At 42.4% G+C, this 72,089-nt stretch overlaps 3 protein-coding genes across 4 annotated transcripts in view; 2 read left to right on the plus strand and 1 right to left on the minus strand.

Annotated features, from left to right (window-relative positions):
* The first annotated feature begins 7,808 nt into the window (after positions 1 to 7,808).
* On the plus strand, positions 7,809 to 39,204 carry LOC134603500 (tetratricopeptide repeat protein 39A-like). Of its 2 annotated transcripts, none has more exons than XM_063449519.1 (18): positions 7,809 to 7,968; positions 14,921 to 15,022; positions 15,949 to 16,080; positions 21,303 to 21,358; positions 22,528 to 22,595; positions 24,709 to 24,773; positions 25,862 to 25,961; positions 30,163 to 30,228; positions 30,589 to 30,697; positions 31,069 to 31,136; positions 31,321 to 31,380; positions 31,562 to 31,723; positions 32,171 to 32,262; positions 33,673 to 33,793; positions 35,614 to 35,725; positions 37,748 to 37,862; positions 38,117 to 38,233; positions 38,840 to 39,204. In XM_063449519.1, exons 1-18 carry the CDS (start codon positions 7,841 to 7,843, stop codon positions 38,958 to 38,960), a joined length of 1,794 nt encoding a protein of 597 aa, XP_063305589.1. In that variant the 5' UTR covers positions 7,809 to 7,840; the 3' UTR covers positions 38,961 to 39,204. The 2 variants fall into 2 exon arrangements, with proteins under 2 accessions (XP_063305589.1, XP_063305590.1); XM_063449520.1 differs by lacking the exon at positions 7,809 to 7,968 and adding an exon at positions 9,350 to 9,438.
* A 25,504-nt stretch (positions 39,205 to 64,708) lies between these two features.
* On the minus strand, positions 64,709 to 69,131 carry GADD45GIP1 (GADD45G interacting protein 1). Its single transcript, XM_063445948.1, has 2 exons — positions 68,758 to 69,131; positions 64,709 to 65,357 (listed from the first exon to the last, which is right to left on the minus strand). The coding sequence occupies exons 1-2, from the start codon at positions 69,102 to 69,104 to the stop codon at positions 64,982 to 64,984; spliced, it is 723 nt and encodes a 240-aa protein (XP_063302018.1). The 5' UTR covers positions 69,105 to 69,131; the 3' UTR covers positions 64,709 to 64,981.
* A 2,124-nt stretch (positions 69,132 to 71,255) lies between these two features.
* Positions 71,256 to 72,089, plus strand: part of DAND5 (DAN domain BMP antagonist family member 5) — a 1,127-nt gene continuing 293 nt past the window's right edge. The window contains exon 1 of the mRNA XM_063446374.1: positions 71,256 to 71,606. Coding sequence (XP_063302444.1) covers positions 71,256 to 71,606 — 351 coding nt within the window. The remainder of the gene's footprint in view (positions 71,607 to 72,089) is intronic.

Consider the following 72,089-nt stretch of genomic DNA (forward strand, 5'->3'; position numbering starts at 1 on the left):
GGTGAGTATAATCAGTCCCTTCAGGCTTTTTGCAGTAAACACTGTCTTTTCAGAGAAAAGGCAGTGTTTATATTACAGCCTAGGGATAACACCACTGACCAGTTCTCAGATGGCTACTAGAGGAGCTTCCTGGGTTAGTGCGGCACAGCGTGACTGACATTCAGTGTCTCCATCCTCTGCATGGAGACACTGAACTTTCCTCATAGAGATGCGTTGATTGGTCAGGATGGCATTTGGCTGGGCACCCTGCCCCAATTCCTTGGCAATCTCAGCCAATCCAATGCTTTCCTATGTGATTGGAGTTGGCTGAGATCACCACTTCTGATGATGTCAGTCAAGGAAGCAGACCAGGGGCAGAGCCAGCAGCAGTAGAGTGGAATACAAGTAAGATTTTACTACACGTAGGGGGGCTAGATAGCATTATTTAGCACTATAGGGTCAGGAATACATGCTTGTGTTTCTGACTCTTTGGTGTTCTTTGAAATTTGCAGCTAACCTTTGTATATACAATGTATTCAGATAAATATTTTTTTCTCTCACTTTTTTTTTTGTTTGTTTGCAGCCTTATTCCTTGATTGGTAAATCCTTTTTTCACCTCAATCTACATTCAATACCTCATCACGACAGAGAAAAAACAAGATTTTTGACACAAACAGAAAAAATATAAATGAATTATAACATTGACATATGTATTCAGATCCTTAACACCTTTGACTGAGATTACGGACTCATCTTTTTTGGTGTGATTTGAGAAGCTTTGCAAATCTGGATTTGGGTAGTTTCTGCCCTTTATCTTTGGAGATCCTCTCGAGTGCTGTCAGGTTGGATGGGAACTGTCGTCGTAAAGCCATTTTCAGGTCTCTCCAGAGACTTTCGATTAGGTTTACGTCAAGCCTTTAGCTGGGCCACTCAAGATCATTGAAAAACAAAAAGTATCACTGAAAAAAGCGAGCACTAGCCAAAGCACGTGAAAAGGTTTATTCGGCATCTTACACAACACAGGGAGAAGTCAGACAGAAAAGACTTACGCGTTTCGGACATGAGGTTTAAGGACATTGAGGTTCAAAACATGTAAGGAATTCCTGTCTGACTCCCCCCCCCCCTCCCCCCGTGATAAACTTTCATATGCTTTGGTGAAGTGCTTGTCCTTGAGTTTTGTTCTGTGCTACCTTTGTTTTCCTGAGGATTGCCTGGTGTCTCCTGGCGCTGTGGAGCTCTGTCTTTCTTTACGTGTTAAGTTTGTGCTGTCATTATACTCCATATGACAGTGTGGCCGTTTGCAACCTGTATTCCTGGTTCCAGTCACACACTCGAGGTCATTCACAGAGTTTGTCCCGAAGCCGCTCTTGTATTGTCTTGCCTGTGTGCTTAGGGTCATTGTCCTGTTGGAAGGTGAACCTTCAGCCTAATTGTTGGTCTGGAGCTCTCTGGACCAGGTTTTACCAGCTCCATGCTTTTATCCAGACATAACACTTTGACTTGAGGCCAAACAGTTCGTTCTTTGTTTCATCAGACCAGACAATCTTGTTTCTCACAGTCTGACAGGGTAATTCACAAGAGTTTGAATAACCCCATGCTGAATGGGGCACTAACATCCAATGCTTATTGGGGCAATTCTGAATGCAAAATCCTGTATGGGGCAACAAGAGAAATTAGCCTCTAAATAATACCAATACTATACTAAATTACTGAACATATCTTTAAAGACTCATGTCATTTTATATTTTGTCCATTAGATTGTAAGTTTGTTTGGGCAGGGCCCTCCTCGCTTACTATTCCAGTATGTTAATCAAGTTTTGTTAGAATTTAGTGTCTGTTTTGTTTACTGATAGTACAACGCTGCAGAATATGTTGGCGCTACATTAATAACTGTAATTGTTATGTGTTAACTACAATAATACTATACAGGAAACAAAGTAACAGAATGGAGATTCAACACAATACCATGCTGCCACCTAGTGGAGAAGCTGTAGTACATATGATAATTAAATTATATACTGTATTTGGTCTCAACCAACGGTTATGTATTCCTCATATTGAAACTCGAGTAGTTAAGTGCTGTCTCCACGCTAGTGGGTATGTTGTGAAAGTATGCGAGTGTCCTATCATGCAACAAATGGTTGACGACCCTCTCAGGATTTTAAATAATCCTCTACCTCACCTACCGTGGGTCAAATCTCATGATACAGTCAAGAACGTGCACACTGCTTACTTTTACTAAACAACATCACTAAATTAAAGAGACACTGTAGGCACTTTAACAACTTCATTTAGTTTAAATTGTTATGGTGCTTGAACTCCTAGCCCCTCCCACCCACCCCCACTTGCCCCCCAAAACCCTTTAGTACACTAATTAATTAGAGGGCTTTGAAACGCACCTCCAAGCACTCTGGTCATATGCATGCGCAGCACCATCACAGTCAATCATAGAGAATCATTGTAGCCTCTATGACAGAATCTGAGGCACATCGCGGCAAGCACCGCGCATACACCTACGGCCCCCAATGCTCGTCTATAAGGATCCAGGATGACGCAACCCAAGGAGGAGGTGCAGGAGAAAAGGTGAGTAATTTGTTTTATTTTGATCTATTTCCTTCTTTTCCTTTATACAGTGGGAAGGACCTAAATGACAAGAGGCATCCTGGCTGTAGCGTTACAGATATGTATTCCTAACACTATAGTGTTCCTTTAAGGATATATTTTATTTATTGAATGATGAAAGTCTGTGAGGTTTATTGTAAATTCATTTCCCAATTTGGGCTAAAAAACACATCATTTATAATTGCTTTGTGCTTTTGTTGTGGTTAATGCATATACGTTAGATTGTAAGCTCACGTCATCTTGCTAAGCACTTTGTATAATTGCCAGATTGTAAACTCACTGTTCATTTTGTATCAATTTGTGTTTATTGTTTGTCCATATTCTGTATGATTAAGTAAGTTCTGCTTTTACAAACTGTAAATCAGCCTGTATTAGGGCCCTTTGTACCTTTTGTATTGGTCTGTGTATATTGTGCTATATTTTCCCCACTTGTACAGCGCCGCAGAATATGTTGGCCCCTTATAAATGCCAGTAATAATTATACAGTGATTGACGTCATCATGTCTGATGTTAGTTTCAATACTGCAGTATAATGCTCGACATACAGTCTACCATAATGTAAATTATAGGAAACATAGAATTTATTCACTAAACTAAAAGGAACTAGCAACCCAATCACAAAGTCTAGGTGGAAAAACTTAAAAGGAACACTATAGTCTCAGGAATAAAAATGTGTACTCCTAACGCTATTGATCCATGGTGGCTGTTTAGGTACCAAGCCCCCACCAGATAAAGAACTCCTCTACTCAGCCTGACAGGAAGTGACACACTGAGAGCAGCGAGCACTTCCTGTCAGACCAGGTTGACGACAAAGAAGTTCCTCTACCGTGGTCCACGAGGCCATGCTACAGAGAGTGACTGGCGGCAGCAGAGGGGGCTCTGTGCACCCCCTCCTGCCAGTCATCCAGACACTGTGCCCCCAAGGCTGGTGCACTCTAATGCTGCCTTATGGCAGCCGCCTGAGCCCTGCTCACATGCAAAGGCAAATCCGATGGAAATTTGGTTATTTAGACCAAAAGAGCACATTTCATTCTGTATGATCTGGTGTCTGTCCTATGTGACGGATTGCCTGGTCCAAGTCCAACTATCCTCACAGACTTTTTCAACACTTTTGGGGATGGGATGGAACACCGGGTGCTCGACCTGGAAGTGACCAGAAACACCATGGAATTGCCACAATCCTGTATAACTTCAAATGGGTATCACTTGGCCACAGGAACACCAACCTGAGAGCTATTTGGACTGGTGGTGATGAGGCAACCAGCGACTCGAAGGAACTCCCTTCACCATTAATGGAGACCGGGACTTAGTAACAAACCGCCTGGAACTCTGCGTCGGATCAGAGGATTGTCACAGCCCAGCTAAATCTTAACCCGTGATTACTTGGGCTAGACACCTCCAATCTCAGCACTTTTTGCACAGCTTGCCACCTACACCAGAACTATCCAGGGATGCAAAGCACTTTGGGATAACTGAGGGAATACATTATTTTATGGATATTATTGTTAGGCGCCGTAGTGTCTGGTAGTTAACTAAATCATTCGTCCAGTGATGAAGTAAGGTCCTAAACACCATGGCACCCGGGTGGACTTGTTTTGTTCTGGTTGATGACCCCTGTTGTGAATGTGTGTATAAATACTTGTGAGTTTCCAATAAAAGTTGGACCTGTTTTACACTTCATCAAGCCTCGGTTGATGTTTGGGACAAAGCTATAATCACTCTAACTGCTCTGTCCAAGGGGAGAAGGGATACTAGGCGGAGATAGTCAGTCTGAATACAGGAGCTTCATCACACTCTACAAATCAGTCATTTTTCTATGTGTAACCTCTATTAACTAGAGGAATCTCATATTTATCAAACAAGCAGTTTGATACCAGATCTCACTTCTCCTGGCACATTCACATCACAACTTTACTTTCTTCTTGTAGACAAATCTACTAATTTCTGGATTATTTGCCAGTTGGTATTGGATGTAGCTAATGAGTAAATAGTTAAGAAAATCCACGGTTCTCCTAATTAAACCCCACAGTAACGGCCATGTAACTACTGGGTGGACAAACTGCTCACTGTTCTATTAACCCCCTACCTAACATGCTGCAGAAGGGGGCATGTCTACTAAACGGAGAAGCAGCCAGGATCCCGTTTAGTAGACATGTCCCACCTACTCTACATCAGGTGAAGACTTTCTTCTCACAGTTATTATATGGGAATTCTATTAAGTTCCATATGTTTTTTTTTTGTTTGTTTTTTATGGCTAGTAGGAGCTGGCCAGCTGTCATATTTGTTAAGCCTTGCATAGCCAAGGTTTTTTTTTTTTTTTTTTCTAACTGTTTGGCCACTGGCAGCATCTGGATCCAGATTTCAGACGTCTCATTGTATCCAGTGGACATTCACGTCCATTCAGATGCTGAATACAAAAATCCAGATATTGATTAATAGTGCACACGATGCCTGTATTGTGACGCCCAGATCGCACCAGGTTGTTTTTGCTAATCCAAACCAGGGACATCCAGACACCTGGACTTTAGTGAATAATCCTGTTTATATTCACCTGTAATATCTGTAGATCTATCCTAGAAGACTGATGTCAGAGTCAGTGTTTACCCAGGGTGTTATTTGGGAAAGGCCTGGCCTTGTATCCTGTGCATGCTTTGTACAGGGTGTATATGATGGCAGACAGTGTGTGTAATGGATGTATTCTGCTTGTTGGAGTAAGAGACAATGTGTATGTCTCTTTAAAGTATTTTGAAACTGATTTTTTTTCCCGCACTCAATAAAACAATTGCAAATGGCCAGGAGGTGTCAGAAGGACATGAAAGGTTTAATGTCAAACACAAATTCTTCTCTCTTGTATCTCTGGAGTATCCGGTTTGGGGAGTATGAAAACATATATGGAAATTATTAGGACAAATGACCCAGCTGCAATAGAATACTCAGCAACACAAAGGATGAATTAAAGGGTTACTAGAATCATTATAATCCCGCTGTAGTGGTTATACTGTGAGGAGTATCCTAAACTGATTCCCATACCAATTAGCAATAGTTTGCTCCCTTACCTGGGTCCCAGTCGGGATCTGGTGGTCCAGTGACGTGCGTTCAGCTTCTACAGAGCCACAGAAGCTGGAAGCCGTGGCCATCCCTATTCATTGGCTGAGAATGACAGCTAACCTTCCTCAGCCAATTAATGCAATTCTATACAATGAACGTTGCACAGAATCGTAATAAGCCAGACCAGAACTCTAATTCTGGACTGGCTGATGACACCTCAATGTCGCCACTGGAGGTGGAGTTACACCTGTGACATCAGAGCAGTTAATCTCCATACGCGCAGTGTTTCAAAGCAAAACACGGCATTTAGAGACTCCAGGCACCATGACCACTTCAAATCACTGTGCTTTCAGAATAAGATAGTACTGGTTTTCCTGCTGCTGTGGATTCCAACTACCAACATGCTCAGCCACTCACGTGTCGATTATGACACTTTTCTGGCTATTTCTGGAAAGAGAATGTGCAGCGGGAGGAATGTTGTGCATTTGACACTTTGCACTAAATAAACTGGTTTCATCGTACTCTCCCGCAGGGGCACATGTAGCTGTGGATGCCTTTCTAAGAAATGTTCTAAATTAACAGAATTCTTAAGTTTCACAGGCTTATTCACCAAAGCGACAATTTCGAAAATTCAAATCGAATTTCACATTTGTTTTTTGAAAAGGAATTCTTTATTTTTGCAGTGCAGCGTTAAACATACAGGCGTGCAAAAACATTGTACATAACATGTCGAAAAGGCTGCACTTTATCTAATTTTTCTTTTAATAAAGTTGAATAAAGTAAATGTACAGGCGATATAACCACGTCTAACTTTGTGACCAAAAATTTATCATAAAATAGAAGGAAAGTCGAGGCACTCCAAGGTACAAATCAGGCAATTTTATTGAACCCACTCCATCGCAACGTTTCGACCTACACGGTCTTTGTCAAGCTGAGTTGCACCCAGCTACATACTGCTTAAAGGGATAGAGTGCAGTTCCACACCCTACCAAAAATTGATCATAGTGGCAAAGAGTATGAGTGAGACAAGGAAATTAATTTCAAATTTACGGACAACGGTAACTGGGAAAAAAAATCTCCAAGTCATCTATGTTTCCAGTTAGGGTAATCCAGAGAGGGGTGCTGACCACGAGGGCCTTGCCCCATCACATGGGAGACTCTTCTTCCTTTGGTTCCTCTGTCTGGTACGAGTATTACAGGTTATTTAGACAATACCCTGATAATACCGCCCTTTATTGTTTGTTGTTCGTTGGCAATGATTTAGTTGCACTGATTGCAATATTTTGTATTGTGTTACATTTTGCAGTTGACTTATCTTCTTTTCAAAGATATTTTATTAAAGGGATATTTTTTACAATAACAATTTTTACAATGAAAAGGAAAATGCCATATATTTTATCCATAGTAAATATCAATGTATCCAGTCCATATGGAAATCAATGATAAAAGTATTGAACAGGCACTGTATAGTCAATTTTCACTGTGATAACATATTGGTATGAATGAACTGTGCAATTAAATTGCAATGTTAATAAGTAAAACAAAAAAAAAAATACAAAAATCTTCCTTTTTTTAATTTAATTTTTTTTTTTATCCGCCTCGCAGGATAAATCTGTTGATCGCATGCTGTTTTTGAAAACGTTTCTAAATAAAGATTGGAAAAAAAAACAAGAAAAAAAAAACACAACACTAGCAGACATAATTAAATGTGTCCTCACATGCGTTTTCAGCTGCTATTCAGCTGGTACAAATTAATCAAATACCTATTACTCTACACCCAAACTAATCAATTCCCCTGGGATTTACTTGTGGAGTCTTATTCAATGATTGACAGGGTTATTTATTAAACTGGGAATTTAAAGTGAATTTCAGCTTTAAAGCCGAAATATCCGAACTAGAAGCACAGCTGACTTATAGAAATATTCCAGTTTGGCAACTTTTATCTTGAATTTGAAACTCACTTTGAATTCTCACCTTAGTGAATAACCTTGTCAGACTACACAGCCTAAATCCCGGGCCATTGATTTGCTCTGACTTAGATTAAGAGAATTTTGATTAGTTCATATCAGCTAAAAAGCATTATGGACAATGCTTTTCACCTGCGACTGACGTATCAAATTCCTGTTCCTCTTGGTCCGAACGAATCGATCAATCTGGGATTTACCTGGCAGATCGATTCATTTGGGCCAAGATGAACAAGAGATTGATTCGTTTGTCACAGATGAAAAAGGATTTTTTGCACAAGTCTAGTGCTCACACAGTGCGAAACGATCCAGAGCACCACCTCCACATCACAGATGACCTGGCACTCAAAAACAGGTGAGTAACACTCAGACACTTTATTCCAAGCCATTGTGGCGTGACAAAGTCCTATTTGAGGAGTTGAAACGTTGCTCCTCTTTAATCTGGATTAAAGCACCTCCATGTCGTATTTCGGAGTGACCAGTCCTTTATTTTTGCAGCGATGGGTGGGATCTGAGAGCCATGTCATCTCAGGGTTGCCCATGAAGCACTCTAGTATGGGATACCCTGAGTTTTTTTTGTATAGCAGCAAACTGCACCATATTCCCTCCAGAAGCAGGACACCAGAGAACAAACCTGAGGTGGCGTTACCGGAGAACCAGTACATCCCATTAAATATGCAATATTTTAAGAATATGTTAACTTAAATGACCTTTTGAAGAGGAACTGTCTATTTTCTGAACGTGTTAATTTTCCACCTTCTAATGAAAGCTAGTGCGGCAGAGGTAAGTATGTATCACAAAGGTTAAAGCCATCTACTCCTCTTTGCCTTGCTATGATCAGCCAGTCTGGCATTTAAAGGGAAACTCCAGTGCCAGGAAAACCATCCGTTTTCTTGGCACTGCAGGTCCCCTCTCCCTCCCATCCTCGGTTGCTGAAGGGGTGAAAACCCCTTCAGTAACTTACCTGAGGCAGTGACGATGTCCCACATCGCTGCTTCCTCCTCCGCGTCGCTCCTCCTTCTGACTGCGTCGGCCAAATTAGCGCTCCCCATAAGAAAGCATTGAAAATATATTTCAATGCTTTCCTATGGGGAAATGAGCGACGCTGGAAGTCCTCACACAGCGTGAGGACGTCCAGCGACGCTCCTGTGCTAGGTTATTACAAAAAACCTGCAATAATTACACTTGCAGGGTTAAGAGTAGTGGGAGTTGGCACCCAGACCACTCCAATGGGCAGAAGTGGTCTGGGTGCCTGGAGTGTCCCTTTAATGCAAATTATAAATAAACTCTTAATGGCGCAGTCCATGGGTGATGTTTAGATATCTATGGGGTTCTGGGAAAGATTCCAGACTAGGCTGCATTCCCATCATGCTTAGCCAGCTGACTCTTGTCCTGGTTCCCTGCTCTACATCAAACTGGGGAATATCAATAGTGAATTGGGGAGAAATACAACTTCAGCCACAAAACTAGCCATATTGGTAAAATGTTGACCTTTACATTGTTTGTTTTTTATTTTTTTAATAAGTGTTTCAGCCCATGTTTTGCAGTTTGATTTTTTAATTAACCATAAATTCAATGTTTAGTAAACATGTCCCTTTAATTAAAAACGGGCGTGGTTACAGAAGGTCCCTCCCTGCGAGGGCGTGGTCTCACGCATACCTGTGTACTCCACGTGTCAGTGGGCGTGGCTTGCTAAATTCCGTTTCTGACGGACTGGGTTATGCACGGTGTAGCTCCTCCCAGTACAGGTGTCAGTAGGCGTGGCCGGACGGTCTGCTATTCGGTGGAGCAGCAACATGAACGAACAGCTAGAACCAGAGAACAGGTAATAATACATGGAGTGAGGGGGAGACCACCTGTGTGCAGGCAGGTAATAATACATGGAGTGAGGGGGAGACCACCTGTGTGCAGGCAGGTAATAATACATGGAGTGAGGGGGAGACCACCTGTGTGCAGGCAGGTAATATTACATGGAGTGAGGGGGAGACCACCTGTGTGCAGGCAGGTAATAATACATGGAGTGAGGGGGAGACCACCTGTGTGCAGGCAGGTAATAATACATGGAGTGAGGGGGAGACCACCTGTGTGCAGGCAGGTAATAATACATGGAGTGAGGGGGAGACCACCTGTGTGCAGGCAGGTAATAATACATGGAGTGAGGGGGAGACCACCTGTGTGCAGGCAGGTAATAATACATGGAGTGAGGGGGAGACCACCTGTGTGCAGGCAGGTAATAATACATGGAGTGAGGGGGAGACCACCTGTGTGCAGGCAGGTAATAATACATGGAGTGAGGGGGAGACCACCTGTGTGCAGGCAGGTAATAATACATGGAGTGAGGGGGAGACCACCTGTGTGCAGGCAGGTAATAATACATGGAGTGAGGGGGAGACCACCTGTGTGCAGGCAGGTAATAATACATGGAGTGAGGGGGAGACCACCTGTGTGCAGGCAGGTAATAATACATGGAGTGAGGGGGAGACCACCTGTGTGCAGGCAGGTAATAATACATGGAGTGAGGGGGGGAGACCACCTGTGTGCAGGCAGGTAATAATACATGGAGTGAGGGGGGGAGACCACCTGTGTGCAGGCAGGTAATAATACATGGAGTGAGGGGGGGAGACCACCTGTGTGCAGGCAGGTAATAATACATGGAGTGAGGGGGGGAGACCACCTGTGTGCAGGCAGGTAATAATACATGGAGTGAGGGGGGGAGACCACCTGTGTGCAGGCAGGTAATAATACATGGAGTGAGGGGGGGAGACCACCTGTGTGCAGGCAGGTAATAATACATGGAGTGAGGGGGAGACCACCTGTGTGCAGGCAGGTAATAATACATGGAGTGAGGGGGAGACCACCTGTGTGCAGGCAGGTAATAATACATGGAGTGAGGGGGGGAGACCACCTGTGTGCAGGCAGGTAATAATACATGGAGTGAGGGGGGGAGACCACCTGTGTGCAGGCAGGTAATAATACATGGAGTGAGGGGGGGAGACCACCTGTGTGCAGGCAGGTAATAATACATGGAGTGAGGGGGAGACCACCTGTGTGCAGGCAGGTAATAATACATGGAGTGAGGGGGAGACCACCTGTGTGCAGGCAGGTAATAATACATGGAGTGAGGGGGAGACCACCTGTGTGCAGGCAGGTAATAATACATGGAGTGAGGGGGAGACCACCTGTGTGCAGGCAGGTAATAATACATGGAGTGAGGGGGAGATCACCTGTGTGCAGGCAGGTAATAATACATGGAGTGAGGGGGAGACCACCTGTGTGCAGGCAGGTAATAATACATGGAGTGAGGGGGAGACCACCTGTGTGCAGGCAGGTAATAATACATGGAGTGAGGGGGGGAGACCACCTGTGTGCAGGCAGGTAATAATACATGGAGTGAGGGGGGGAGACCACCTGTGTGCAGGCAGGTAATAATACATGGAGTGAGGGGGGGAGACCACCTGTGTGCAGGCAGGTAATAATACATGGAGTGAGGGGGGGAGACCACCTGTGTGCAGGCAGGTAATAATACATGGAGTGAGGGGGGGAGACCACCTGTGTGCAGGCAGGTAATAATACATGGAGTGAGGGGGGGAGACCACCTGTGTGCAGGCAGGTAATAATACATGGAGTGAGGGGGGGAGACCACCTGTGTGCAGGCAGGTAATAATACATGGAGTGAGGGGGGGAGACCACCTGTGTGCAGGCAGGTAATAATACATGGAGTGAGGGGGGGAGACCACCTGTGTGCAGGCAGGTAATAATACATGGAGTGAGGGGGGGAGACCACCTGTGTGCAGGCAGGTAATAATACATGGAGTGAGGGGGGGAGACCACCTGTGTGCAGGCAGGTAATAATACATGGAGTGAGGGGGGGAGACCACCTGTGTGCAGGCAGGTAATAATACATGGAGTGAGGGGGGGAGACCACCTGTGTGCAGGCAGGTAATAATACATGGAGTGAGGGGGGGAGACCACCTGTGTGCAGGCAGGTAATAATACATGGAGTGAGGGGGGGAGACCACCTGTCTGCAGGCAGGTAATAATACATGGAGTGAGGGGGGGAGACCACCTGTGTGCAGGCAGGTAATAATACATGGAGTGAGGGGGGGAGACCACCTGTGTGCAGGCAGGTAATAATACATGGAGTGAGGGGGGGAGACCACCTGTGTGCAGGCAGGTAATAATACATGGAGTGAGGGGGGGAGACCACCTGTGTGCAGGCAGGTAATAATACATGGAGTGAGGGGGGGAGACCACCTGTGTGCAGGCAGGTAATAATACATGGAGTGAGGGGGGGAGACCACCTGTCTGCAGGCAGGTAATAATACATGGAGTGAGGGGGGGAGACCACCTGTGTGCAGGCAGGTAATAATACATGGAGTGAGGGGGGGAGACCACCTGTGTGCAGGCAGGTAATAATACATGGAGTGAGGGGGGGAGACCACCTGTGTGCAGGCAGGTAATAATACATGGAGTGAGGGGGGGAGACCACCTGTGTGCAGGCAGGTAATAATACATGGAGTGAGGGGGGGAGACCACCTGTGTGCAGGCAGGTAATAATACATGGAGTGAGGGGGGGAGACCACCTGTGTGCAGGCAGGTAATAATACATGGAGTGAGGGGGGGAGACCACCTGTGTGCAGGCAGGTAATAATACATGGAGTGAGGGGGGGAGACCACCTGTGTGCAGGCAGGTAATAATACATGGAGTGAGGGGGGGAGACCACCTGTGTGCAGGCAGGTAATAATACATGGAGTGAGGGGGGGAGACCACCTGTGTGCAGGCAGGTAATAATACATGGAGTGAGGGGGGGAGACCACCTGTGTGCAGGCAGGTAATAATACATGGAGTGAGGGGGAGACCATCTGTGTGCAGGCAGGTAATAATACATGGAGTGAGGGGGGAGACCACCTGTGTGCAGGCAGGTAATAATACATGGAGTGAGGGGGAGACCATCTGGGTGCAGGCAGGTAATAATACATGGAGTGAGAGGGAGACCACCTGTGTGTAGGTAATACATGGAGTGAGGGGGGAGACCACCTGTGTGCAGGCAATACACGGAGTGAGGGGGGAGACCACCTGTGTGCAGGCAATACATGGAGTGAGGGGGGAGGACCACCTGTGTGCAGGCAATACATGGAGTGAGGGGGGAGGACCACCTGTGTGCAGGCAATACATGGAGTGAGGGGGGAGGACCACCTGTGTGCAGGCAATACATGGAGTGAGGGGGGAGGACCACCTGTGTGCAGGCAATACATGGAGTGAGGGGGGAGGACCACCTGTGTGCAGGCAATACATGGAGTGAGGGGGGAGGACCACCTGTGTGCAGGCAATACATGGAGTGAGGGGGGAGGACCACCTGTGTGCAGGCAATACATGGAGTGAGGGGGGAGGACCACCTGTGTGCAGGCAATACATGGAGTGAGGGGGAGGACCACCTGTGTGCAGGCAATACATGGAGTGAGGGGGGAGGACCACCTGTGTGCAGGCAATACATGGAGTGAGGGGGGAGGACCACCTGTGTGCAGGCAATACATGGAGTGAGGGGGGAGGACCACCTGTGTGCAGGCAATACATGGAGTGAGGGGGGAGGACCACCTGTGTGCAGGCTGGCAATACATGGAGTGAGGGGGAGGACCACCTGTGTGCAGGCTGGCAATACATGGAGTGAGGGGGGAGACCACCTGTGTGCAGGCTGGTAATACATGGAGTGAGGGGGGGGAGACCGCCTGTGTGCAGGCAGGAGGGAGTTCTGGGTGTCTAACCTAAAGGGAGAGAGAATGCATGGAATAAGAGGGGCAGCCACCTGTCTGCAAGTAGAGCAGGGAGTACTGATGACCGACAATTCATTATATGGAGAAGCAAGCACCTGTGAGCAGGGAGTGGAAGGAGTACGGGGTATCTAATCTATTATAGGAAGCCCTTACTGTAATCCCCAAACACCTCAATATCCTGGTGTTAATGGTAACACATCCTTATACATTGTCTTTATTGGGGCCAAATACTTTATGGCTTATAAGCAGAGCACCAGTGACTATATTGAAGCTAGTAACCCGGCTCCTGAGTGCCTTATTACCCCCTGTAACGTCTTATTACATTAACCCGGCTCCTGAGTGCCTTATTACCCCCTGTAACGTCTTATTGCAGTAACCCGGCTCCTGAGTGCCTTATTACCCCCTGTAACGTCTTATTGCAGTAACCCGGCTCCTGAGTGCCTTATTACCCCCTGTAACATATTATTACAGTAACCCAGCTCCTGAGTGCCTTATTACCCCCTGTAACGTCTTATTGCAGTAACCCGGCTCCTGAGTGCCTTATTACCCCCTGTAACATCTTATTACAGTAACCTGGCTCCTGAGTGCCTTATTACCCTGTAACATCTTATTACAGTAACCCAGCTCCTGAGTGCCTTATTACCCTGTAACATCTTATTACAGTAACCCAGCTCCTGAGTGCCTTATTACCCTGTAACATCTTATTACAGTAACCCGGCTCCTGAGCGCCTTATTACCCTGTAACATCTTATTACAGTAATCCGGCTCCTGAGTGTCTTATTAGCCTACCAAAACTCTTTATTAATAATGTATTCATTTGTTCCAATACATTCACATTATAATCCACCTTTAGTAAATACATTACTCCAAAGTACAAGGAGACGCCCACCTTACCTCTTCTTAGTGATAAAGTGGCTGGTTAATTCACTAAATGTACACACCCTTGTCCTTGAGTAATTAGAGTTTACAAAAGGCAATTAAGGCACCTAGGAACAGAGTTACCATAATAAGATGTTACAGGGTATTCAGGAGCCGGGTTACGGTAAAAAGATGTTACTGTAATAAGATGTAACAGGGTATTCAGGAGCCGGGTTACTGTAATAAGATGTTACAGGGTAATAAGGTACTCAGGAGCCGGGTTACTGTAATAAGATGTTACAGGGTAATAAGGCGCTCAGGAGCCGGGTTACTGTAATAAGATGTTACAGGGTAATAAGGCATTCAGGAGCTGGGTTACTGTAATAAGATGTTACAGGGTAATAAGGTACTCAGGAGCCGGGTTACTGTAATAAGGCACTCAGGAGCCGGGTTACTGTAATAAGATGTTACAGGGTAATAAGGCATTCAGGAGCTGGGTTACTGTAATAAGTTGTTACGGGGTAATAAAGCAGTTGTGAGTTCGACAATTGCAAAACATTTTTTTTTTTTTACAAATTATTAAAAATACCTCTAGAACTTTTCTCTTTTCACTAAACATTTGTAGGATTGCCTTGGGGTGCTTAGCATTTTTATTAGTTTATTTTCTGTCTTTGCAGGTCTCCTGTGAATTTGTCAATGGATCTCAAGGAATGTATGGAAGCACTGAGTCTGTTTCTTAATAACCAGTTTAACGAGAGCCTTGATCTTTTGCGGCCAAGGTGAGAATGAAATCGTAACTTTTTTTTTTTTTACAGAACAAGTTTTTTTTTTATTCAATTATTTAATTTGAATTTTAAAACCTAGGGAAAATTAGCTGGTTTGGAATAATTCTTCAACTCTGCTAAAGTTGTCAACTGCCTTACTGTTTTACCATAAGTTTTGCAATTCAAAGTTTTTAATTTAATAAAGTTCAGTGTATAGTTGTGAATTAGTGACTGGCAATCATGTAAGATGAGAAATATTGAAAACTTTCCTCGTAGAACAGACCTGAGCAAATTATAGTATAGGGAGTCTGTCCCTCCCAGCACAGGGTGACACAGACAGGAGGGAGCTATGGGACATGGAGTCTGTCCTTCCCAGCACAGGGTGACACAGACAGGAGGGAGCTATGGGACATGGAGTCTGTCCCTCCCAGCACAGTGTGACACAGACAGGAGGAAGCTATGGGACATGGAGTCTGTCCCTCCCAGCACAGGGTGACACAGACAGGAGGGAGCTATGGGACATGGAGTCTGTCCCTCCCAGCACAGGGTGACACAGACAGGAGGGAGCTATGGGACATGGAGTCTGTCCCTCCCAGCACAGGGTGACACAGACAGGAGGGAGCTATGGGACATGGAGTCTGTCCCTCCCAGCACAGGGTGACACAGACAGGAGGGAGCTATGGGACATGGAGCCTGTCCCTCCCAGCACGGGGTGACACAGACAGGAGGGAGCTATGGGACATGGAGTCTGTCCCTCCCAGCACGGGGTGACACAGACAGGAGGGAGCTATGGGACATGGAGTCTGTCCCTCCCAGCACAGGGTGACACAGAGAAGAAATCAGAGCCATATCCCATAGCTCACTCATATTTTTCTTCCACCACACCTGATCTTGCGTATTGACATTTTTCTAACCCAATGATCTGTGTCTTTTGTTCTTAGAGCTGCAGACAGCATGTACCATGGCCTTGTATATGGTACCATCCAGGAAATGCAAGCAATGATGACATTTGAGCATGATGACATCATCAATGCTGGACTGACTATGAAACAGGCTCAAGAAACATGCCAGAGGTAGAGAATGGGATAGATACAACACATCATATCCTGATTTACATTGTTTATAACATGCAAATAGTAACTATAGTGTTTTATTGTTTTTTGTTTCTTCTCTCTTACAATGTTCACCTATAACTGAGTGATGGTCATTCTGTACATGAATTCATACTATGGATATGTTGTTGAATGAGTGGTTTTTCTGGTTATACTGTAGATTGAATATCATTGGTTGTAACCAGCAGTGATGATATCCCTCTTCCATTTGGTCTCTCGGTCTGTTTCGTTCTCAGAAGGCTTCCTCCGCTTTTTCAGAAACCTTTATTTCAGCATTGACTATCTCTTCCAAGGCAAGACTTGGAGGAAGTATAAGGCTGGATGTCCAGTAAGCTTATCAAGCCACAATAGCACAAACCAACACCGTAATATCAAACAATAGTAAACAATATATATATGGCGTTCATAGAAACTGCACAATTTTGTATTAATAACTAGCAGGAACAGGATAGTTCAACATGTCTAGGCTGGAAAACACGTATGTTAAAACAGGCTAGTTAGACATGGGGATTGGAGCATAGTAAAATGTTGCAAGTCATATTGGTGTTTCAGGAGTAAAGAACCACTGGGGTCAGGATTACTGGCACGGTTCTGCATTGCGAAAGAAACTAACTGTATGTAGTGTTATGGTACTTTTTAGCAGTAAACCAAAATGTTTAAATGTCTATCTGTTCCTGTCCAAATCAATAAAATTGAATTGCGTATATACGCTGAAGTAATTAAGTCTGACACACAAGGTTCAGGTTAAAATAACTTCGAGAAAATTTATTGGCAAGTGATTAAAAAGCGGGCGCGCAGACCCTTTTAAGAGACATTTTACGTCATCATTGATTATTAGAATATCAGCAAATAAACATCATTAATTGGATTAATTGTTAAGTGTCGGGATTAGTGTCCTCCTATCAATATTATTAATTGGCTCAAAAACTAAGTGGTTAGTCCCGTGCCCACCCACCAAGAGGTGGGATTGTTCTGGACACGGGTGGGGACAAGGGGGTCTTGAGCGTCATTTTACACGGTCGGTGATCTCAGGCCTCGTGGCCAGGTGCAAGGTCTCTTATGAATAGAACATTTCATTACTACTGTGTTCTCATGGCCTTCAAATTATACTATGTTGCAAGTTAAGGAAAAGTCAGCAATTCCTGTGTTAATCATGTCTTTATAGAAAATACTGTCTTTGTCTATTGTATTAGATGTGCTGGGAAATTCTGTCATGTAAGGTAGTTTTAAAATGAACAAGTTAGGTTATGAGGACAAAATGGAGGATTGAAGAAGTCAGGTTAGGAGGACAAAATGGAGGATTGTCACAGTATAAAGTTAAAATGGAGTTAGTGCAATAATTCAATACAAGTACAATAAAGATTTTTAATAATCCCACATCAGTAGAACAAAAAATAAAACCATTGCTCAAATTCTGGAGAAGTGGCTTAGAAATGCCATATGGTGGCAACTGGAGTTAGGGAGACTCCTACTTTGGACGAGCAATATGCCTCTGGGAATAAGTCCAGCATCAGCTGATGCCCAAGGTCTGGAATGCTGGATGGTTGCCGCGAAGTGTAGCAAGGCGGGAGTGCGGTGTTGGGAGTCTCCTGCCCCAGGCCGTGATGAAGGCCAATATCAGGACACCACGGACTTGAGTGCTCGCGTCGGAGTTAAAGTCCATCCCTATAGGGAAATTGTGAAAGATCCTGGTGTTCCGTTGCCACTTGCAGCGAAGGGTCTTCCGTCTGGGTGGTTGATACATAGGGACTACGTCCCCAAAGGCCCTCAGCCTAGGCAGGCCAATGCTGGGAAACACATAAGATTTCTGAGATGATTTGCCCGAAGGAGGCCCTCTCACCCCTGCTCCACTGTCACCTGTTTTTCTCCTGACTCTGAGGTGATGCTGCCACGATGAGGGCCTCAAGTTTTGCCCAGAAGCATGCCAAGTGATTTTTTCAGTCACTCCATTATTTGTTCAGCCCCAATCGAAGACAGCTCATGCTTTTGTGGTTTGAGCATGTCAGACATCTTGGGGGAGTCAGCTGCAGTGTGGTCTCAAACGGGATTAGTTGCCTAACCTCTGCAGTGGTGAGCAAAGCAACCCAGTGGGGACCAGGATAACCCACGCCGGTCCAGAGGAGGGGGTAACAGGGCACTGTAGTTCACTGAGAGAGTGATGCGTCGTGGGACAGGAGATCGTCCGTTTCTACCGGCCAGTGTGCACACTAGGCCTCGGTAGCTCCGGTGGACCAGGGTTAGCCAGCACCTCTGGAGACCGGATAAAGTCTTCCAGGCTGGTTTTAGTAGTGGGTATAACAATGCCGGTTTCAGTTGTGAGTGGCAGGTGTCGCAGGATTCCACTAAAATTGAGAGTTCTGTGAGGAGCTCCTGTTAGTTGCAACCTGCCGCCATGAGGTTCAGGCCCCGCCCCCCTAATGTTCAGTTTTTAAACCAAAGTTTGGTCCTGTGAGGAACCCAAACTTTCTCCTGCAACAAAAAACCTTTTGAAGTTCCTAAGCACAGGCAAAACCAGCAGCAAGAAGTCAGACCAGCAGCCAGGAGCCAGCCATTTTGCCCTATTTTATTTTCCCAGCTGGTTGCTCTGTGTGGTAGTCTCCCAAGCTGTAGTTAGAAGTCAGTCTTGGAAGTCAGTCTGTCCTATAACCAATGTATTCATGCCAAGTCAGGGTTCTTAAAGTAACCTTTTAATTATATTCTGAAATGTACTGCTGTGCATCACCTCCATAGACAAACCTTACAGACATCTCCCTCGGACACAGCAAGACCAGTTTCTCCGAATCCTCCCAGAATTCCATGCAGAGTTTCCAAATAAGCACACAAGTACCACTTTTTCAGATTTTTTTTCAGAACCCACATGTATACAGACAATACACCAATTATCGACGATGAACTGCATGTTGTCACTCTGTTGGGACTCATCAGCATGGCGCTTGTATGTGGTCTTCACCCCTTCGTTGTTCTCATTGCCTTCTCTGAATATTCATTCTTTTATTTATTTATTTTTTATTTTCGTCTGCTACGCTTTTTTTTTTTTTTTGAATTTTTTTCCTCTGCTACTTTTTTTTCCGTCTTATTTAAATTTAATGTTTAGTTATCCTCTTTCTCTTTCTTACTGCATATCCTCAGGCAGTAATCTGACTTGTAAAACCAAACACTCTGAATAAACATTGTTGCTTTCTCACTGTCACCAAGCACTGCCTGACAAACAGAGCTTTAAACTCTTCCCCCTATCCTATGTCCGTATGGGAGCCACCAGGAATCCTGAACTTAATCTTAATCCTCTGATTGCATCACCTGCATAAATACACTACATTATTCTTTAATAACCGTTCTAGTAAGAATTGTAGATTACTGTGAATTTAGTGGCTTAACTGATAAAATACGTTGTTAAATTTGATTGGCAATTGTAGCCTCTAATTTTCTTCTCCTTACAGTAAACAAACCCTGTATTTGATGGGCTATAATGAACAGTCCATACATTGATCTAACAAGGTTATGAATAATTCAGTGGTTGAGAATTTTTTTTTTTTTTTTTATTAAACTGATTTACAGGGGCATAACTAGGAACCACTGGGCCCCTGTGCAAGAAATTTAGAAGGGCCCCATTGTCAGTCTACTCTAAGCAATACACCAGTGTGGGATGTGTGTGGTGGTGGTTGGCTGAGTGTAATTGTGCGGGGCTGCATGTGTGTTTGTGTAATAATAATAAAAACTCCAAAACACGTTTTTACCCCCCCTTCTACTTAACGTTTCTGCAGATAGTGGTTGTTATCCCTGGTGGTCCAGCATCATATGATCTTTGGTCTCATGGTGCTGCTGACTGCATCCCTCGCCTTCCAGTGGAGGAACGTGTGGTCTGCACCTGTGGGGAGTGCAGACTCCATAAATGCTCTTTTTTTTAAATCCAGTCTTTAAGCATAGTAACATGGTGGTGCATACTGTGGTCTGCAGCTGCCAGAGGTGAAGACCACAAACTCTAAACAGTGAAGACAAAATGTCAGTCAAAAAGCAGGCAGTTGGAACCCTGCAGGTTAATTTGTGAATAACTAAAAGCTATTTTATATCAAGCTGATGTCCTAATACAGGGATAGGCAACCTTCGTCATTCCAGATGCTATGGACTACATCCCCCTTAATGCCCCTACACTAATAATGCTGGCAAAGGACCATGGGAGGAGTAGTCCAAAACATGGGAGGAGGAGTGCCAAAAGTTGCCTATACCTGTCCTAAAATGTCTTCAGTGCATATCCCTAAATCCAATGGTAATAAAAATCTGCTGTGCCTGGTAGACTACTGCCATAAACACCTAGAAGAGAGAATTAATTACTAGTGGCAAAAGGGGAAAAAAAAATCTGTGAAAAGACTGGGCCAGGGAATACTGATCTGCAGAATATATATATGATTTTTTTTTAAATTTATTTTTTTATAATTTTGCCTGGGGCAGACAATCCACTTGGTTGCATGGGTGTGCAGATATCTCGACTGGCTGGTCTGTGGCACTGATACTGGCACCACCCAGCAAGCTGTTTCTCGCTGGTATCCCAATCCAGGTCTGTGCATTCGCCATGGTTCATCTGAGCAATGAAATAGGGCAGTGGTTCCCAAACCAGTCCTCAAAGCAACCCTACCAGCCCAGGATTTAGGTATATAGAAAATATAAACCTTGGACACAGCTGGGTAATTCCTAAATCCTGGACTGGTAGGGGTGCCTTGAAGACTGGTTTGTGGATTACTGGAATAGAAGTCTTCAAAAACAGACCTGTGGAAGGAATGAGACAAGAAGTAACATTGGAGGCCAAGAGTCACTGGAGACTTGGCAAGATATGAGGAGGAGAACAGATGGAGAACTGGAGGTAAGGGGACAATGGTGTCTGCAAGATAAATGCAGAGAATGACTCAACTGCATGAGAAGAAAGCTAAGAGGACATGTGGCTGGTAGGAGCAGGGCAAGAATAGTACAAGAGCAAGGGTTTTAAATAAATACGATTTCTGATGAGTGTCATAGTGACTATCCAAGATGATTGTGTGGTTATAATATTTATAATCCTTAGAACTCCAGGGTACACAGGCCAACTGAGGCTGTCTGTTAACAGGCACAGAGAGTGCTTTAACTACATTATACTTTGTATATTCTCTTTAACAATGAAACCCACTGAAAACAACATGTTTGTTCTCCACCAGATTTAGAAAGAAAACCTCCCTTATTGGAAAAACTGGAGCTGACTCGTATACAGAAGGTGAGACTAAGGAATGTTAGTGTCCCTGTCTTTATGGTTAAACCTTTTGATATTTTTTTTGTTTTACACAAAAATGCTCTGTCATAGATATCAAACAATTGCAAACCCAACACAGATTTATAAAATAGAAAATTTTGTTAAATATATGTGTGGGACATTTATTGGCACCCTTTTAGTCAATTATTTGTGCTACCTCCCTTTGCCAAGATAACGGCTCGGAGTCGTCTTCTATAATATCTGATGAGGTTGGAGAATACATGGCAAGGCATCTGAGACCAATCCTCGATACAGAATCTCTCTAGATCCTTCAAATTTGCAGGTCGACGCTGGTGGACTCTCCTCTTCAGTTTCCTGCAGGTATGTCCAGTTTTTTCTAGTACCCACTTAGTCACAAACACTGGCCAAAACTGGCATTCAATTTAGTGTTTTGCATTTTTCACACAAACCAATATGAACGCTAACTTTGTCCAGTGTTTGTGACTAAGTGACTACTAGAAAAGACTGGACATACCCCATTTGCAATACCTTGGGTTGTCTACTTTTGCAAATGGTATGCCATCATGGGGGTAATTTTCATTCCTGGGCTATTTGGTCTCAGAGGCAACGTAACCAATCTGGCAAATTTCAATCTGTAAAATGTAACACGCTATATTTGGCCCTGTAACTTTCCAAAACACCATAAAACCTGTACATAGCGGGTACTGTTTTACCCGTGAGACATCGCTGAATACAAATGTGTATTTTATTGCAGTAAAAGCAAACAGTATTATGACACTCTCAGTTAAATTGCCATGCAGAACTAAAAAAATAACAATTTCTTGTTTTTAATTTTGATAAACTTGTGTTTGCAATTGTATTGATGGCCATGAGAGCAGAGCATTTGTGCACAAAAAAAGATCAAAAGGTTTTTTTTGTTTAACCTCTTAAGGACACATGACATGTGTGACATGTCATGATTCCCTTTTATTCCAGAAGCTTGGTCCTTAAGGGGTTTGCTCATATTTACCAAGGGTGCCAATATTAGTGGAGGACACTGTAGTAATAAAGAATGCGCTACATTATGGTGATGAGCATCTATTCACTAAAATTAAACACCCTGCATTTTAGAATGATACCAAGTATCCAGAATACGGAGTATCCATACACTGATACCTGGTTTTTCATTGCAGTTGAATTTCATGCAGAAGTTTGCTACGCAGAGTGCCTTCTCCAGAGAGCGGCTCTGATTTTCCTGCAGGTATGGAATATATAATAATAGAGCGTAGGTTCCTGCGTTCCCCATGCTGTGCTGATGTGAGCACACTGATTGAACGTTGGTAGCACTCATGGTCATAGCAATAGACTTGCTTCTCAAGTTCCCCTTGTTTGTACGGGTTGTTCCTTTTAGGTTGGAACAAACATTCTTGTTCCCCTCTGTCCTTTCCTAAGGCTGTTGTTTCTAAGATATGTGTCTCTAAACCTTGGGGTTTATCCCTAAAACATGTATTGACCCAGGGTCCATGAATTTTCCGTTGAAAGGAGGGAGGGTAGGAGTTAAAGGTGAAAGAAGGTACAGAATGGAAGCCTAGTATTAGAGGGCAGACTGCATTCCTAATTTGGTTCGTCTTGCCAGTAAAGTAACATGCAAAATCACTAGCTATAAGCTTCGTTAATGGCGGAGTTGCAGTGGGATGAAGAAAGTTAAAATATGAAAGAGGTGTTTGGCATCATGAAGGTAGGCAGAAAAAGGAGACACATTTTTATTTTTGCAAGGAAAAGGGAAGAAGTGTAGGAACTTGTACTATTGCATGAATTTGTAATGTAGGTAGCAAAGTGCTTTACAAGACTTTCTCCGGCAACGTTATGCAGTATGGGAGCATCGTTGGAGGTAGCGGGTGAGCTTTGCTGTGCCAGCATTGAAGGCTTGGCTGACCCCTCAAAGGCTAGGTTTAATATGTGAAGTGAGGAGCACATTGTCAGAAGATGGCGGTTAGAGGGAAAGGTGTGTTGGAGACAGAGCCAAGTTTGGTGAAAACAAGGACAAGTGTATTGCTGACTGTGTGGAGTAGAGTTGGTCCATTGAGTACGGCCAAAGGAGGAGGTGCTAGAAGTCTAGATGCTGCTGAGTTGTTAGGTTAATGGGTATGTTAAAGTCACCAAGGATGAGGGAAGGAATGTCGGAGGAGAGAAAGTAAGGGAATCCAAGCAGAAAATTGGTCTAAGAGTAGACGAGAGCCAGGAGGGCAGTAGATTACAGCAATACGAGAGAGGACTAAAAAAGATGGATTGGACTTCAAAAGATGAAAAGGAAGAACTACAAGGGGGCAAAAGTTGGAAAAGCGAGGGGAGAACACCACCATTTGAATTACGTGGTCTGAAGAGTGGGAGAAGTGCAATCCATAAGATAGGCAGGGGTAGCAGTGCCAGGAGGTTCAAGCAACGGGAGATGAGATTGAAATTTGCCCAGATGGTATGGCATTACAGACTAAACGTGCATTCCAAAGGGCACAGAGAAAGGAATGGGACGAAGCCGAGTGACGAGGTAAATCTAAAAAGGTTTTCAGTTGTTCTGGTGGAGCTGTTGGTTTTGTGGGAAGCAGGGGGACCAGGATTAGGAGACACATTCCCAGTTGCTAAAAGCAAAGTGATGGACAGAGAAAGAAGGTGGAAATGAGAGTGGAATTAATGTGTTGGACAGCGAGGATATATATATATATTTTTTTTCATACTATGGAAATAGAATTCTTCAAATGGCTGCGTTGCACTTGAAAGTCAGCCCTTCAGACATGAATGATGGTAAATTTCACAGATATTTTTGCTTACTAGAGTAGCTCATATTTGCAGCTAAGCTGGTTTTTCCAGCAACCAGAAAAACTTTGTTCTGGATTTAGCTTTCTTATCTGTGCCTGTTCAGTCTAAAAGCAGAATTAAGTGAAATTAATTATTTTTACTCACAAATAAACACCAAAAGAAGACTTATTGACACATTTCAGTTGTAATATAACGGATATAAGGACCAAAGTTCTGGAATAAAAAGGAATCATGACATGTCACACATGTCATGTGTCCTTAAGGGGTTAAGGTGGTAAGTGCTGCTACACACTAGCATCATAGATTATTGACCTTGTCCTAGGTCAGGCATAGGCAACCTTCGGCACTTTAGATGTTTTGAACTACACCTCCCATGATGCTTTGCCAGCATTATGGGGAATGTAGTCCACAACATCTGGAGTGCCGAAGGTTCCCTGTCCTAGGTGATCATTCTTAAGTAATTTGGGGAGATAATGGTTTAATCTTTGTTCTGTGTATGATCTCCTGATGAGTCACAATAGTAAAAAGACACCCGTCGATATAATTTTCTGCCTTTCCAGGATGAGAATATGATCAACTTTATCAAGGGTGGAATGAAAGTTCGGAAAAGTTACATGATTTATCGGTGAGAAACTGGGTATGTGGGCCGCTGTGTGGACCATGTGTTATGTCGATAATCTGTATAAATATGCTGGCCATGGCAGTTCTGTAGGACGTGGCATGGGAGTTAAATCTGGAAAACAGTCATACGGGAAAAGTTCAAATTGGTTACTGTGGTCTAAAACTCACACTGAATTCCTGACACTTTACTAAATATGACTGATGGACTCTTTCAGGATTATTCACGAACGTAAGAATTGATGGTGAATTTCAAATTTAAGACCAAAGTAGCTGGATTGTAATCATTACGGACTTGGAGAATGTTTCCACTTTGGGTTTGAAATGTACTTTGAATTCCCACTTTAATAAATACGCCTTTTAGGATCTCTCGCCTTCAAGTTGTCCTGCTTTTAGTACTAATTCTGCAGTTAACATGTTTATAATTTTGGCTTGCTTACAAGGACACTAGGCACTCTAACTATTCATCTAAATGAAGTGGTTCTAGTGCCCAGAGTCCCCTAATGGCATCCCTCTGTAGGTTATTGAACGGTTTTTGATTGGATGCTGGTCCTAGAGCGCCAGCAGTCTGATCCTTTTGTGCTGCTGGGTTAAATGCTACCCATTAGCCCCGGCAGCGATGGGCATCTGATGCTCTCCTGATAACAGCTGATCATTGCTGGTATAAATAGATATGGGTAAGGTGGGACATAATCTCTGTAAAACATAAGACCTCCAGTAAGGGTTGTGCTGTGCTTACATGGGACCCCAATTCAGCATTACACCGTATTAAAATGGCCGAACACTGAAAGGACAGCGCCAGGGGACTCAAAGTACTATAACCACTTCAATGAGCTAAAGTGGCTATAGTGCCTAGATTGTAAGTTTTAAAGGTTACAAAAAACCTTTGCACATGACTAATAAGCTCTATGGTAATTCCTTACTCTGTACAGCTAAAATGTTTTGAGTTGGCTTGTTTTCTAGCTCTTCTGGGGTAAAATGTGGAATTCAAAATAAATAAATAAATATATATTCATTCCATACACTGAATTTTGGAGATGTGTATGTAATCATACAATATGTGCCATATATTTCTATGCTCCTATGTCCTTTCAGAGATCTAAACAACATTATGCAGTCCAATACATTCCAGAAGGGGGAGTCACATTTACATCTGGAGGGAGGAGTCTCTCTGGGGATTGGCGCATTCAACTTGGTGAGTTAAAGGAACACGCAAATTATTTTTTTATTTAATGGTTTTTATTATTTTTAAATGCCCAGTAAAGTAGCCAGTAATCCAGCTCCAGGACAGACTCCTCATTGGCAGAAATGGTTCACGCAGGGATAAATAAGGAAGCCAATCACATTCATGTTTCCGGAGCCCCTGTCTAACCTTTTGGCTCCTATGTAGGAGCATTGGGTCACCTTGTGGTTAATTGTACTCTGCTCAGTGTAGGCAGTCAGATGCTTCTTTTTGAGAAGTGACACACTGGACATGCACAACTGCCACAATCCAATTCAGTGCTTTTCACAGAGAATTATTGGGCGCACAGAGCTTCTGGAATGACACCAGACATCAAATAGATCTAGTTATTGAATATATTTGTGTTGGAAGCCCCTAGAGGGGAGGTAGAAATTGTAATATACACCTGACTGCTTAGTCCCGGTCTCCAAAAAGGTATTCCCGGACCTTTAGTGAGGGGAGAGCACTCAAGTCCCAGGTATCCGCCGATGTCTCCTTGCCTCCCTGACCTCCACTTCAAAATGTTGTGCCCATTCACAAGAAAGGTAATAGGGAGGAGTCGGGCAACTATAGGCCAGTAAGCCTAACTTCAGTAGTGGGGAAAGTGATGGAAACCATGTTAAAGGATAGGATTGTTGAACATCTAAAAACACATGGATTTCAAGATCAGAGACAACATGGGTTTACTTCAGGGAGATTATGCCAAACTAATCTTATTGATTTTTTTTGATTGGGTAACTAAAATTATAGATCAGGGTGGTGCAGTAGACATTGCTTACCTAGATTTCAGTAAGGCTTTTGACATTGTTGCACATAGAAGGCTTATCAATAAACTGCAATCTTTGAGTTTGGATTCCAATATTGTTGAATGGGTAAGGCAGTGGCTGAGTGACAGGCAACAGAGGGTTGTAGTCAATGGAGTATATTCGAAGCTTGGGCTTGTCACCAGTGGGGTACCTCAGGGATCTGTACTTGGACCCATTCTCTTTAATATTTGTATTAGTGATATTGCAGAAGGTCTTGATGGTAAGGTGTGTCTTTTTGCGGATGATACTTAGATATGTAACAGGGTTGATGTTCCAGGAGGGATAAGCCAAATGGCAAGTGATTTAGGTAAACTAGAAAAATGGTCAGAGTTGTGGCAACTGACATTTAATGTGGATAAGTGCAAGATAATGCATCTTGGACGTAAAAACCCAAGGGCAGAGTACAGAATACTTGATATTGTCCTAACCTCAACATCTGAGGAAAGGGATTTAGGGGTGATTATTTCTGATGACTTAAAGGTAGGCAGACAATGTAATAGAGTAGCAGGAAATGCTAGCAGAATGCTTGGTTGTATAGGGAGAGGTATTAGCAGTAGAAAGAGGGAAGTGCTCATGCCATTGTACAGAACACTGGTGAGACCTCACTTGGAGTACTGTACACAGTACTGGAGACCATATCTTCAGAAGGATATTGATACCTTAGAGAGTTCAAAGAAGGGCTACTAAACTGGTTCATGGATTGCAGGATAAAACTTACCAGGAAAGGTTAAAGGATCTTAACATGTATAGCTTGGAGGAAAGACGAGACAGGGGGGATATGATAGAAACATTTTAAATACATAAAGGGAATCAACACAGTAAAGGAGGAGACTATATTTAAAAGAAGAAAAACTACCACAACAAGAAGACATAGTCTTAAATTAGAGGGACAAAGGTTTAAAAATATCAGTAAGTATTACTTTACTGAGAGGGTAGTGGATGCATGGAATAGCCTTCCAGCTGAAGTGGTAGAGGTTAACACAGTAAAGGAGTTTAAGCATGCGTGGGATAGGCATAAGGCTATCCTAACTATAAGATAAGGCCAGGGACTAATGAAAGTATTTAGAAAACTGGGCAGACTAGATGGGCCGAATGGTTCTTATCTGCCGTCACATTCTAGGTTTCTAAATAGTCCTCTATTTGGAGGCCAGGGAAACCGTGAAGTCCACCTAAGGATTGACTGTACCTTGGCACAGTCCTGGTCAGGGGAATATTTCCTGAGTATTTCAGAGGATCTCCCGGTCAGACGCGCAAGATATACAATTAGTCCAGGCAATCCTCAGAAGTCCTCGTGTCCAGGGCTCCCATACACCTCCCCACTGTGACGAGCCCCTTCTAGGGGCTCTTGGAACCAAGCCTATAGTCTGTGGAACCAAGCCTATAGTCTGTGGGCTAAAGGTTGGCCTTCACGCTTCTCCAAAAAGTCGTGGAGTTTTTGTCACAGTAAGGAAATAAATAATTGTAGGGGCATGGGAGATCTTCCAACCCATTACAGCTCGGAAGTCCATGTTTGTGTCACACTCTGAGGTGGCCTGGAGATATAGGTATAAAACCACTACTGTAGACCTCACATAACATTTATTTTAAAAAGATTCCCCCCCCCTCATCAGCTGTCACTCGAGATGGTAGTGTATAAGCATTTTCAGCAGCCTTTCCTTTTCTAAATGAACACTATAGCATTAGGAATACAAATATTATGTTGTGTTCCAAATGCAAGCTGCTCTGGTATTTTATTTATTTTTTGCGAAAACTGCATATTTCAATAGAAATTGGGACTTATTTTTTTGTACATTAACCTTACATCCCTAGCTATCAAGCAGACAACTGCTGCTGTTATTTCCTGGTTTGTTTAGCTCAGTGGAGCTAAACTCAAGAGGCAGCAATTGTCCAGAACACCTGCCTGACTTATCATTGAGCTGCATTGGGAAGTCTGTGATTGGACAGACACAGAAAGTCTGGGTGGGGTTAGAAGGGCAGGGTTTGTAAAGTCTGCAAACAAGAGAACTGCTGGTTTTGCAAACTGTTTTTACATATACCCCCATTTGGGAAAAAAAAATGTAATTAAATGAATACATGTTTTCATTTTGGCTATATCTACTAAACGGTAATTATTTATTTTGTATTTGTGCAGTGTCTTTTTTTTACCCTGCTTTTCAATATTGAGAGATGCTTCTCAATAAAACTAAATGTTAAATCATTTTGCAATGCATCTTACCAGGAAGTAATTCTAAATATGAATGCGTGTATATGATATAAACATTTACTTAAAGTCAGCATTTCATCACTTGCACACGTGGAGGAATTTAATGGACTCCAGTCTTTTACACAAAGAGCTTTTCAGAAATTGATTTAGACAGGAAACAAAGGGCGGTGTCCGTCATGGTCGGCTAATCCATTGTCTGCCATCACTCTAATACCTGCTGCTAATGGAATCCTGAGACTTTCACTCCATAACACAATGGGTACTGACCTAAAGCCACGAGAGCGCGATATCGGATTACTTGTACATTGTAAAGCACGTCATATAGACTTGCATACCCCATGGGAGATATTGCGATCTAATGAAATCCTGAGCTCAAACTCCCACTATTCCAGGGCGGCAGCAATGACTGTAATACACCTTAGCCCCAATACATGCAGTAAACCAGGTGAATTGTTGGTGTAGGACTCCCTTAAGAGGATGTGGCCTTGATGTGGCAGGTAAAATGACAATTTAATGGCCATTGGAGGGATACTAAGCGTAGTTATTTATGGATTTGGAATACTGCGCAAGTAACGTAAATTTTTGTGTGGACTTATTACTAATTATACTTTAGTGTGTTGGAGTAATTTCCATTGTGGTGATGTGTAGTCACGGGTACAACTGGCTGTGGGGAACCCAGAGTATATAGAAGTAAAACCCACACAATTCTCTAATGTCACATTCTTTGTAGGAAACCAGATTGAATCTGGGTTATTTTAAGGACCCAGATGGTAATGGATATGTGCATAGACAAAGTTGCCGTTGCAATCTGTGTCTTAGAGGAATTGCAAAGAGTCAGTTTACCAGAATTAAAAGGAACTGTAGTAGACGATTTTGACACTCAAGTAGTCCATGTAAAGGATGATTGAATAGAAAGGGGGTTGAACAAGATACAATAATTTCCCTTTGTTGGCATTTACGATGGCAAATTAGAGAACTCCTACAAATTTTAAACTTCTATTAACCTGTGAGACCGAGTGTTATCTGTCTATTGCCATGCTCTTACAAGAAATGTTATGTATGATGTACGGAGAGACCCTCCGGTTGGGAGGCTGTCAGTCAGTCTGGCGAGCACTGATGGAGTCCATTATTAAACATTGCTTCTCCCCATGTCTTATTACCACAGACGCTGTCCCTCTTCCCCCCACGCATTTTGAAGTTACTGGAATTTGCTGGATTTTCTGGAGATAAGGTACTGCATTCTTGTTTCCTTCCTTGCTTTTCCATCTTTCTCATTCTGCCACGGTCTCTCCATCCTTTAACTTTATCATTTCACGCACCTTATAATCTGTCTCGAACAGTCAGAGCTGTGAAATAAAGCAAGGCTTAAAATGGCAAGTCCTACACTACTAGAACTGTCTAAATGGTACTGGCCACTGCAAGCCCAGAGAGGTCATGGTCCAGGGTTGAATTTCTACTAACCAATGGCTAATGGGCTTGCCATTAATGAATACCATCTTTATCTCTGTCTCTTGCTCTGTCATTCTCTCTTCCTTCTTTCCATCACCTTATTTTCCCTCCGTTAATCTTATTTATTTATTTATTTTCTCAGGACTATGGTTTGTCTCAGCTTCGTGAAGGTGCCCAGTCCAACAATCTACGCTCCCTGCTTTGCACAATGCTACTGCTCTGTTATTACACCTTCCTCAGTTTTGTCTTGGGTGAGAAGTATGTGTGGACTTTTTAGAGTACATTCTACATCACCCTGTGCTGGGAGGGACAGACTCAATGTCCCATAACTTCCTCCTGTCGGAGTCTATCCCTCCCAGCACAGGGTGACACAGACAGGAGGAAGTTATTGGACATGGAGTGTGTCACCCTGTGCTGGGAGGGACAGACTCCATGTCCCATAAATCCCTCCTGTCTGTCACCCTGTGCTGGGAGGGACAGACTCCATGTCCCATGTCACTTTCTGGTGAGAGGGACAAACACCTTGGATATATTATTTTGATGTGAAACTAAAGCACACCCTGCCATGTATGGCCTCTACAATTGAAGAGCTCACTGTTTTCTCTTCATGCTGTGGTTACAGGCATCGGTGAAGATAATCTCTCTGAAGCACAAGCCATCCTGCAGCCGTACCTGACCAGCTATCCCAAGGTGAGTACAAACATCCCTAAACCATTATCTGGCAATAGTTTTACATAATAAAGTTTGCATGACAAGTTTTATTGACATATTAAATGTAAATTATGATTACTGTCTGGTTTAATGGGGGCACCAGTATGTGCCCATTCTGATGTTGCTGGGTATCTTTCACCTACCTTGCCCTTGTTCCTTTCAGAGTGCCATCTTTCTCTTCTTTGCTGGGAGGATCGAAGAAATCAAAGGAAATATTGATGAGGTGAGAATCTGCTGGGAACCACCTGTCTGTCCATTGCACAGCTACATCTATCCATCGTGCCCTCTTTGTTGTATTCCCACTATAATAAATATGTATATGCTAAGAGGGGAAAATTGATAATTGAACCCTTTACTGTCCCGAGCTTCCACTCGTCCCAACTCTGTGTCTCCTATTTGTCCAGGCTGTGAATTGGTTTGAGTTGGGTTGCTCGGCCCAGCAGTCGTGGAAGCAGTTCCACCACATGTGTTATTGGGAGCTGATGTGGTGCTTTGCTTATAAAGGAATGTGGAAGCTGGCATACTTCTATGCAGATCTCCTAAGCAAAGAGAATCGGTGGTCAAAGGTACATGATGGACAATCCTCCACGATCTAGTCTTCTCTACACAACTTTGGCCTCGTTTTCACCATCTTTTACCTATCCCTTCTGGCAGCAACTACTACCTTAATATGTTACATTTTTTAATTTTGCATGTCTTTCCTGTGTCCCCGGAGCGTGTTGCCCTCATTTCTAGTCCTCTGGTAATTTTTCTCTTGTTATACACCCCACTCGTTCCCCCTATGTACAACCTCGTAGTGCTCTTTCTGACCTCTTATTGTTCATTCTGCTTTTCGATTTCCTCTTTTATCCCTTGTAATTACTCTTCATTTTTCTATTACTGTCCCAGCATTGTTCCGTAATGTCCTTTTTCTTTCCTCTCCACCATTACAATCCAGTAGCCATTGTTCCGTCTAGCCTCGTTGTTTGTTTCTCTCTGATACTCATTGTCCTTGTGCTTCTATTTTTATCCAGGCCATGTACGTGTACATGAAGGCAGCCTTTCTCAGTATGTTACCCAAGCATGAAGCACGACCATTCGACGAGAATGAAGTGGAGTTGTTCAGGTCGGTAATGAAGCTAATACGGGCTTGATGGATGGGGCATACGGTTCAGTAAAAGGTTTACGTATAGGGACCACAGGTTGTTGTGAACAGACTGAAACGGTCTATTACTACATGAGCAAATACTGAGCAGAAAAGCAAAATAACACAACCTCGTAGATTTTGATAAATGAACAAATATAAACAAAATATAGAAACCGTTTTAGGCACTTAGAATTGTTATCTAGTATCTATATGTTGATAGGCAATCAGACTCTGCATTCAGGAATCCACTGAAGGAAATTGTATTGCCATCTGCTGGTTGAAATATTTTTTTTTTGTTACCTTTCAACTAGTCCAAGAGCTGGGTGCATTAACCAGAAACGAGTAGCTTGCTCCATCTGTCCTAAAATAATTTGCTTGTTTGTGGCTCTGCTATACCTTCACCGGTACGCATGTATAGACACCCTTGGCACCACGCGTACACAGCAAGTCTCCTGCACACAGCAGTCATAACCGCGGTTGCCAATTTGTAGTTCCCACATCTGCTTGTTGTACTGGGCCCAAGATAGTTTGTCCGATCTTTGATTTCCAAGAGGTGAACAAGCACTTAGTCTTTGCCCCCACGTGCAATGCACTGCAGCGAGCCTCGCCACTAATCCCAAAAGTAAATAGAAAAGCCATAATGAGTTGGCAGCCTCTGTGGCTGTAAAAGGGATTCTTTCATCAACACGAACAAGGGCCAGTATCTTGGGGTGTAATGACCTTACCAAAACCACAGGCTTCCAGCCACTTCAGGCCTTGTGTGATTAAGGTCATTACAGGCCTAAATGTCAATAGGCGTTCGTGGTGTTCCTTCTGTTTATCCAGTGGCTGCTTGTTCTTTATGGCTACTGTATAATTGATTTCTGATGACGAGGTTTGATGGCGCATGCAGTGAAAAGAATAATACCTGGCAAATTATGCTGGCTTTAAATGTGACGAAGCTGCAGCCGCTTCGGGCACTATGCTTGTCTAGCAGATGAAGACAGACCAGAGCAATAGACTGGGCTTGGTTAAATTTGTGTGCTTGCTGTGTGTGACTTTATTCCGATGATCTTTTAATAGTTTTTAACCGCCATCGTGTTCCATGGCGTAATATCAAGGTGTTATAAATTCATGATGTATAGTGCAGCTATCCGTGTGTACACCATGATAGAGCTGGAGGTGAGGCCCTGCTCGTCACATGGAAGAATTGAAGAGCGGGTCAGGGTGATTGACGAGTTAGGGCCTGATGGAATTTCTATTTGGTAGAAGCGGTGTTTGGGCTATAACGGTGGGGGGGGGGGGGGGGGGGGGGGGTTAAATGCATGGTTACCATGGTGACGCACAGAGAAATTCTGCAGTGGAAACGAGAGCAGGAGTAATAGACGTTTAACACCCATTATCTTGCAGACTGGTTCCTTCTTTAAAACAGAAAATAGCTGGAAAATCCCCACCCACTGAGAAATTCGCCATAAGGAAGGCGAGGAGATACCAAGCGAAGAATCCCATCAATCTGCCGGTGCCTGCTCTGGTACGTTCACGGTGTATTGAATCGGTTTTATACTTCAGGGTGTGCCAAGGTGGCTGCTTTGTCTCTTAGAAAGGTCATTCTCTCTTTGTCTCTTCTTATATTCTTTTGTAAACCTTTTTGAGTCTCAGATGAGAAGCATTGTAAAAAATAACAATGTTCTAGTTCACTAGAAGCTTCTGTCCTCTTTTCCTTCCCATGTGATTAAAAAGTACACACGGCTAAAACCAGTTGGACAGGTTATCTTTAATACTAAATTCACATTTTATAATATACGCAATCAAAGCAGACCAGCTTACAGTATAACTGGTGTGTGAGCTTCAATGGGGCATGAAATCTCTGCCCACGCTGTGAAGGAGCTTTATGGGTTGAATCCTGGTACTTTTCCATACTTTCACATTCAAAGTAAAGCCAGTTTATTCTTTCTCGGATGGAAACTGGTTTCGCCTCCCTCTCCCCTCCCCCTGTATGGTAGAGATTCCACCTGTTACCACAATGTTCAGACAATGAGATTCTCCGACCCGCCATGTTTTCCTCGATTCCTTTGACTTGGTGGCAGATTTGTGCTTGTGTCTGGCATCATGCGATTGACAGGTGGAGTGCCATCAAGAAAAGCACTTCCTTCCGGCCTGTAGAATTCATATGCTGCTGGTAGGAAACCAATTCAGTAGTTAAGAGACTAAATTTGATGATATGAAGTGGGCTCGCTATAGGCACCCAGACCATTTCATCTCATCGAAGTGGTCTGGGTGCAATGTCCCTTTCCCTCTTAGTCCTGCAATGTAAATCATTGCAGTTTTAGAGAAACTGCAAAAATTACATTGCAGCACGAAGACTGCCTCTAGTGGCTGTCAGTCAATAGAGGCACTTCCTGGATCCTAACAGACCTTTGGTCATGCTCTGCATGAGGACATCCAGCATCCATTAAATCCCCATAGGAAAGCATTGAGGGAATGCTTTTATAATGGGCTTAATGTGCTCAACATGCATGAGCTTTAGCCCCCTTCCCTGTTGGATGACTTTTGAGGAGGTGGAGCGCCTTGGCATTGGAATCATTTTAAGGTACTAAAGATTTTTCAACCCTTTAGCTGCCGGAGGGAGAGGGGGGACCAGAGGGCTCTATAGTGTTACGAATACAGATTTGTATTTCTAACACTATATAGAATCCCTTTAAATTTAATATCCTGCAATATAAATGGATGTTTTGTGCTGTCCACCAACATAAATAACTACAAGGCTGCTAGAGGGGCTATAAGACTCTGTTCTTCAAGCAATTCTTCTCAGAGCATATGATTGCAGGAGCGCTGTGCTTGTTGTGCATGCTCTTGTCCACAATGCATCTCTATTAGAAACAATAGATTGGATGAGACGACGAAAGATGTCGGCATGCTTGCTTAGGAAGGAGGCGGCACAGGCAGCTGAGACAAGTGTCTATGTCCACCACCTTGTATTTAAAATGGAGCAATAAAAAAAAAAAGTGGGGGAAAAAAAAATTCTGGACTGTAGGAATCCGTTCAAATAGTTTATTGAAAGACCCAAACCCTCACTCATTAGACTGACGAGACATATCTGTCCTCATGGCAAACCATGGAAGCACCCTGATGACTAACCTACCCTTACCTATCCGAACAACGAACTGTCAAACATGGAGTCTTGCAATGTATACTTGACAAAGCAAAGTTGTACCCCCTTACCCTCTCCTAATTCTGTACCCCTAACACCAAACGCAAAAGAAAAACAGCGAAAAACAAAGAATTTATAAAACAAAAAGTCACAAATCCTGACGAACTTGGTTATCATTTCCCCCACCCTCCCCCTTACAGGAGATGATGTATTTATGGAACGGGTTCTCGGTGCTTGGCAGAGATGCCCAAATGACAGAAGATGCCTTGAATACTCTGTGTGCAGCGGAGAGCCGCCTGCATGAGGAACCAGGTACTCCATCCAGCATGCACTTCTGTAAAAGCGATGCATTTTCCTGTAATTTGGCATTTCTAAAGTTTTTAATATTCTTCCATATTTATTTGCAGCAAATTATTCCTCATGGTGTCACACCAAATCCCCTGTTCCACTTGCGTTCTTTTTGGTTCATTAACCTGTTGCTCTCAAGCTTTAACTAAAAGAACAAATGTGACTTTAGCGTCTTACAAATATTCTACTTTTCTTAATTTTAATTTATATATATTTTTTAAATAATGCATGTTGGCCCATGTGTGAATGCAGGTGTATTATTTTGCAGTGTCACATGCACACAGTCTGTCAGATGCACACATTTATACACATACTGTCAAATTCAGCCACATGTGCAGTAACTGACAGGCAGACACACACACTGTTACTGTCCATCATGGACACACTGGCTGGGGGAGGAGTGGAGGCAATACAGTCACTAGTGTGTAGTGGTTTGGTAACCTGTGACTCCTTCCTGCTTCCCCCAAGTGGGCAGCGGGTTCGGGCTGCATTTAGCTCATCCCCTGCTGCCCACTTGGCTCCATCCACCCTGCCTCCCTTACTATCTGGAGAATCTCTGCATAGACTCCTCCTGTGTGTGTGCGAGCTGTTTCGGCTGCATGGTGCCCTGTAGAGCTTGCACACCCTTAAGGCCAGCCCTGTGAGAAATGGAAATTGCCAGAAAAACAGATTATTATGGTGCCCTGCAGCAATGTTTATAGGAAAATGGCACATGCATGCAAAGTCAGAACATAATTGAGAGTAAATGCAGCAGTTGTTGCTCTTAAAGGAACAGTAAAGTTTCCGGAATAGAAACTGGTATTCCAAATGCTAAGGGCTAGTACACATGCGTGGCAAATGGTTACACTGCATTGACTCCATGCAATGCTGATTGGTGCAGTGTATGGAGATGGTAAATATCAGTCCTGCAATCTTTGCAGGACCTAACCCAGGAATTCCCTCTAGTGTTTACACTACTCGGCCTGCAGGGACAGGCTATACGCCCCAGATCCACTGTGTATTTGTGCATTGCCCATACCACCCTCATATTGCAGTCAAAGATAAAGTTGCAAGCAACATATATATTATATGCACATATACAATACATGGGAAACACCTATATGATAATATACATGTAAAGGATTAAAGAATATGTGGGGAAATGTCTGACATGGTCTTCTTATCTGTACCTTTATTTGGTAAATGATTTTATAAAAGCCCAACCAAAATGTTAATTTTGTTTCAAATAACCCCTTTACACTGGCACTTATGTGCACTATAAAACTATACCCTTAACATCATTGCAAATTATGCCAAAACTACAGTCTGATGGCTCACATTGCAGCAGCATAGGGAGCTACGACAAAGCAAGCCTCTGAAGATGAATACAGAGACTAGCTCTCTGTGTCCAATGCTGCAAGCCCGCCCTTCATTATATCTACAGCTCCTTATACACACACAACTCAACCCCTATTTTTTTTTTTTTGCACTAATCGTGTTCGTGAGGGCCTCATTTTTTAGTTTCGCCTATGGCCTCGCAAAGTCTAGAGCCGCCCCGACTGTATCCTCTTGTCCCAAAATAGCCAAAACAGAACATTTCAGCTTTTTTGGCCAAATATTTAAAAATCACTTTGAATTCCTCACAGTTTACGCTCTAAAAAACAAACAAAATAATTCATATTGGTGTATAATCTAAAGTGTTAAAGTTTTTTTTTTTTGTCATGACGAGAGCAAAAATCAAGGTGTAAGAGAGTACTGAGAATGGACTACAGCTCAAATAGCCTGCCCTTCGGTGGGTCCCCGTTAAGATATCACGCTGGTTTTAGCTCATCTGGTGGTGCGTTCTCCTGTAGAGGGATGCAACAGAACAATTCCCTAAGTCATGACGTCCTATACGGCAATTTTTTTGGCGGAGCAGAAAGGGTGGGACTTGAGGTATAAAGCAAATTCTTATTAAAGAGAGAACCATATGGAAGTGTGATTAAGCCTTTGCTCCCTTTGTTGCAGCAAATGACTATTTTGATGATGACCTTTGCACCATTATGCTTCTGAAGGGTTTGTGTCTAAAACACCGAGGCAAACTGACACAGGCAGAGCAGTGCTTCGTACAGATATGTCAGAGGTAAGGCTGAACAGGGGCTAAGGTGATCTATTGACAGACATTTAATGGGTTAAAAGGTCAGTAGTCCCGAGGAGTAGCGACAATGACAGTGCTAGGTTTGATGGGTTGAAGGGTCAGTCCCACTGGACAGCATTGTGAACTAATGACCGTGATTGGTGTGGTTGAAGGGTCTGCCCGACTGGGAAACATAGTGATTGGGTTGAAGGATAAGTCCCACTGGAGAGCACAGTGACCTAATAATTTTTTCCCTACAGTGAGAAGCGGATAAAGTTTGATTGCCATTTGGTCCCCAACGCACTGTTGGAGCTTGGTCTGTTGTATATGCAGCAACGTAGGGGTGAAGATGCCATACCCATTTTACGCCGTGCCAAGTACGTATCTTTTCTTGGTGTCAGATTGTAAATAGATTTGATCCACTTTTAATGGACACAGACCAGTGACCGCTTACCTCTACAATGCAGTGGTTTGTGAATGTAGAGAAAATACACCCTTATTATGGATAAGTGGCTTGCTAAAGAGACCTATATCGAAGATGGCTAATTCTAGTGTTTTGGATTAAGCCACACACAGAGGTTCCTAGAATAATGTAAAAAGTAGTAAACAAAAATAACAACTTTATTGCAACATTACAAAATTAAGTGAAATAGGGAGACTAGTCCAATTGACCTAATTTTGCAATAATATATATATTTTTTTCCTGTTCATTACCTTCTACATTATTCTAGGGGCCTGTGTGTCTCGTATCACTCTAGGCATATTAGACTGTAGTTGTTTCTATTGTTTGTGAATTGTATTTCCCACGATCCTTTAGAATGTGTCATGTATTCCCTAAGTGAGCCATCACTAGTGTAGGCCAGGGTGTACCAAGCAGTATATTTTATGATAGTCCTTGCAGTATCCGTGAATTCACAGGTAACTATAGAAAGTGCCAGGCTGTCTGCATTGACATCTGAAAACTCTCTCTCTCTCTCTTACAGGAACAACTATAAAAATTATTCCATGGAATCGAGGACTCTCTTCAGAATTCACGCTGCACTTACTAAACTCAAAGCCCCAGACTCTGAGGAAAACAGCACGGATGGGGCCAACCTATCCTGACTCTTGCACCCCCACTCCTTCTCTAAATAAAGCCTTGTCATTATTCCAGAGATTGCCATAATATACACCGTACATCCATATATTAGACTGGATATCTCTAGACCATAACCTGAAGAGGAAACGTGCCCAAACTCTGCCTTATACTTTGAGCAGAATCATCCATTTACATTTTAATGATTGACTGTGTTCCTTTAAATAGTATTAATAATTGTAAATGTAATAAATTATATAGTTTTCATTTTAAGCTTGTTTTAATTTTTTTTAAACAGTCTTGGGAACCCTGGGCGGCTTGGGCATTTATACTAAAATAAACACCAAGCTTTAAAGGAACACTATAGTCACCTCAACAACTTTAGCTTAACCCCTTAAGGACACATGCCATGTGACATGTCATGATTCCCTTTTATTCCAGAAGTTTGGTCCTTAAGGGGTCAATGAAGCAGTTTTAGTGTATAGATCATGCTTCTTAAGTTTCACTGCTTTATTATCTGCCCTTTTGGTGTTAAATCACTTTGTTTCTGTTGATGCAGCCCCTTGTCACACCTCCTTTACTGCTTGACAGAGCCTGCAGGGAAAAAAAAAACTTTCAATCAGATGTAATTTACCTTAAACGATTTTATCTCTTGCTCTGTAAATTACACTTTAATCACATACAGGAGGCTCTTGCAGGGTCTAGCAAGCTATTAACATAGCAGGGGATAAGACAATCTTAATTAAACAGAACTTGCAATAAAGGAACAACTCAGTGACACATGACTCATTGCCTGGGGACTGTCTCTACTACCTGCATGTGGCAAATCGAGCCACTGTTCATTGTCCTTTATGTATATGTAATGTTATGCATACGTGTATATACCTTTAAGAACCAAGCGTATTGTAAGAAATTACAGTTTACCCTTCCACACAGGGTCCCTGTTCTTTGAGGAAGGTGCAACAAATAAAACACACGGACAAGTGTAATAAAAGAAATAAATTCACTGGTAATACATCAGGTTTAATAAAAGAGTATTAAACATAGAAACCTCAATAATTAATAACATTCAAGTCACAGTGTATTACAGAAGAATGGAATAATCACAACACTTTCCATAAATACAATATCTCAAATAATTAATTAATTAAAGCAACCACAATATATATTGGTTATTAACTTGCATCAGAATAATAAACAGTTCATATACAAGCTACAAAACAAAGACCACTCATAGATATATAGCAGTAAATGCATTAACAATGTGCTCTAAAGTATAATACACAGCACATATACAGTATGTGCAATAATTCAACCTGCTCTATAATCTAATACACAGCAAATATAGTGAGGTTAAACCAAACAACACACAATGTTATAAAACAATACAGTACCACAACTATCACACAAAACAACCAAGTATCCCAGTCAAATATAGTTAACAACAGAGTGTAGATCTGTATATTGAACTCTCCTCTGGACCTCTGCTTGGTAGTCACTCATTGAAAGCTTCTACCAGAACTGCCCTCCTACTAGCCATTTTGGGCCTACATTTATACAGCTTTTTCTCTTTGAAGTTGTTCCTTCCATTTACCCATATCTTCCCTCCATCTAACTAAATTATCTTGGGGGCATGTGATGGGTTTGGGAAGATCAAAAGCTAAACAATAAATTCCTTATTTCTTGTTTGATGTAGGTGGTTCATAATAGAAGTAAACAGCTATTTGTTATTTAAATATAAGTTGGGGAAAACTCATTAACACCCTATTGATAACACAAACCTCAGGATGAACAAACTGGTTTAATATCTTGTTCTAAGGTATGCTTTGTTAACAGTAAGACAAAAGGCCTTTGATTTTGGAGTTGATAACCCAACTGTTCCATCTACATTAATAGTTTAGATCAAAGACTGTTTGTCCTGGAATTTGCTCCTCCTGGTTTACATGGCACTTGTAAAATCTCCTTTTGATATTAAAGGTCCAAAGGTCAATCATACAGATCTACATTCTATTTCTTAAACTTGATTTACCTTCTAATTTGATTCTAATTCATCATTTCTTACATATCCCCACCTAGAGGGCGAAAGGAACTTAGTGAATGAGCCCTCTCATTTAGATTTGTCGATAAGCAATGTTCTCAAGAGTCCTTAAGGTTGATCGCATTTTGCAAAACACAATGAGTCCAAAAACAATAAGGATAGTTTGAAAAACCAACAGCATTTTAAATGTTATGCGGAGAATTGGATGTTGGGAGATATTGTATACAGAGTCCCACCATGTTGTCTTAGTTAATTCTAATACTGAGTCTCCGGCTATTTGTGTATTTTGTTTCATCTGAAGAATATGTTCAGTATTTCTTTCCATTAGCATATGTACATCAACAGTCAATGGTGGAATAGGAATGCTAAACTCTGGGATGGATTGTTTAATTTCTTCCTCATATCTAAGTTTTACTTTGACGTTTGAAATGTTATGGAACACTGGAACTGGGAATATAGTGTGACCGTTGATTCTTAAGACTTTGTTAACCATGAGACAAAAATTTGGATCTTGATATTGACATTGATTATTTCCATACCAAAATATGGAGCCACTTGCTACTATACAGAATCTACCATCTCCCACATAAACGATTTTTGTCATCTCTTCATGCCACTTTGTTAGTTTTACTGCACATGTTTTAGAAGACCCCATCGTGTTAAGTTTATCTGTTATTTGGGATTCCACAGGTTGTAGTCCACATGTTGAATCTGTTGTATCCAAGGCATTACACGTGCAAATATATTGTTCATTTTGTTTAGTGCAGCAAGATAATTGTGGAGTTATCCATTCTCCTGAGTTTTTGTTAATCATAAGGTGTGGAGGATCCTTGAATTCCTTAAGTATGTGACCCTCTAGGTTACCCAAAGAATGTACTTTAACTAGTCTTTTAAATATTTAATCGGTGGGGATAATAGGCAGAGAAATAGTGATTGGTATGTAGAGATTTAATGAATCATCGCATGGAATTGTATGCTGTGTAATCTTTCCAAGATCACGAATTCTGCACATGCTCACTCCTATTTCAGTGTTTTTATACCATTCTCGTATTTGGTCATCTTGGATAAAATCAAAAATACGTTCCAGTTTAATGTCTCTTAATACATCAGTTAGTTTACTGAGCAAATAGTCACCATAGGCTACACATGCAATAGCTTTGCCTATCTTATTTTCTTGACTTTCCCGATTAAGTGAAGCAATAATATCATTGATCTTGTTTTGTATGTCAGAGAAAATAGTGCCAATTGTATGCATATTGTATACTGTAACAAGTTCTTCATCTTCTAATGCTGACTGGCTGTTAATTATTGGCTTGAGAAGCTTTTGTTGTAGGGTATTTCTAAGTTTCTCAGTGTTATCATATAAGGCCTCTATATCAGCTCGGTTCCATACAAACATCCCTGATCCAAATAATCCAGATATAGTTCCAACCCATCCCTCTACACTCCTTTTAGAACGTACACTGTTAAGAGAATCTGGTAAAACTCTGGCATTTTGTTTCCAAAGAGAGGTTATTTTATCCTGCATAAAGGTATTATACACTCTAGTCATTTTGGGGCTGCATAAGTCATTGGGCAATACCCAATCATTAAAATCCAAAATAACGGGTACATGTATATATTTTACATTATTATATAAAACACCAGGGACTTCTTGTGCAACTAACCCACTTAGGGGCAGGGGTGTAATTTGAGGAAATTTTTCAGAATCCTTAATTTCAATTATAATACCTTCCCCCCAGTGGGCTTCAGCCCATGTACATTCAGGTGCACATGCTACCATACCATCTTGTACTAATGTAATATTCCTTTCAAGATGTATTCGTAAATGGGGCCCATCTGTGCTATTAACCCTCTCTACTTCTGTGGTCTTGTGAAGTGTACTACCACCTGGGAAAATCCACCTTAGAAATTTGTCAGTGAGATTCATCAAAGGTATCGTTACATTACATTCAATAACTACCCATTCACCTTCTGAGCCACTAACGATATTGTTAGTGGTATTAACAGAGACCGATTTATTTATAATACCCAGATTAATTATAGCAACTGTAGCACTATCAGCACTTCTCTTTTCTCTGTTAGTCTGTTGAATATATGGATTATTGCTTAAATTACCCTCTCGATTTTGACTCAGGAAGATCATCAACCCAGATAACATTGTCAATACCACTGAAAACCAAAATATACCGTATATACTCGAGTATAAGCCGACCCGAATATAAGCCGAGGCCCCTAATTTTATCCCAAAAAACTGGGAAAACTTATTGACTCGAGTATAAGACTAGGGTGGGAAATGCAGCAGCTACTGGTAAATTTCTAAATAAAATTAGATCCTAAAAAAAATATATTAATTGAATATTTATTTACAGTGTGTGTATAATGAATGCAGTGTGTGCGTATGTGTGTGTGTATGAATGCAGTGTGTGTATGAGTGCAGTGTGTGTGTGCATGAATGCAGTGTGTGTGTGCATGAATGCAGTGTGTGAATGCAGTGTGTGCAGGGCCGGTGCAAGGATATTTGCCGCCGTAGGCAAAAAAAATTTTGCCGCCCCCCCCCATATGTCCTGACTTCCCCTCCTCCTCCCTCAGTGGTCCTTACCTCCCCACCCCCGTGTTCCTTCACTCCCCCCCCCAGTGGTCCTGACTCACCCCTCCCCTAGTGGTCCTTACCCTCCCCTCCCCTAGTGGTTCCTACTTCCCCCTCCCCTCCCATAGTGGTCCTTATCCCACCCCCTCCCTCTCATAGTGGTCCTTATCCCCCCCCTCCCTCCCATAGTGTTCCTTATCCCCCCCCATCCCTCCCATAGTGGTCCATATACCCCCCCCCTCCCTCCCATAATGGTCCTTATACCCCCCCTCCCTCCCATAGTGGTCCTTATCCCACCCCCTCCCTCCCATAGTGGTCCTTATACCCCCCTCCCTCCAATAGTGGTCCTTATCCCCCCTCCCTCCCATAGTGGTCCTTATACCCCCCTCCCTCCCATAGTGGTCCTTATCCCCCCCTCCCTCCCATAGTGGTCCTTATCCCCCCCTCCCTCCCATAGTGGTCCTTATACCCCCCTCCCTCCCATAGTGGTCCTTATCCCCCCCTCCCTCCCATAGTGGTCCTTATCCCCCCCTCCCTCCCATAGTGGTCCTTATCCCCCCCTCCCTCCCATAGTGGTCCTTATACCCCCCTCCCTCCCATAGTGGTCCTTATTCCCCCCCTCCCTCCCATAGTGGTCCTTATCCCCCCCTCCCTCCCATAGTGGTCCTTACCCCCCCCCCCTCCCTCCCATAGTGGTCCTTAACCCACCCCCATCCCTCCCATAGTGGTCCTTATCCCACCCCTCCCTCCCATAGTGGTCCTTAACCCACCCCCATCCCTCCCATAGTGGTCCTTATCCCACCCGCTCCCTCCCATAGTGGTCCTTATACCCCCCTCCCTCCAATAGTGGTCCTTATCCCCCCCTCCCTCCCATAGTGGTCCTTATACCCCCCTCCCTCCCATAGTGGTCCTTATACCCCCCTCCCTCCCATAGTGGTCCTTATACCCCCCTCCCTCCCATAGTGGTCCTTATACCCCCCCTCCCTCCCATAGTGGTCCTTAACCCACCCCCTCCCTCCCATAGTGGTCCTTATACCCCCCCCCCCTCCCATAGTGGTCCTTATACCCCTTTTTTTTTATTATTAATTTTTTTTTAATTATTTTATTTCTTATTTTATTTATATTTTTTTTTTTCGTCCCCCCTCCCTGCTTGATATATGGCAGGGAGGGGGGCTCTCCTTTCCTGGTGGTCCAGTGGCAGTTCAGTGGGGGGGAGAGGGGGGCTGTCAGAGCTGTACTTACCTTTCCTGCAGCTCCTGTCAGCTCTCTCCTCCTCCGCGCGGTCTGTGCAGCTCCCTCTGTCAGCTCCCAGTGTAAGTCTCGCGAGAGCCGCGGCTCTCGCGAGACTTACACTGGGAGCTGACCGAGGTGCTGAACGGACGGCGCGGAGGAGGAGAGAGCTGACAGGAGCTGCAGGAAAGGTAAGTACAGCTCTGACAGCCCCCCTCTCCCCCCAGTCTGTATTATGGCAATGCAAATTGCCATAATACAGACTCTGACTCGAGTATAAGCCGAGTTGGGGTTTTTCAGCCCAAAAAATGGGCTGAAAAACTCGGCTTATACTCGAGTATATACGGTAGCCTTTTTTTGAACCGTACACTCTTCCAGAATTCTCTGAATGCTGGGTCTTTTCCCAAAAATGTGGAGTTTCATTTCTGTAAAAGAGCAAGCATTTGTAAGTGGAGTTTACGTACTTTTTAGCTGATTGATATGATACCACTTAAGGAGTGGTTTCCCTTTGTGTCCCGTCATTTTAAGCAAATAAACAGAAGGACTTGCCTTGTCTACTATATTAAATGGCCCTCTCCATACAGGAGTGAAAGAGTGTTCTTTCTTTCCGAAGTCAAAAGGGTCTGACTTTTTTATCAAAATACTTTTTGATCTGCTTTTTACTGCGCCCTGAATTTTGTGCTACAAACATGTTTACTTCCTGAATGTAGTCTGCCATCTTTTTCACCCATGTTTCAGTCACAGCTCCTAACAAATTGGGAGTTATCGTGGGGAGCAGTGAGAGCCCAGGGGTTCGCATAAGTCTCCCAGTCATTGCCTGGTAAGGGCTAACCCCAGTTGTAGAATGAGGCGTAGACCGTATTGCCATTAAGCACAATGGTAACATGTCTTTCCAAGATGTAGGTTTTCCTGAACAAAACTTTGTTAACATTGTCTTAAGGGTTCTGTTTCCTCTTTCCACAGCTCCAGAAGATTGAGGATGATAAGCAATATGGAGTTCATGCTTAATATCTAGTAATTTCTGTAACTGTGTAAAAACCTGTCCTGTAAATGCAGGACCCCTGTCACTTGCTACTACTTTAGGAATTCCCCACCTGGAAAACAACTCAAAAAGTAAAATTTTGGCAGCTGTTAGTGCAGTTTGATTTTTTGTAGCAAACGTTTCTAACCATTTGGAGAACACATCAATAACCACTAAGCAGTACATATAACCACCAGGGGTTTTGGGTAGGGGCCCAATAAAATCAATCTGAATATGGGTCCATGGCCCTTCTGGGGGGGGAGCAGATTGCAAAAATGATCGGTTTGTGGAAGCTGGAGGATTTACTTGCAAACAAGGGAGACAGGTGGAACATTTAGATTGGATGTCCTCTTTAATGGAGGGCCACCAGACAGACTGCAGTATCTTTTCCTGTGTTTTTTCAACTGAATAATGACCTCCAACAGGATGGGCATGGAAAATTTGGAAAAATTCATCAGCACAATCAGGGGGAACACACACTACGGGAGAACCCACATCTTTTGTGTACATAAGAACTGTATTTTGAACCGTATCTGATCTTAATTTGGTATACTCAGCCCATGCTGTAGGTGTGGGTAAAGGCTGGCCTGCTTCATGCCATTCCCTTACAACCTCATAAGGGGCATATGTTTTCTGCAAAGAAAGCAAGTCAGGTGGAGTACTCACTTGAAGAGCTGAGACCCCAGGTACTCTAGGAGTACTCCATAGTTCAGCTTGTTTGGCTGCCTTTTTTGCAGATTTATCAGCCAGACTATTTTTCTCTGAATGCACAGTACCTTTTGAATGCCCTTTAACCTTTATAAACATAGAAACATAGAAACATAGAATGTGACGGCAGATAAGAACCATTCGGCCCATCTAGTCTGCCCAGTTTTCTAAATACTTTCATTAGTCCCTGGCCTTATCTTAAAGTTAGGATAGCCTTATGCCTATCCCACGCATGCTTAAACTCCTTTACTGTGTTAACCTCTACCACTTCAGCTGGAAGGCTATTCCATGCATCCACTACCCTCTCAGTAAAGTAATACTTCCTGATATTATTTTTAAACCTTTGTCCCTCTAATTTAAGACTATGTCCTCTTGTTGTGGTAGTTTTTCTTCTTTTAAATATAGTCTCCTCCTTTACTGTGTTGATTCCCTTTATGTATTTAAATGTTTCTATCATATCCCCCCTGTCTCGTCTTTCCTCCATGCTATACATGTTAAGATCCTTTAACCTTTCCTGGTAAGTTTTATCCTGCAATCCATGAACCAGTTTAGTAGCCCTTCTTTGAACTCTCTCTAAGGTATCAATATCCTTGTGAAGATAGGGTCTCCAGTACTGTGTACAGTACTCCAAGTGAGGTCTCACCAGTGTTCTGTACAATGGCATGAGCACTTCCCTCTTTCTACTGCTAATACCTCTCCCTATACAACCAAGCATTCTGCTAGCATTTCCTGCTGCTCTATTACATTGTCTGCCTACCTTTAAGTCATCAGAAATAATCACCCCTAAATCCCTTTCCTCAGATGTTGACGTTAGGACTCTATCAAATATTCTGTACTCTGCCCTTGGGTTTTTACGTCCAAGATGCATTATCTTGCACTTATCCACATTAAATGTCAGTTGCCACAACTCTGACCATTTTTCTAGTCTACCTAAATCATTTTCCATTTGGCTTATCCCTCCTGGAACATCAACCCTGTTACATATCTTAGTATCATCCGCAAAAAGACACACCTTACCATCAAGACCTTCTGCAATATCACTAATAAAAATATTAAAGAGAATGGGTCCAAGTACAGATCCCTGAGGTACCCCACTGGTGACAAGCCCAAGCTTCGAATATACTCCATTGACTACAACCCTCTGTTGCCTGTCACTCAGCCACTGCCTTACCCATTCAACAATATTGGAATCCAAACTCAAAGATTGTAGTTTGTTGATAAGCCTTCTATGTGCAACAGTGTCAAAAGCCTTACTGAAATCGAGGTAAGCAATGTCTACTGCACCACCCTGATCTATAATTTTAGTTACCCAATCAAAAAATCAATAAGATTAGTTTGGCATGATCTCCCTGAACATTCGCTAACTTCCAATCTTCTGGGACTACTCCTGTTATCAATGATTGGTTAAATAAATCTGTTAATGGTTTTGCTAGTACACCACTAAGCTCTTTTAATAGCTTTGGGTGTATTCCATCAGGTCCCATTGACTTATTTGTCTTTACTTTTGACAGTTGAAATAGAACCTCTTCCTCTGTAAACTCACGTGTAATAAATGACTCATTTATCCTTTTTCTTAACTGAGGTCCCTTTCCTTCATTTTCATCTGTAAATACCGAACAAAAATATTCATTGAGGCAGTCAGCTAGACCTTTATCCTCATCTACATACCTTCCTTCTTTTGTTTTTAATCTAACTAATCCTTGTTTTACTTTTCTTTTCTCATTTATGTATCTAAAAAAGGTTTTGTCCCCCTTTTTTACTGACTGTGCTATTTTCTCTTCTGTGTGTGATTTGGAAGCTCTTATAACTTGCTTAGCCTCTTTCTGCCTAATCTTATAGGTCATTCTGTCTTCCTCACTCTGGGTTTTTTTATAATTACTAAATGCTAACTTTTTGTTTTTTACTATTTTGGCTACATCTGTGGAGTACCACAGTGGTTTCTTGAATTTTTTGCTTTTACTGACAAGCCTAATGCAATTTTCTGTTGCCTTCAGTAGTGCAACTTTTAAATAATCCCATTTCTTTTGGACTCCATTTAAATTGCTCCAGTCTGATAATGACTCCTTTACACATATTCTACTTTTGGAAAAGTCTGTTTTTCTAAAGTCTAAAACTTTTGTTTTTGTGTGGTGTGACTCAGTCACTGTTCTTATATTAAACCACACTGACTGATGATCACTGGATCCTAAACTTTCACCTACAGTAATATCTGATACCAAATCTCCATTTGTTAACACTAAATCTAGTATGGCCTCTTTACGAGTTGGCTCCTCAACGACTTGTTTTAGAGACAATCCCAGTAGGGAGTTTAGAATATGTGTGCTCCTGGCACAAGTAGCTATTTTTGTTTTCCAATTTATATCAGGAAGATTAAAGTCACCCATGATGATAACTTCCCCCTTCATTGTCATTTTAGCTATTTCTTCAACTAGTAGATTATCTAACTCTTCAATTTGTCCTGGGGGCCTATAAATCACACCTACACGAGTTACTGTGTGATTACCAAATTCTAACGTAACCCAAACTGACTCTATGTTCGCCTCACTAACCTTTATTAGGCTAGATTTTATGCTATTCTTTACATACAGGGCCACCCCTCCCCCTTTCTTGCCTTCCCTGTCTTTTCTATATAAAGAGTACCCTGGTATTGCTATGTCCCAGTCATTTTTCTCATTATACCATGTCTCAGTAACAGCGACTAAATCTACACTATCAGTTGCCATTATTGCCACAAGTTCATGGATCTTATTCCCTAAACTGCGAGCATTTGTAGACATGACTCTAAGCTTATCATTTTTTAACACACTTGCTACAGGCACCTTCTGTCCTTGTTTTGGGGGACAATTGGATTGATGTTTTATAAGTGCACATGGAAATTTCCTTTGCTGCAGCAAATCCCAAATATATTTCATTAAATTTGCATGCACCAATGTTTTACCATCGGAGGACTTAAAACCATTTGAAACATACAAAGGTAGCATAGTTAGAGTGTTTACCACATAGGCACTGTCACTATAGATATTGATCGCTGTCTCGCGGCACTCCTCTAAGATGCAAGCAATCACAGCGAGTTCTGCATATTGGATAGAGTGAGGAATACAAGAATGCAATATTATGTGATCAGGTAGGACAATAGCAAATCCTGTGTATGCCATACCCTGGTCATGATAAGAAGAACCATTACAATATACATCGATGCCTTGCACCGGTTTATCTGAGAGAGGATTGGGAGGGAAATTAAGGTTAGAGGGAAGGGGACAATCATGTGGTTCACCTTGGTAGAGCAGTAAGGCAGGTAGAAGAGTGGTCTGCTTTGGTGTGATATTCAAGTCTCTTTGCATTAATGTTAATGTCCATCTTGATAAGCGAGCTGAAGAAATGATAGTCTCTCCTGGTTTTAGCAGCAAGTTCAAAGGAGTATGGGGGCTGTGTATTGTCAAGCCTTGAAGTCCAGTGATGTAGGTGAAGTGGTCTATTGCCCAGAATGTTGCTAGAAGATGTCTCTCACAAGCCGGATATTTCTGTTCCACAGAAGTCAGTACACGTGAAGCATATGCAATTGGGCGCAGTTTCCCATATTTCTCTTGGCACAGGACAGCAGCTAAAGCAATATCTGTGGCAGCCGCTTCCATGTGAAAAGTCTTTGAAGGGTCAGGTGACATCAGAGTAGTAGCTTCCATGACAGCTGTTTTTAAGTCAGTGACAGCTTTGGTGTGTTTTTCAGTCCATTCCATTCTGATGCTGTCATCGGGTACATCTTTCTTTAAAAGGTCATACAGTGGTCTAGCCATGTCAGCAAATTGTGGAATAAAGTCTTTTTGGTATCCCACAAGTCCCAAAAAGGACCTTAATGTTGTTTTGGATACTGGCATGTTAAGTCTCTGGATAATGTCTACTTTGTGTTTGTCAGGAAGCTTGCCCTCTGGTGTGATTAATACCCCCAGAAAGGTGACTGAGGTTTGCATCAGTTGGCATTTCTTTGGATTTACTTTCAGTCCTGAGGCAGCAAACAGTCCCAGCAGCTCTCTTAGCAAAGTAAGGTGTTCTTCTTCTGTCTCTGTAGCAAGCAAAATATCATCAACATATTGCAGTATGGCTGAAGGCTTGGAGAAATCTTTCAAAAAGGCTGCCATTCGCTTATGGAAGATGGTGGGCGAGTTATGAAATCCTTGTGGCAGACATGTCCATGTGTACTGGCGATCTTTCCACGTGAAGGCAAATTTGTATTGGGAGTCTTTATCCAATTTGATACTCCAAAAGCCATTACTCACATCCAGCGTTGAATAGAACTTGGCAGAGGGAGGGATAAGGGAAAGAAGGGTAGGGGTTTCTCTGACAACTGGTGCACAAGCAGGGGTTACAGCATTTAATTTTCTATAATCTACACAAAGACGCCATGATTTGTCTGGCTTCTGGACAGGCCATATAGCTGAATTTGTGGTGGATTCACACTCTCTTATAACACCTTGCTCTAATAATGAATCAATAGTTTGCTGAATATGGGGTTCGCTATCCTTTGGAAGGGAATATTGTTTTTGCGCAATATGCGCCCTTCCAGGAATAGTCTCTTCCCCAGCCATTCTACCACAGTCATGTTTATGTCTGGCAAATGCCAACACATGTTTTTGTATTATTTCAGATACCCTGCGGTCTGGGTGAGTCGGAGGAGCAATGTTTTCTGGCCTCTTTATAGCATAGACAGCAGCAGAATCAGAAATAATACTATGTTCACCTTTCTCTTTAAACCATATTTTACCATTTGCAAAATCAATAACTGCACCATGTTTTCTGAGAAAGTCAGACCCTAGAATAGAGACACAGTCAGGTAAGGCCATCAAATATGCATTAAGATCCAATGCAATACTTGATATCCATAGCTGAGTTTTCCTAGCTTGTATCGCTTCTGTTTGTGACCCCTGAAAAGCTTCTAAAACCAAACGTTTACCAGTAGACAAAGGATGAGAATTAGGGTGGGAGGTGTGGATGATTGATACCGAGGCACCAGTATCAATTAACATATTCTGCTGTGGACCTCCCTCAACAGCAGCTGTTATCACAGGTCTATTGCATCCATCGCGTCTGAACTCCACAACAGGCGAGAGGGATGCTACAATTTCCTATGCAGAAAAATTAGAGCCAGCAATTTGATTAGTAATTTGGATGGCTTTTAATTTATCAAGCTCTTTCCCCATTTTCACCAATTCTTGCCTCAACTCTGCATAAGTTGAAGCAGCAGGCATTTCAGGGGCACTGGCATTTGAAAAATTTCAATTTTTGGAAAAATGTCCAGTTTGTCCGCATTTAAAGCATTTAAAGGCTTCTCCCTTTACAAAGGGTCCTTGATTTCTATATGAGGGCTTACTTACATTCTTAATCTCTGGTGGGGGCCCTTCCACTGCACACACTGGTCTCCTATTATTTCTAATCTGATCTTTAAGAATTGCTTCAGCCCTCTTCAAGCAATTCATGATCCTAGTGTATTGGTTATGGGCTGATACAGATAGGCCAATTAGTCTACGAATCTCAGGAAGGGTGCGGTTTATTAGAGCTCTTTTATAAATTTCATCATTCTGGTTTCCCTGCACTCCTGAAGGAAGGGTTAACTTATAAAAAGCAAATAATCGCTCAGCATACCCTTGTATAGACTCACCCTTCCTCTGTGTGCAGTTGCTAAATGCTGAGTGGTGGTCAGTCTCCTCTAACCCAAGGGCTTTTAATATTTCCTCTATTAGTTGTCGTTTTGTTCTGGGATCAGTGAACACTTCGGGAGATAGACTAGATCTCAAGGAAGAATCAAGACATGCCATTAATACATCAAACTGATCTATATCACTTAAATTCCTGTGCATCCTATCAAATTGTTCAATTTTTAATGTTACCTCTACTGGGTCATCTCCAAATCTTATGCTTCCAAGTTCTTTACTTAGAGCTTGGATCTCTGTACTAGAGAGAGGTCTGGACACACTTGTTTCAGAAATGGTTAAGCCCTCACGATCTTTCTTATGTTCCATATAAATTGGAGCCATTTTAGGTGTTAAACAATTATCTTCAAATGTTTCCTCAAAAGCATCCCAATCCATATCATTTGCATAAATATTGTCACCAACATTAAATGCAGCCACAACAGCATTTCTTTTCCCTAACTGTAATCTTAATTCATTCATTTCTATATGACAGGCAGAATGATCAGCCTCTTTCTGGCTGCGAGATGCAAGAGTTCTAATTGCCCCTTCTGCATCCCTCAGCCTTTCAGTAAGCTGTTCATTTTCATTGTGCAGGATTACGTTTTCTTGCCGCATCTGCTGGTGACCTATGGATAAGGCCGCAGCATTCTGCGCTGTGATTTTAAACATTTCGCATGCATTTCTCAAACTAGACACTTCTTCTGCTAATCTATCTTTCTGCTCCTTTAAGGATTTGTGCTGTTCCGCTATAAAACGGGCAGCAAAAATCAGAGCATATTTACCTTTAGACTTTGTTAGTTTCTTCTCAGAAATAGCATGAGATACATACTCCTGAGCCTGAAACCAAGGGTCTGAAGCTCCTTCTAGAGATTTAATGATAGCTTCAGGGTTAGATACCTTAGCAAGTTTTTTCATTAGACCTTCCATTCTGTGATATAATGCAGTTTATTTGTATATGTTATTAGACAGTGAATTGTTTTTCTAGTATTACACCTTTAAGTATGTTTTTTCTGAAGCACCAAAACCCTCCTACCTAGGCTCGCCAATTCTGTAAGAAATTACAGTTTACCCTTCCACACAGGGTCCCTGTTCTTTGAGGAAGGTGCAACAAATAAAACACACGGACAAGTGTAATAAAAGAAATAAATTCACTGGTAATACATCAGGTTTAATAAAAGAGTATTAAACATAGAAACCTCAATAATTAATAACATTCAAGTCACAGTGTATCACAGAAGAATGGAATAATCACAACACTTTCCATAAATACAATATCTCAAATAATTAATTAAAGCAACCACAATATATATTGGTTATTAACTTGCATCAGAATAATAAACAGTTCATATACAAGCTACAAAACAAAGACCACTCATAGATATATATTAGTAAATGCATTAACAATGTGCTCTAAAGTATAATACACAGCACATATACAGTATGTGCAATAATTCAACCTGCTCTATAATCTAATACACAGCAAATATAGTGAGGTTAAACCAAACAACACACAATGTTATAAAACAATACAGTACCACAACTATCAACCAAGTATCCCAGAAAACAACCAAGTATCCCAGTCAAATATAGTTACCAACAGAGTGTAGATCTGTATATTGAACTCTCCTCTGGACCTCTGCTTGGTAGTCCCTCATTGAAAGCTTCTACCAGAACTGCCCTCCTACTAGCCATTTTGGGCCTACATTTATACAGCTTTTTCTCTTTGAAGTTGTTCCTTCCATTTACCCATATCTTCCCTCCATCTAACTAAATTATCTTGGGGGCATGTGATGGGTTTGGGAAGATCAAAAGTTAAACAATAAATTCCTTATTTCTTGTTTGATGTAGGTGGTTCATAATAGAAGTAAACAGCTATTTGTTATTTAAATATAAGTTGGGGAAAACTCATTAACACCCTATTGATAACACAAACCTCAGGATGAACAAACTGGTTTAATATCTTGTTCTAAGGTATGCTTTGTTAACAGTAAGACAAAAGGCCTTTGATTTTGGAGTTGATAACCCAACTGTTCCATCTACATTAATAGTTTAGATCAAAGACTGTTTGTCCTGGAATTTGCTCCTCCTGGTTTACATGGCACTTGTAAAATCTCCTTTTGATATTAAAGGTCCAAAGGTCAATCATACAGATCTACATTCTATTTCTTAAACTTGATTTACCTTCTAATTTGATTCTAATTCATCATTTCTTACAGTATGTATTCTGTGTAACCTGGTTCAAAGGAATCCTAGCATTCCTATGCTGCCGGCATACGAAAACCGCCAGCATTCATGTAATAGTTTCACGAACGGTGAATTTCAACACCCTTCGTGAAATGAACAAACTACCGAATGGAGACCACACACAGGAGGTCGTGTGGCGCCCATTAAGGATTGCAACATTGTTGCAATTGGCAATTAAGAGGATTCAGGGTGGTCGTCGTTCGGCTACCGACCATGCGGCGGTCGGCCATTTTGGATCCTTAAGTTAAGTTCAGCGGTATTTGGTCGTTGAGCGTCTGGAACTAAAATTGGCTACTCGACGGTACGAATAACGCTGGACTTCCAAGCCGTTCGGGAGCCCCGGTCCTTCGGTAATGTGTTTCTTTAGTCATTCGGTAGTTTGAAGGTAACTTTGAAAATAGATGTATTTCGTGCGGCGTTCGGTTATTTAACCCCTTAAGGACACATGACATGTGTGACAGGTCATGATTCCCGTTTATTCCAGAAGTTTGGTCCTTAAGGGGTTAAGCTGGGATATGAGCGGCACTTTCACGAAACGTGCGCTCAGACCCCAGCTATCTGCCGAACGTCCATTTATTGAAATAAGACGAATATTGTGGAAATTGTATATTTTTATGTGAAATATTGGTTCTGCTGCACGAGGGGATAATCCACTTAACTGTATATTCTGGTGGGAGTGTCCCTCTCGTGCAGCAGTGTATTGTGGGAGAAATGTCCAGGTTGCTAAGTTCCAGATATTGTATGCTGTACCTGCCTATGCTGATTATTGCCTGTGTTCCTGTCTACCAGCGGAGATCTTGTGGATTATACTGCCTCTCGGCAACACTGCATATAGGACAGTCTATGACTAAACAAGGTGATACTTCAGGTTTGATAAATGTCTTTAGGGGGGGCAGACAAATGGTATTGGTTTTAGGGCACCAGTAAATAAGTCGTGCTGGACATCTTGTTCTTTTTTTTTTTTGAATTTGACAATTTTTATTTTGCTGTCAAGGGTAAGGGATACAGAAGGCAAAACGGGAACGAGGGTTAAGTATATATTCATACGCAATATTTCAGTAATGTTATACTTAAGGGTAGGAGGGTACAGAAGGCAAGAGGGAGACAAGGGGGTTATGCACATATCCATACTCAGCATTTCCAATAATGTGAGCTGCCTGTCCAGGTGTATACAGGTGCTGTCTAGTAGCTCGTTCGGGGGCTGCCATTGGTTACAATCAAATGCTTATTAAAGTGAGCCATCCCGTATTTCCTTGTTTCTTTGTGTGGATCGAGCTGGTGTGGAATGTGGGTGTAGGGCATTCCCCATTATCGGTGGTGGGCATGTTGAGGTTTATAGGGTCGGGTTATGGGGAAGTAAATGTGTGAAGCACGTGGGGTAGTGTAATCGTAGATGCAGTATGCTGTTGTATCACGTAAATGTGTGTAGTCGCAGTGTAGGTGCTATGTGTGTGTGATGCGTGTATGTGGTGTGTGTGTGTGAGCCAGCATGTATATAGTTAGGTTGCCTCCTATCGTGGAGGTCTTTCATTTTGAGAGGGTGCCGTTGTCCATGTTTCAATGTGGGTTTGGTGGCTTGTTTCGGTCCCAAAGATTCCATGCTTCGGTCCAGTAGGGATTCGTCCTGCTGGATTTCCGTGCCATTATTTCATATGCCTTGGATGTTTCTACAGCTGTGATGCATTGAGTGATCGTTGGGGCTTTAGATTGTTTCCAATTTCTACTAATAGCTGCAAGGGCCGCTATACAGATGTGGTACAGTAGATATTTGGTGTGTATGTGCTGTGTTGGAGGTAGTAGTAATAGTAGGAATGTTTCCGGCATGGGGGAGATGCGCAGTTTGGTGCATCTCGATATTAATTCTAGGACTTGTGTCCAATATTGTAGCAATGACGGGCATTGCCACCATATATGCAGTAAGGTACCTCGGTCTTGTTGACATCGCCAGCATACATCTGTTGTCTTCGGGTAGCTGTGTTTGAGTATGGTTGGGACTAGGTACCATCTGTACAGTATTTTGCGGGAGAGTTCTATGTGTGTTGTGCAGAGGGTGAGTTTCTTGTTGGCTTGAAATATGGTTCTCCATTGATCTTGTGTGAGTTTATGACCAATGTCCTGTTCCCATGCCTTTTGAAAGGAGGTCAGTGTTACTGGAGCTTTTGAGTTTGCGGAAGCATAGATCTGTGAGATGAGTTTCGTTGGCGGTTTAGCTTTGGTGCATATTTGTATTAATTTAGACCATTGTGGGTCCGGTGGTGTTGTGGTTTGTTGTGGTCTGTGGAGAGTGATCCAAGATTGCAGCTGGATATAGGAGAAGGTCGCTGTGTTGGTTAACTTGTATTCTTCGCGTAGATCCGTAAGGGACTTGAGGTGGTTCCCTTGTAATATTTGTGATAGTGTGTATATGCCATGTCTCTGCCAGAGTTTGTGATTAAAGTCTGGAATAAGTTGTCGAATTGTTTCAATCGGGGTCGCTGGCGAGAAGGGCTTTGTTACCCCTCTCTTTCGGCAGTAGTCATCCCATACTGAGAGGGTTAGTTTGGTAGGAGGCAGTAATTCTGATGGTTTAGGTCTGAGGCTGTTCGGCAGCCATGCTAGCGCTGGAAGGGAGATTCCTTTGGCATGATTCTTCTCCAGTTCTTCCCAAGTCAAGGGGGTCTGTCGGTGTGATGCTGCAATAATTGGAGTTATGTTGGCTGCTCTGTAGTATTTCTCTATGTCTGGGAGACCCATTCCGCCCTGGTCATGGGGCTTGTACATTGTGGTCATAGCCACTCTTGGCTTTTTGTGGTCCCATATAAACCGGTTTATACTACGTTGCAGGTCCCTTAGGTAGGTTTTGGTAAGTTTGAGTGGGAGTGAGCGGAATAAGTATTGGATTTTTGGCATGATCACCATTTTTACTGATGCTATCCTGCCTGTCCACGATATATACTTCCCCTTCCAGCTGTGTAACAGAACTTTAATTTCTGTGTGTAGTTTGGTGTAGTTCGCTTTGAATAGGGTATTGGTCGAAGGGGTAAAGTAAATTCCAAGGAATTTAATATGGTCATGTCTCCAGTCATATTTAAAGTTCTCCTGGAGAGTTGTCAATGCTGGTTTTGGGATGTGAATGCCTAGGGCTAGGGTTTTGGAGACATTTAGCTTGTAGTATGAACATGCACTGAAGTGGGATAGAATGTTGTGGAAGTTGGGCAGAGATATGTGCGGCTGCTCCAATGTGAGCAAGATATCATCCGCAAAGATTGATAGTTTATATTCTTGGCCTTTGGATTTTATGCCATGAATATTCGGGTCGTTTCTTATTAGTTGTGTGAGGGGTTCAAGTGCCAATATATATAGTAGTGGGGAGAGTGGGCAGCCCTGTCTAGATCCGTTGGAAATATTAAACGGTTTTGATGCAAATCCACCATTTACCACCCTGGCTGTTGGTGAGGAGTATAGTGCTTGAATGATAGCTAGGAACTGTGGTGGGAATTCGAATTTTTGAAGTACCGCTTTCAGGAAGGGCCAGTGGAGCCTATCGAAGGCTTTTTCAGCGTCTAAGGACAGCAGGACACTGGGGTTCCTGCTTTCTTGTATCACATAAAGCAAGTCTAGGGTTTTTCTAGTGCCGTCTGTTCCCTGTCTGCCCCCGACAAACCCCACCTGGTCCTCCTGAATTAGGGAGGGTATGATGTGCGCTAGCCTGTTGGAGAAGATTTTTGCTATGATTTTAATGTCCGTGTTTAGTAGGGAAATAGGGCGAAGGTTTTGGCTCCTGTTCGGGGGTTTCCCTGGTTTGGGAAGAGTGGCGACATGGGCCATCAGCATCTCTTGTGGTAGTTGCCCTGTTTGTATGGCATAGTGGTATACCTTTTGCAGGTAGGGTGCTAAGATTGGTGCGAATTGTTTGTAATACGTATTGGTTAGTCCGTCTGGGCCAGGGGATTTTCCTGGTGGGAGTGAATTGATAGTATCTATGATTTCCTGTGTAGTGATCTGGTGTTGTATGTCATCCCTTTGGGCGATGGAAAGTGTTGGGAGTTCTACCGTTTTGAGAAAGTCATCTATTTCCCTAGAGGTCGGTTGATGCAGGTTGGGGTCTGTTTTGAGGTTATAGAGGGAATGGTAGTAATCTGCCATACAGTCATTAATGTCTTGCGGGTTATGTATTTTGTCACCTGCAGCTGTAATCAGATGTGGTATTTTAGAGTTAGTCTGTTGTTTTTTAAGTAAGTTGGCTAACAGCTTCCCTGCCCTGTTACCTTGAGTGTACGTTCTCAGTTTCAGTTTTGCTAAGATATGGGACGTTTTTTGGAATGTTAATGTGTTGATTTGGTCGGTGATGTCTTCTATGTCTTTTGCTTGAGCCTCAGTGGGGTGCAATATGTGGGCAGAGGTGGTGTCTCTTAGTTTTCGTAGGAGATCCAAGTGTTCCTTTTCACGTTTGCGTTTTAGATACGATGCTCGACTGATGAGATAGCCCCTTATGACCGTTTTGTGGGCCTGCCATATCGAGACTAATGACAACCCGGAGACCTCAATATTCTCCAAGTAGTTTTTTAATTCAGACGCCATTGATGCTGTGAAGTCTTTGTCGAGGAGGAGGGACTCGTTGAGGCGCCATGGTGGTTTACCTCGGTGCAGGTAATTGGAATTTAGTGTCATTGTCAGTGGGGCATGGTCAGACCACACTATGTTTCCTATAGAGCATTCTTCTATACGGGGAAGCATGTTACCAGAGGCTAGTATATGATCTATTCTTGAGTATGTTTTGTGTACTTGTGAGAAGAATGTGTAGTTTCTGTCCGTGGGGTGCTTCGTTCTCCAGACGTCATACAAGCTATTTTCGTGGATGAGTTTTGCAAATGCTTTATTGTTCGGGCCTAATTTAAGGTGTTTGTCTGAGGTGCTTGGGGTGGTCGAGTCCAGACGGGTATCCATCGTATGATTATAGTCCCCACACAGGATTTTGGGATCGTTTGTGTCGTTTGGTAGTTTATTGAGGACCTTATGGAGAAAGTTGCGTTGGTGGTCGTTGGGGCTATACAAGCATGCTAGGATGTATGGGTGGTCATTAATTCTACAGTGTAAGATGATGTATCTTCCTTGGGTGTCCTTTTTGACTCGTAGTGTTTCTACCGTTAGGGAGTTGTGGAGTAGTATAGAAACTCCTCTGGATTTGGAGGTGTGAGTCGCATGGTATTGCGTAGGGTATTCTCTGCGGGCAAAGTTAGGGACCCTATTGGTTACGAAGTGCGTTTCTTGGACGCAGACCACATCTGCTTTAATTCTCTTTATATCATCTAGTAGCATGCGTCGTTTATGTGGCGTGTTGAGGCCTTTGGTGTTATGTGAATAGATTATCATGTTCGGTGGTACTTGTTGTGGCGTGTGAGGGGTTTGTTTGTGAGTTCAGCAGTGTTGACTGGCTCTTTCGTGTGACTGTGGTGTCGGGGGAGTAGTGGTGGTGGTGTGAGCGGGGTTGGGGTGTTATAGTAACACGGGTACTATGTACAGGGACCGTATGGTCTGGCGCGCTAGTCGCGCCGTGGGGTTGAGGAGCTAGAGCTTCCAAGTACGTGGCTAGCGGGCTCCAATTTGTGTTTTGATGCGGAGCTGAAACCATATGTCTTAAAGTGGTAAGATGAACCTAATAGTGTAACATAACAACAGTAGAATATAACAGTAAACAACTTTGCAAAGAGGTAAGTGAGCAACAGTATGTTCTTCAACATTATAGATTAACCCCTTAAGGACCAAACTTCTGGAATAAAAGGGAATCATGACGTGTCACACACGTCATGTGTCCTTAAGGGGTTAAGTGAATCTGGTATGTCCTATTCTTTCAGATAACCTGACTATACCCGGCCTCCCTGGCCTTAGTGTAAGCCTGCTGGCCTGCGGCATTTCTAGTCACCATAGATTACAGTGGACTTATGAGACATTGATCTTCTCGCGCCCAAGGGTTTAGCTTTGCAACTTAAGACGGGGTATGTGCCCTAGCGGTGCATGGGCAGCCCCCATTTGGGATCTCTTTACTGAGCTCCTGGCTCTCGTTATCGTTATTAAGCAACAATTACCTCGGGCCTAGGGAATGGTCTAGCGCGGGCGGCTCGATCTATCGCAGGCATGTCGTCTAGTCAGCCCCCCTGCGGCAGCAGTCCCAACCTAGGAGGGTCGGACGGGTTTAGGTGCTCGCAGGGGCGCTGGGGAGTCGGTATATACATATTAGTAAGGGGGACATGCTATACACGTGGCATATAAACAGTATGCATCTACATTTAAGTAGCAATCTATTTGCAAAGAACACATTTGTTTAGTCAATGATACTTGCGGTAAGCGCTTTCAGCGCTTCCAGAGAGGTATGTCAGTTCATGTTCGTTGGTCGGTGTAAACTGCGGTCGGTGGAGTAAGCGTCTTCAGGGGGCTCCCTCAGAAGGCCCCACTTTTCCAGGCATTGCTGACCTTCTTCTGGGGATGATATAACAAACGTTTTCCCTTGTCTGGACAGAATCAGCTTCGTGGGGAAGCCCCACCTGTAACGTATGCCTTTGTTGCGGAGTGTGGTGGTGATCTGGGTGTAGTCCTTCCTCCGGCGCAGTGTAGCTGATGAGGTATCCGCCATGAGGCGCACCGATGGAAAGTCTTCGTGCGGGGCATCCCTACTGCGGTATGAGCGGAGGACCAGCTCCTTGATGTGGAAATAGTGAGCTCTGAGGAGGACGTCGCGTGGGATGGAGTCAGGTAGGTTTTTAGGCTTCGCCACCCTGTGGATCCTATCTATCAGGAGCATGTCCGCAGGTATGTCCGGGGCATAGGCCTTCATGAGACCTCGTGCGTGCGCTTGCAGGTCGTCTTGGAGGATTGATTCGGGTACTCCTCGGAGTCGTAGATTGTTCCTTCGAGCTCTATCCTCGTGGTCCGCCATGCGTAATTCCATGATCTCCACTTTGCAGCTCAGCTCCTGTAGGTGCTTGGAAACTGCGGATTGCGTGGAGGCTAGTTCTTGGCATTGATTTTCAACTGCGGAGGTTCTAGTTGTTAGGTCCCTCACCTCCTTCTTTATCTGGTCAGCCGTTGACTGCCATGTGGAGATCAGTCTTGCTGCCATTGCTTCCATTGCCTGCTCAAAAGTGCTTTGAGATAAGTAATCCATAGGCTTAGGATACTCCGGCCTTGTTGGCGTCAGGCTTGGGGTGGTATCCTCCGCGCCCTCGTGTTCCGCCGTCCGCATAGTCTCTGCTGTAGAGGAGGTTTTTTGGCCGAAAAAGTTCAATTTTTCTGCTTTGAGTGCAGCTTTCCTCGCTTTAGATGAAGCCATCAGGTTTTATGTAGTATATAGGTTTCAGCTCATTGATTATCGCAATTCAGTGGAGCCCTCGTGCCGGAGCAGAGATTCAGACGTCCATCTTGCTCGGCGGTTAGCCACGCCCCCCCCTGGACATCTTGTTCTATCACCATTCTCATGGAAAGCCTGCTCCCTCCTCGCCTTGTCAAACCTTTTAGAAGTCTAATAACTTTTTGGGCAAGACTATAGATCTTCTAGGTTGTTTTCACTCAAATCTGTATGCTTCATCTCTCCTAACATAATTGGTGACTGCACATTCCACTGAACGCTCACCTTTCTCAGACATTTACCCTAGGTGTCAAAACTGAATTTCAAAATGTAGAAGATTGACATTCCTCAGGCAATGAGTTCTGCTCGAAGCTGGTCAAAACTGATGCTGCTTAAGCTCAAGGGGATGTTCTGCCTTAACGATGCCTTTGCCTGGCCAGGAAAGTGAAAAATGGCAAATGGTTTTGCTCCACACTCCAAGCACCAGAACCACTACAGCCTACTCTTGTGGTTAGAGTGCACTCCAGGGTAATTGGTAAAATCGTTTGGTAATGGTTTAGCAACATACCTGGAGATACCTGGAGTCAGTGCTGGAATTTCTGATCCACTCAAACATATTGAAAGACCATTTGATTGGTGCAGTGTTGCATTCAGCACTTTCCTACAGGAAAGCATTGGATTGGATGAAATAATTGATCTTGGCCAATGAGGTAGAGCTTCAGAGAGGGAGAAAAAGTAAAAATTGTTTTGTTTTAAAAACCGATGTTGAGTAGGGCATTATAGTATTAATACACATTTGTGTACCTAATAATATAGTGGTCCTTTAGAAAAAGAACACTAATTTCACACTTTGTTTTGTGTGGCTTACACGTAAAGGAATTCTATAGTGTAAGGAATATAAAGTTGTATTCCTTACATAGTACCCTGTGGCTCCCACGCTGTAGGCTCTCTCCACAGGAAAGCATTGCTTGAAAGTTTTCCTATGGGGATTTTACGGACGCTGTATGTCATGTAGTGCGTGAGGACATCCAACGTCAGGCGACTTAAAGTTGGCTAGCTACCAGGAAGAGCGTCCAGCGGCTCAAACACCTTAAGTGGTATCCCCTAAACCCCCTCTACAAGATACAGAAAAAACATACATACGGTGGAGCTTCTTGCATACGTTGTTCAGTATATATCTGTAATAATATAAATACAAAGCACAAAATTGTTGTAATAGAAGTAATCTATAAAAAGACGTATATAGTGTCACTCACAAGTCAGGAGTCATAACCACATATGACTCGGATGGAAAGCGCTTGTGGACACTTTAAGGATGTCCAATCCTTTCTTGTGCTGACTTTGCTGGAAACCTGGTTCCTTTTGCTTTTTGAAGTGATAATGGTTATTCAGTATTCCCAGTATTAGGTATGTGAATATAGGATGCCATAGCAAAGTTTCCAAAAACAATTTGCTTTTATTGGTAATCCACAATAAATACACTAAAAAAAGCAATGTTTAAAAAAAAATATGCAATGAAAATAAATATAAATACCGGATACAAATGTCTCTAGATGACTAAATAGTCCAATGAATGTCAAACGCATTTCGCCCTTAAATGGGCTTCCTCAGTTGGCTGTATGTCTTCTCCTTGTCTTCTGTTCTTTAAATAAGTCACTTACTTTTTGGTTCCGGAATTTCCATTTCCGGGTTTCGGCAGTGTAAACTGTTGGAACGCAACGTGCGTTCCACCGTCAAGCGTTTGTGTTCTGCTAACCAACTAATAAAGTTGTCCTATTCCATATGGTTGGAACGCAAACCGGAAGAACACAAACGCTTGACGGTGGAACGCACGTTGCGTTCCAACAGTTTACTCTGCCGAAGCCTGGAAGTGAGCAAATACCGGAAATGGAAATTCCGGAACCCGGAACTAAAAAGCAAGTGACTTATTTAAAGAACAGAAGACAAGGAGAAGACATAAAGCCAACTGAGGAAGCCCATTTAAGGGTGAAACGCGTTTTGGACATTCATTGGACTATTTAGTCATCTAGAGACATTTATATCTGGTATTTATATTTTTTTTACTTGCATATTTTTTTTAAACATTGCATTTTTAGTGTATATTTATTGTGGATTACCAATAAAAGCAAATTGTTTTGGGAAATTCTATATACACATACCCAATACTGGGAATACTGAATAACCATTTACAGTAAGAGCAATAAGGATATGGAATTCTTTGCCTGAAGAGGTGGTTTTGTCAGTCTATACAGATGTTTAAACTGCAATTGGATAAATACTTGCAAAAACATAACATACAGGGATTTAATTTCTAATTAGTGGGGTAATAGCTGCTTGATCCAAGGAGATATCTGACTGCTATTTTGGGGTCAAGAAGGAATTTTTTCCTAATTTGTTGCAAAATTGGAAGCGCTTCAGACTGGGTTTTTTGCCTTCTTTTGGATCAACCGCAAAAGCATATGTGAGGAAGGCTGAACTTGATGGACGCAAGTCTCTTTTCAGCTATGTAACTATGTAATTATCACTTCAAAAAGCAAAAGGAACCAGGTTTCCAGCAAAGTCACCACAAGAAAGGATTGGACATCCTTAAAGTGTCCACAAGCGCGTACCATCCGAGTCATATGTGGTTATGACTCCTGATTTGTGAGTGACACTATATACGTCTTTTTATAGATAACTTCTATTACAACAATATTGCGCTATTTGTGCTTTGTATTTATATTATTACAGATATATACTGAACAACATATGCAAGAAGCTCCACCTTATGTATGTATATTTACAGGGATAAGCATATTTTTGGAATCAAAGGTCACAGCCTTTTAAAAGGTCATTTAACTTTAGAAAATAAAGAACAGCAATTCTAAGACTCTTGACACTTTATTTGCTTAATTTATTTTTAAAGAAGGGTTTGACAACACATGAACCAGATCTTCAGTTCTGTGAAACAATATCCCCATGCCCTTTGTTGCTGATGCCATCTTCTGTTCTGCCCCAAACATGCATGGCCTTCCTGTAAAAGATGCCTTTAACATAAGACATGTCAAACTCTGATACATGTGGCCACCAGAGGTGTTGCTGATATTATCTGAGTAATCCAACATACAAGGTAATTAACCTGATCAAATGTTTAAGAACTGGCACGTGTGTCCTTATCACCACCTGCTTGTGAAAAAGAGTATTTTGTCTGCACAGATCTGTTTCTTGAAACATTTTAAAGAGTTCCGTCTGTTGGGTTACTTGCTGTGACAGCCCCTCCTTTTGGGGTATTTGCTGATGTGGCTCCCTCCACTGGGGTATTTGACGTTACTCCACCAGCAGCTGGGCTTGTTGCCAGAGCCTCCTCCCTCTGCTCTTTTTTCAGGAGCTTCCTCCTCTTTTTCTCCTGTTTCTCGAGCTCTTTCACCATCTCTTGGAATTTTGGACTTCGATAGTCCACGTTGAGACCAAACTTTTCACGGGCTTGAGCTAAAAGACGCTCTCTTCGGTCCTTTTCATCTTGCTGTTTCTGTTTCAGCTCCCGCTTTTCTCTGCGCCAATCTGCCACCATCTGGGGCATCTTTGCTAAATTAGCAGCAATAATACGGTCCCTTAAAAAAAAAAAAAAAAAATTAAATATAAGAAAAACTTTGTTTTAGTGAAAGAAGACACAGGAAAATGTCTTTACAGAAAGGTGAAAGTAAAATAACTTTAACCTGAATAAATAGAATGCGGATAGAACTGTGAAATAAGCATATTTTTGTATGGCTGTATAAGGAATTACCTGGCAGACAATGTACCCATAGGGTCCTTGCAACAAGAACCTGTCTGTGTAGAACCAGTAAACTTCTGCAGCTCTAAATGGAAATACCTTCTTCTAAGTGTATTACTGATTACATTTTAAGAAATGCAATACGGTGTAAGGGGTTCACATATCAATTAGAAATTGCTCTTAGTCCAGACCTCCCTTTCCACTGATGGACTATGTTTCCTAGAATCCTTAGTTAGCCAATAAGAAATGTAGTCAATGACCAAGGTTGGACAACCTTGGATTACAGAATAAAATATTTATGGATGTAAATTTCAAAATCATTTAGGGGTTCAATAAAGTTCACAACACCATACTCACTACAGCTCACTCTAGTGGTTATTGTGCTTGGAGTGTTTCTTTAACTGCGGCCAAAAGAAAATGGGGGAAAAACCAAACCCAGACAGTATTAGATCTGGAATATACATAGAGTAAATATAGCCATTTTTTGCAGCACAAAAATTGTAACCAAAAGTACATGTGAAAAAGACTGCTAATACCAAATTGCAGGGTGCCAGCTGTTGCTCAACGCGTTTCGTCTGTGCGACTTCCTCAGGAGCTTCTTCCTTCTCCCCATCTTCTCTCCTTTTTAAATTCTGCCGGTCCGTCGGTCTGTCACTCCATTGCCGTAATCGTGCATGCGCACGTCATGACGCACGCGTGACCGACCCGCGCATGCGCGACCATGCTGGAACGCAAAAAAAACTTTATTGGTCCTATACACATCTGCATTATGAACGTCCTACAACAAAGACGTTCACATTTCATGCAGTGTGTGTGTACAGACCTACCTGACTCCCAGCTAACCCCTAACATCAATTACTATCCGCGATTACGGCAATGGAGTGACAGACCGGCAGAATTTAAAAAGGAGAGAAGATGGGGAGAAGGAAGAAGCTCCTGAGGAAGTCGCACAAACGAAACGCGTTGAGCAACAGCTGGCACCCTGCAATTTGGTATTAGCAGTCTTTTTCACATGTACTTTGGTTACAATTTTTGTGCTGCATCTGTATTTGACCGAGTGCTGTTTTATCTATACCAGTGATTTTGCCTTTTTTCACTTTGTTGGTTTTGCACTCTAGCATTTGCACTTTTTAGATTCTTTATGCACCTTTGTACTATGTTATATTGAGCTGCTACACCTAAGGGTCCTGTAGCCTATATATATATATATATATATATATATATATATATATATATATATATATATATATATATAATATTTTATCCATTGCACATATTGTGTGCCGAGACTGTTTTATATCTTCAATAAACTTTGTTATATTAATCCTACTTTTTTCCCCATTCATTGGGATTACCCACATAGTGACTGTGGCGACCTGTACTTTCTATTTTTGTTTGCATGTTATAATTAGTGTTGGAGTGACCTTTTTACAGAGGCTTACCTGCACTTGGGTCTCACCTACCTTTTTTTATTTCTTTTGTATTATTTTTTCAGCCTAGTTATCATGTAATTTTTTCATTTTTTTTTACACTTTAAATCTTGGATCATGAAAATATAACAAGAGTATTGTTAATTTAAGGTCACAATAGCTGGTTTATATGCAATTCTCCTGTTATTTCTCTACAATTTCCAGTTTAGTAAATCAAACACAACTGACTGTAATTGTACTTAGCCTTAACTCTCTTAGGGACAATGAGAAATACCCCAGAGAGCTGGGGCACGTTTTCTCTGACAGCTGCACTTATTTGAGTTTCAGTAAGCCACCCTGTTTACAATACACAAGTCCTGTATTTTAGGACAGGTGTGAATCTTAAGGTGTGATGCAAGAATTAAATCAAAACAAGACAACTAAGTGGACTAAAATTCATGCAACCTGGCTACCAATGTGTTCCCTGCAAACTCTGAAAAAAAAGAAAAATAGCCCGTGTCCCTTGAAACCCCAATAAAATGACATACATCTCTCCCTCCCTCCATACACACCTGCAATCCCAAGTGATTATACTTCAAAAAGATTTTACCCCTATTGCCCGCCTACTATATGTAGCTACATCCTGCTCCCTGTGGATTACCTAATGAAATAGGATACAATGGTGTGATATCATTCCTGAGCACTCTGTCATGAAAGCCTGAACAGGGCCTAAGACCTACTAAACAAATAGCAAAGATGCATACATCATGTGAATTCAGGGAGCTATCTAGAAAGATGCTAATAAGCCTTCTCAAAGCACAGCTCAGTAAGGAATGCAGTGGCCCTTGCTAAACGCATTTTGCCGAAACGTTGGGGGCTTATTGGTTGACTTTTGTCCTTCTCACTAGGTCTGGTATGCTTTTTTTCTTTCTATATATAACTAATTATGGGTTTGAATAATTAGGTATCCCTTTAGCTACTTTGTATACTTGTATCCAGTGATTCATGTATTTTGTAGTCTGCTTATATGTAATTGCAGAATTTGTAGCTATTGCATTGCACTTTCCATTTGACATGGTGTGTCTTTTTCATTCATTGATACAATTAAAGAGAGCCTATTACTGTGACCCATCGAATAAAAATCTTTTTCACATATATTTGTGGTCGTGCCCCTTGTTCTAGTAATATCTGAAACAATACACAACACATTTAAAGCTAACCTATCATGCCAGATTAATCCTAAAGAGACATTGTAGGCACTGTGCATCTGTTTTAACATTATTGATTAGCAGCTGCTATTGTAACTTTGAAGGAATACACCTTTTTTTTTTCTTTTTTTTAAGCAATACTCAATTTAGAATTTTTTTTTTTATTTTTTTTTAAATGGCCCTTTATTATAGACTCAACAAGTGCATTCTGGAAAGCAGTTCTAATTTATTCCTCTAAATTGTAACAAAAGGTGGTCCGCTCAAAATGCTAACAGGTGCACATATCAAAAGATATTGATTTAACAATGTTTTATTTAGATTATTCTTTTTATTTTACAATTACTGTCACACTCCGCCTAACGCACAGTAGGCATTTGAAGAAAACAAGTTTACCTTTAGTACTTTACAAAGTAGTAACAAATTTAATGTATTTTTTTGGTGATAATATTGAATACCATTTTTTCTCCGAGAGTACACACCTAACAGTGTTTCACCTATACGAAAGAAAAATAATACACACCCTTTTTTTTTTTTTAACAAATCAATTAGTGTGTGTGTATATATATATATATATATTATTATTTTTTTTTAAAGAGAAGCCCGAGGGGTGCATAGCACTGACCTTTCTTCTTTCTTTTTTTGCAATTCCCTCTCCTTGGCCTCCACTCTGTCTAACATCTCCTGCAGACTTGGGTACCATTCCTTCTCGTCTTCCTCAATTTCCCTGAGGCGCTGTGGACTCGGCCATAGCTTTGACGGGTCAACCCCAGAGGCAGCCCCATGTCGCCCATACAACTTGGCTTCATACTGTGGCCCTTTATGCCATTCTTTAGTTCTGGGGTCTTGAGGGTCCGGCTTATACACCCCACCCAGCCCCCACACCCGTGGTCTGGCATGGTAACCAGCGGCTGGAAAAGACAAGGTCAGTGATCGCCAATGTGCACAGCACCTACTGATGGGAGCCGCCATCTTGGAAACCCGGCGAACTTCCCGGACGGGGTCCTCAGAGTGTGGCGGAAGTACAGTGCTTGCCGTGCTTTCCTATGTGGGTCCTTGTTTGTCATAATGCTGTCCACAGAGGTGCCTGTCTTGCCGCTAGACAGATATACTCCAGACACATCACAATTTAGTGATTTTCCTAAACGTGTTAACGAACAGTGAGGTTTATTAACTAAAATTCTATTTGCAGCACTTTGTAGTAAAATTTCAGGTAAACTAGGCCATGACTCCAGCTGTGTTATCTTGTAATTCAGTGAATAAACCTCATACACCTATACATTGCATCGACTGAGCTAAGATATATGAGCAATTTATTTTCAGGATTATTCACTAAACTGTGAATTGTCAAGAATTCAAAGTGAATTTCAGTTTTAGCCAATTCTGTTATTATTGGCTACATTTTGAAATTAACTTTGAATTTCCCCCATTCCACCGTTTACTGAATATCTTTTTTTAATTATATATTTTTATTTTTTCAGCTAAAATAGCCACACCGGAAAAGTAGTTAAATTGGAGGATTTTATATTTTCAACTATTGTGGCCTAGAAACTGCGGCATTCACCTATCAAGGCAATATGTTCCCTATTAAGGGTTAAAGGGATTCTCCAGTGCCAGGAAAACATATTGGTTTTCCTGGCACTGCAGGACCCTGTAGTACCCCTCTCCCTCCCACCCCCTTCAGTGACTTACCGTAGTCCAGCGCCAATGTCCCTCGGCGCTGGTCAGGCTCCGCCTACTCTCCTCCCCCGCTGATGTCGGCCGGCGGAGGAGACCTAATGTGCATGCACGGCACATAGCGTGAGGTCGTCTAGCGTCGCTTAAAACACTTTTCGTGTTCTAAGATAGACAGCCACTAGAGGAGGACTTAACCCTGCAAGGTAAATATTGCAGTTTATGAAAACTGCAATAATTACACTTGCAGGGTTAAGGGTAGTGGGAGTTGGCACCCGGACCACTCCAATGGGCAGAAGTGGTCTGGGTGCCTGGAGTGTCCCTTTAATAAGTGTGTAGAGGTTTAGAAAAATACCCCTCTCTGTCTCAGAGATTTCTTTGCCTGAAGCAGAAGGAAGCAAGGTGAATTGTTAGTGTAGGACCATCCTAAGAGGTTTTCCTTGATGTGGGCGGTGGGCTTACATCTAATGGCCATTGGAGTTACGTAATAACCTCCATTAAAAAAAACCCAAAAAAACAACATGCATAAGGATTTGGGCTAGTGCGCACATAACTCTTTCTTTGGTTTTTATTGTAAATATTTACATCCACACCTCCCGAAGGTCCTAGATTTCTGCATGCAGTTCCCTCAATTGGGATATTCAATACATTCTGCTGCCCCCGGTTTTATATCTGCATGTTTATTTTTCTTATAAAATAAAGCAAACTAGAAAGACAAAGAAAGACAGTGCCTGTCGTGGTGGGATAAAGGCATTGACTGCCATGCGTCTTCCGCCCATGGTTTAGGTACAGAGCCAGATGACTTCTTTCTTTTACTTCTACTGAAGTAAATGAGCTGCTCCATCTTGTTGAATAACTAATAAACATCACTAGGGATTGAAAAAACAAAACTTTAGCTCATAATTTTTTACCTTGTTTCTGAAGAAATTTGTCAATGGGAAATCAATGTCTACCATTCATTTATTTATGAAACAGCAAAGTCTAAGCAGATATAGTGCTTGGCAGCTTCTGAAAACATGGCAGCCCGACTCCATTTTGTTCTGCAAAACAGTCTGTAATAGACCTTACCACGGCGACTAAGCTGCATGTGTTTACATACAAACACCATATCACCTGTCTACATGAAACTCAAACATGTCCCACACACCGCCTGCCCCTGAAACCTAATCATGGATTTCTGGATCTTTTTAATTGAAACTGAATTCTGTGATCGAACAGGTGAGGAAGGTGCTATATTCTGCTCTGTCAAACTCTCCTACCTTTTAATCTTCAAAACCCTGCCCAGTTTAAATGGATATTTAAAGCAGGATCCATCTTACTTTTCAAACAGACTGCATAGTAACTTACCGACGGAAGGTCTCTTGAGACCTTTGAACTTACCTAACGAAAGGGGACAGTTTGCCCAGATTTGTAACTTCAAAAAGAATTTAGAAAAACAATCTACATAAGATGCTGCTTTCGCTGTTCCTGCAATTCTTTCTGGCTGCTGGCTTCATGGTGATCGCGGCACCACATGGGAACGAGGAGGGGTCAGCATCTGTTGCCCATAACGTGCCTCCCAGGACACCCAATGAATCCTTGCGGAATTCTCCTTTCTTCAAAAAGTTTATCAGTGGTGCGTCGGCAGTAAATAAAATACCAGGTGCCTCCCTTGAAGAACCCATGAGCGAGGAAGATCTAAAAAGAAAAATGGTTTGGCAGAGAACCATTGAGAGGAACCAAGACCAACCTTCTACGGTGATACCAATCGGAGTGGATGCTGTAAAAAGAGAAAGATGTGAAGCCTTACCATTTCTGCAGGTACCTTCATTTTATTATGAAATCTTTTCCTATTAGGTGGGGCGGGAAGATTGCAGGAAGAAATGCTAAAATTTCATGGCAGATGCATGGACTAATAAGTATTTGCGTAATTTTTACTTGTTACTTGTAATTTACCGCAGAATGTATAGATGCAACTCACTAGTTTATATTGCAAATACTTTTAAGAGTTAACTGGTAAATCCATCTACATTTAATGCAATTTGTGGCCTATCTCAGTAATTTTTATATTATTTTACAGTCAGGAAGTTTATTCACTAAACACAAAATCATGGTGAATTAACTAGGAAACCGCACATTTTAATCAAAATATCCTAGACTAGTTGAAAAAGGTTTTCCAGCATATCAAGTTTGATATAAAATTTTCATTTATCTGGAAAAATTCCATCAATTCCTGGTCTAGTTCTCTTTCTGGAATGATTATATTGAGACTAAAGCTAATATTGTCTGTAAATCCTTACTTTT

This window comes from Pelobates fuscus, chromosome 3 (assembly GCF_036172605.1).
Source record: "Pelobates fuscus isolate aPelFus1 chromosome 3, aPelFus1.pri, whole genome shotgun sequence".
Classification (NCBI taxonomy): domain Eukaryota; kingdom Metazoa; phylum Chordata; class Amphibia; order Anura; family Pelobatidae; genus Pelobates; species Pelobates fuscus.

Coding starts and splice junctions, on each gene's coding strand:
- LOC134603500 (XM_063449519.1), top strand. CDS start 7,841: ATGAACAAGAGATTGATTCGTTTGTCACAGATGAAAAAGGATTTTTTG. Junction 31,137..31,320: donor ACCTGACCAGCTATCCCAAG/GTGAGTACAAAC, acceptor TGTTCCTTTCAG/AGTGCCATCTTTCTCTTCTT. Junction 31,381..31,561: donor TCAAAGGAAATATTGATGAG/GTGAGAATCTGC, acceptor CTATTTGTCCAG/GCTGTGAATTGGTTTGAGTT.
- GADD45GIP1 (XM_063445948.1), bottom strand. CDS start 69,104: ATGGCGGCTCCCATCAGTAGGTGCTGTGCACATTGGCGATCACTGACC. Junction 65,358..68,757: donor CAAAAAAAGAAAGAAGAAAG/GTCAGTGCTATG, acceptor TTTTTTTTTAAG/GGACCGTATTATTGCTGCTA.